The sequence below is a fragment of the Equus przewalskii genome, chromosome 12 (genome assembly GCF_037783145.1).
Source record: "Equus przewalskii isolate Varuska chromosome 12, EquPr2, whole genome shotgun sequence".
NCBI classification, from domain to species: domain Eukaryota; kingdom Metazoa; phylum Chordata; class Mammalia; order Perissodactyla; family Equidae; genus Equus; species Equus przewalskii.
Window position 1 is genome coordinate 14139457 of NC_091842.1, and position 72089 is coordinate 14211545.

At 43.7% G+C, this 72089-nt stretch overlaps 1 long non-coding RNA gene across 1 annotated transcript; it reads left to right on the plus strand.

Moving 5' to 3' along the window:
• The first annotated feature begins 25649 nt into the window (after nt 1-25649).
• On the plus strand, nt 25650-45272 carry LOC139074948 (uncharacterized). The gene is made up of 2 exons (XR_011524978.1): nt 25650-25759; nt 44671-45272. It is a non-coding gene; the product is annotated as an uncharacterized lncRNA (long non-coding RNA).
• The last annotated feature ends 26817 nt before the right edge of the window (nt 45273-72089 follow it).

Here is a 72089-nt window from a genome sequence, read left to right on the forward strand (position 1 = left end):
AGCTACACAGAGGATCCTCATCCAAATTATCCACCCATAGAACTGTGAGCAAATAAATGGTTGTTGTTTTAAGTCAGGGGTTGGCAAACTATGACCTATCAGCCAAAATTGGCCTGCCTCCTGTTTTTGTAAATGCAGTTTTATTGGAACACAGCCTCGTTCAGTTGTTTATGGATTGTCTCTAGCTGCATTCACATTACAATAACAGAGTTGGGTAGTTGCAACAGAGCTTAAAATATTTCCTATCTGTCCCCTCACAGAAAAAGTTTGCGAGCACTATTTCCAGTCAGTACGTTTGGGCATGGTTTGTTATGTCCAGGAACTACTCCAAGCATGGTAAACTACTAGATGTTTGAATTTTCACTTTAACCGAGTGAGAATTTATCATGCCCATTTCACAGATAAGGTAACTGAGACATGGTGAGGGAGAGTAATTTGTACGCAGTGGAGTCAGGAAAAAACCCAAACAGTCTGGCCTCACAGACAGGACACTGGCATACTGACTCAATCAATAATGTTAAACAGATGGATGCCTGTCCCAGTGAATCTATAAGTAAACAGTTTAAGTCAGTTCCTTTGAGGAGGGAATGTAGATGATAATAACCTTTGTGTCAATGATGGGTCAGAAAATCTCTACAGCTAGACTTTAAGAGCTCCTAATGAGTCTTTCCTGTGTATGCCCCGGATGGATGGCTCAGAAGAATCTTTGAAATGTATTCTGTGTGTGAGGGAGGGAGGGAAGAAATAAGTAAGGGGGAGAGAAGAAGGAAGGGGTGGGGGTGAAGCAAGAGAAGGTTTGGAAAAAGAAGGAGAAGTAATCCAAATTCTATTCAGGACAAATAGTCTTCCATTTGTCTTTGATCTCTGTCTGATATCTCATATCCACTTAGACAACCACCGATATCCATGTTGAAGAATCAGTCTGGAATCAATTGTCATTGGGGAGATTCGGAGGCTCACCAGGGGTCCTTCTTGAACAGAGTAAGGAGACCCTGTCCCATATTAGATCTAAGCTCTGGTGTTTGCTGGCCCAGCATCTTCAGGAGTAGGTGAGGGGCCTTGTTGATGGGAACCCTCACAGTACGTGGAGCAGCCTCACCAGCTCTCTCATTTCTCAGGAATAGGAGCATGTGGTCAGCACATCACCACATCCCAGACAGAACAGAAATCTCCCCTGGCTTTCTCAGCATCCTCCCCCACCCCAACCATGCTGATACTATTCAGTAACCCACATTGACTTTGGGAGGAGAAAAAAATGTAATTGTTAAAGTGTAAATCCCTTTAAATGCTCAGATCAAAAGGAAGGTTTCCATCCTATGACACATAATTAAACATGCAGACGTGCCCAACTTTGATTTATGAATGCTTATGCACTTCTAAATTGTTGCCAGGGAGATCCGGGCCTGAGAAAATTAAAACCATTACGCCTCAAAAGGATACATGATTTTCACAGCTTTCTAATGTGATTTCCTGTTGTGCAGAACTTTGTATTTTCTCGTTTTCTCCTCCCTGCCTCTGTCGCGATGTTCAGGGTTGAACAGAAGCAGCTTTGCAAACATCCTTAGGTTGAGAATTCTCACAGGCCCAGCACGACGTGAGTACAGAGCCAGGCCACAAGGCCCACCATTCTTCTACTGCCTTACATTCAAACAGAAAGCAAATTCCCCCCTGAGGATGGTCTCAGATGCTTGGGGGGTAGGATAGCAGCTAAGTAAGTAAAGCCCTTAAACATGCAGGTGTGTTAGTCAGGATTCTCTAGAAAGAGAGAAGCAATAAGATATACATCTACATCTACATCTATATAGAGAGAATCATTATAAGAACTGGCTTATGCAAATATGGAGGCTGAGCCCCATGATCTGCTATCTGCAATCTGGAGACCCAGGAAAGCAGGCAGTGTAATTCAGTCTGACTCTAAGGCCTGAGAACTGGGCAAGCCAATGATGTAGATTCCATTCGGGGTCTGAAGACCTAAGAACCAGGAACACGGAAGGCAAGAGAAGATCAAGTATCCTAGTTCCAGCAACCAGGCAGGAAGGGCCAAATTCTTCCTTCCTCCACCTTGTTGCTCTATTCAGGCACTCAAAGGATTGGATGATGCCCATCCACACTGGGGAAGACAAAGTGTTTTACTGAGTCCACCAATTCAAGGGCTAATTTCATCGAAAAACAGACTCGTGGACACACTCAGAAATAACATTTATCCAAATATCTGGGTACCCTGTGATCCAGTCAAGTTGACACAATTAACCCTCACATGGGGTGTCTTAATTTACATCAAGGTGATCTGAACAATTAACTTCTCTACTCTTCTGTGCCTTCTGTTGTGTTCCCCAGAAGTAGACACTGAGACAAGTATGTGAGGGCAGAAAAGCACAGGAGACACCAGCAGGGGATTGGGGAATCAAAACAGAGAATGGAAAACAGCTGCAGTAAAGGGCCATTTTCAAGCCAGTTACCACTGTGGATGCCACCAGGGAAGTCTAGGAAATGGTGGAGAATGTGTGCTTCAAAGTTTTCCCTCCCAAGAAGCGAGGGAGCTGGGGTGTTTATCCAACTCCCATTGGGCATTGGCAGAGGCTGTCCCTACAGGACGGCAATACGTCTCTGCCTCAAAGGCAAGTAGAGAGGGTTTTTCTGGCATCAGCAAACCCCCAGGAAAAGAGATGCAGGTACCAACAGTTGAAAAGTCAGCCAGAGTAGTTCTAAGTGATAAGATCTGCGGGACATGGCTGGCACCCACAGTCTCTGCTACGCTTTGTTTCTTAATGTGTAAAATGGCAATAAGAACAGTGTCACCTCATGAGGTGCAGCAGGGATTAGTTGATTCACTACATATAAAATACTTGAAAACAAACTTGATACATAATACACATTCAATTGCATTGTCCTCGTTATTATTTCTGTTACTAATATTATTTGTGACCTCTCTGAAATGAAAGTGCTTTCTCGGTGAGAAGTGTAGTGGAAAAGGTATTAGGCCAGGCACAGGCCTTTAGTATTCTGGCCTCACTTTCTTCATCTGTGATAATGGCTTAATAATACCTAGCAAGCAGGAGTATTTTGAAGATTAAATAACTGCAAGGAAAGGCCTGATGTTGACTGAACTATGTCTTCCTCGAAGAGTTATTGACCCTCAGAGCCGGAGGGGGTCATCCATGCAGTGCTGCCACCCGTGCTGGGATCTGCCACAGCACCCCAGACAGTGGGCCTCCAGGATCCACTCTGGTGCTCTCGGCAGCTCTGACACCCATCCTGACCCTCTTCTCTAGAACACCCACACGTTGGCCCTGGGTAGTTTCCTTGGAGCCACAGCAGGCTTACATCTTCCTTGAGAGAGGATATTGTCTATCATCTTAAAGATGAGACCATTGAGATTCAAGGAATTCAAGACATTTGTTCAAGATCAAGCTGCTCATCAGTTGGAAATAAAATAAATGTCCATTTTTAGAGTGATGGTGACATACAGCAGGATATGGCCATAGAATGGAATACCACCCAGTAGAGAGAAAGAATGAGGTATGTCTTTATTTCCTATTAGGGAAAGAACTCTAAGCATAATGTGGAGTGAAAAAAAAACAAGTTGAATGGTATAACAGCATTTAACACATGCAAAATATGGTATATTTTCTTTAAGTGTATACGTAGGTGTATACACATTCCATATTGTGGTGGTTAATTTTAAGTGTCAATATGGCTAGGCCATGGTACCCAGATATTTGGTTGAACACTATTCTAGATGTTTCTGTGAAGATATTTTTTCAGGTGAAATTAGCATTTAAATCAGCATATTTTGAGTAAAGTAGATCGTATCCATAATGTGGATGGACCTCATTCAATCAATTGAAGACCTTAAGATGAAATAGGCTGACCTCACCCAAGGAAAAGGGAATTCGGCCTCCACACTGCCTTCTGACTCCAGCTGCAGCATTGACTCTCTTGGCTTTCCGGCCTGCTGGACCACCCTTGCCAGCCTCCACAATTATGTGAGCCAGTTCCCTAGAATCAATCAATCAACCTCTTTCTGTCTCTCTCTCCTTCTCTCTCTCTCTGTACATACACACACATACATACACTACAAAATATTTACATTATATATTATATCTATGTAATACATTATGTTATATCTATTTACAAATCTGTACACATATATCTTAATCTTAACATCTGTATCTGTATCTTACATTTTATATCTATATACATATCTATACACATTCACACACATACACATATACACACATGTATCTTATTGGTTCTGTTTCTCTGGAGAACCCTGACTACTATATGTGTGTATGTTTAGTTACATGGTAAAACTAGATTTATAGTGTATATAAATGTATATTATATACATAATATATGTATTATATATGTAATGTGTGAATGTACATATATTTACATAGTAAAAGCTCTGTAAGGACATACACAAAACTGAGAAGTAGTGAGCTGGTGAACTGTGGGGATGTCAGGAAGGGGCTGGAATTGGGTTGGGGAGAAAGGAGAATGAGGTCCAGGGACATTTTAGACTTATCTGCAATGCTTTCATTTTTTAACAAAGAAAACATATTCAAGTACTACTTTTGCAATTAAAACAAATTCAAAAATCTTGCTATAGGCACTTGCCAGCATCATGATATTACAGAGCGAGCTTCCAGTTACAGAAGGTGTTCAAACCAGATAAGAAGTGTCATTCTGAAGTTGGTACACTAAATGTAAACTGACATTGGATCATGTCGAACGAATATCCCAACACTGTGATTCCCAGGAAACACTAGTGCTGTACCTTGGGTCAGAGTAAAAGTTTGGTTAGACGAGGCAAAGAAGGAATGCTGACAGAATTTGTAAATCTCCAAGTGCCTCACAGGATCCCAGAAAGTCCCTTGAATTCTTGAGCATGTGGCTCATTGGAGCATCAGTGGGATTATCCCTCTACTTTGACATACATTCATGTTGGGTTTAGAGGTCTCTGGCCTCACTAGTATTGGCCTAGAGCAGAGGCAAAAGTAGAATTGATGATGGTAGCTGTTGAAGTCAAGAAAGAAGGCCGAGTGCCCTGAATAACCTCAGTGTTGCCCCCCAAACATTGCCCTTTCACGGATGCTGAGATGCTGTCTGTGAGTGCAGGGACCCTGTCAACCTCATAACTGCGTCCCTCACATGTAACTTGCTAAGGAGTAAGTGTGATTAATGCTTCTACTTGAACGAGCCTGAGGAATGTGTGATAGACAGGAGTTGGCAAGAGTTTGTCCTGAGCCATCGTGCCTTGCAGTTAATTAAGTAGTGCCCCAAATGGAAAATTCCCTGCTAATGGAAAACCACATTCTGACTCTTTCCCTGCCCAGAGTAAAGTGGGAACATCCCCATATTCCACACCAGTAGGAACCAACTCCTCTTGCTCTTCAGGGAAAGTCCCCAAACTATAGGCAGCTGTCTTATGCGATACCAAGAACTCTGTCATCGTGTCGGCACACCTGGGTGCTGCAATTACGTGTCTGTTTCAAGGAACAAGTAAAGTGGTGGGAAGTTGCCAAGACTGAAGAAACCCAGGGGAGAAAGAAACCAGTCAGCATCAAAGCGCTCTTTGCTCATTCAGTAACTTTCAAATGACCTTCAAGTGAGGAAGCCACGCTACTCTGGCGAAGCAGAGTGAAGAGTCATGGAGCACCTGCTGGCTCTGACAAGAATCAGGCTGGCACCTTGGAGTCTCAGGCTGGTGTAGAGAGAGCAAGGCAGGACTAAGTGACCCATTTATTGCTTGGCCCTTATGCAGACAGCCGGTAGCTGGTCCATGGAGATCAACAGGGTCAACAAACTCAAGTGTGATTCAGGCAGGTGTCCATGACCAGGAGACAGACAATACTCAGGATCAGAAGGCAGCAGGATCACGATTGTCACAGGTGGGCTGGGAGCAGAATCCTGCCCCAGGGGAAGAGGTTGGACTGTGTGTAGCAGACCTCATCAAGCAGGCTGCAATCCAGGCTGAACATACATTCCTGGAAGGTGCCTGTAGGTCTGGGCAGGAAAGCTGAGCTGGAAGCCCAGGTGCGTGCCTGGACTGGTGAGATCCAGTGAGCACAAGATGCCAGTCAGGGGTTCACTTCAGTGCACCCCACACCTGGCAGCGGCAGCTCAGTTAACCCCCTGCCTCCAGCTGCAGGGCTCAGGCAGTGGAAATTCTGCCTGCCTCGCTCGAATCATCTTCTGGACCATTAAAGGCTGAGACTCAAGGGGAGGGACCAGGGGCTCCGGGTGGGAGGGCTGAGGACTAGGAGATTATACCGTCCTCTTTACAAAAGTCTGAGAAAATTGGGTCAGCCTCTATCTAGCAAGGCACATCTCTGCAAACACGGGCAGCAAAGCCAACACCACCAACACAAAACGTTATCCTAGGGGCGTGACTGGGACTACTTTCCATCCTGGGCCTGCGGGATGAAATGTTAAATAAACATGTTGCCAGATAATGATTTTGTTGTAGCATTTTATTGAGAACTAGAAAAGACTAGCTCACGGACTCTCTGTTCGATCCAGCAGAACTGCCCAACTCCCCACTTCCCACAAGTAATTACCCGCTCCTAATTGGGTCTGAAAGCAGTGGGTTTGTGTTTAAAGGTAGGAGTACAGCACACTTTGTATTTTTCCAAAGACTATGTGGGTAACACTTTAGTGCTCTCTGTAACTGTGGCTTAAAGAGCCAGGTGATTCTCCATGAAACCCAGATCCTTCGCTTAAAACTCTGTGTCCTTGGGTAAAATACATCACTTCTCAGAACCTATGTCTCTTCGTCTACAAATAGAAAGGAATGATGTGAGGTCTAAATGAGGTTAGGGACTCAAGAGCAGCTGCCCCAGTGCCTGACACCCACAAGGCGCTCAGGAATTACTAACTGAAACGGAACCTTTCAATGTGGAAAGAATTGGTTCTGAAGCTCTGCCTCTCATTCCTCTGGTGTGTGTTGTAAATATTCTCATTATTACTACCTTTACACATAACACTTAATAGTTTCTTTTCTATTTATCTCATTTGATTTTCAATACAGCTCTGTCAGTTCATCAAGACAGGTGAAATTATTCTCAGTTTAGAGATGGGAAATTGAGGTGGGCAGAGGGGACGTGGCCTGTCAAAGGTCATGACCTTTAACTGGATGATGGTGGCAGGGTTTGTCACAGCTGATATTGAAAAGAATACTGAGCCTCAGGGAAGGGGAAGTTGGAGGAGAGCTGGCACGGGTACTGAGAGGCAGCATAGCAGGTGCGGTTCTGAGCCATCCCTGGAAGAGATCGGTGGAGCAGGAGCAGTCCGCATCCTGGGAAGTGGGGACGCCAAGGCACCCAGGCTGGCTGGGGTGTAGCACAGGGCTGCCCTGCCCAAGGCCCTGCTGCTCTGGGGAACCCAGCAAAGTCAAAGGCCTGACTAAGAGTCAGGGCAGGTACAGAGACCTGTGACTGCCTAACTTCAGCTTGAGAACTCGGACATACTGAACTTCAGAAAAGAGGTAGAGCCCCCTTCTATTGCCACGCGCTCGAGCCGAGACAGCAGAGGAGGACCAAGGGGAGCAAGGGCTCACGTGGAGGTCGGCCTTGTCTGGGCCCCTCTCAGTCACCTGACACACCCATGAAAGTTTGCTCAGGCCTCTGGGGGTGCCTGCCCCGCTCCAGCGCATTCTGCCAGGCTGCCTCCCGGTTTCCTCCCTGGCTTCCCTGCTCTTCTGTCCCACTTTGGTGCTGGATCTTAGATCCTGCTCTTGGGTGAGTTCTTACATAATGCTGGGGGTAGATTTAGAATAAGCATGGCTTTGGACCCAGCCTTAAAAGGGAGATGCATTTGCTGAGCTTCCTGCTCAACTTTCCTACTGAAATTTCAGTGCCTCCAAGGCAGGGCCTTGTCTTTCTCATCTTTGAATCCTCAGTATCTGCCACTGCACCTGTAATATAGTAGGTGTTTGTTGAATAAATAAATGAATGAGGGAGTGAATGAATGAATGAATGAATCTGGCATCTCACAAAGCAAAATCACTATTTTGTTGTTCATGAGGACAAAATTGGCAAAGAATGTTGTCTATTTGCTGATTGCTGAATTCCATGTCTGGTACATGCTGGCATTCAATAACTATTGCTGAATGAATGAAAGATTGGACTCTGTCTTAGCAGCATTGGTCTCTCCCTTTCTACGGATTCCGACAGAGTTTGGGCTGGGAGAGACTTTAGAGATGAATTGGCCCAAGTTCATTATTTTGGAGACAGGAGAGTGTGATCCAGTGAAGGGAACAAACTTGCTCAAGTACACACTGCCAGTTGGGACCAGAGCACAGGGATTCTGGCTCCCCATCCAGGGCTCTTGGCTAACTGCCTGCCTGTCTTCAGGAAGCCCGCCACCTAGAAAGGAGACCGGACACCCAGAGTCGCCTCTGCTCAGAGCCCTTCCCATGCCGGGGCAGGGAACGTGAGCGCTCAGAGAAGGTCTGAGAAGTGACCTCAGGTTCGTCTGTTCCTCAGCCAGCAGGACACTCAGGCCCTGCAACGGACACAGAGTGGGGCCACGGTGTGAGCAGGGATCTGAGCTCAGGTGACCTTTCTCTAGGAGCAGGTCTTGACGGCTGATTGCTCACACTGCCGGGGATCCCAGTTCACTTGTTCTGCCCCTCAGGGGGTTTCCTCCTCTCAGCTCCTGTGCACACAGCCCTTACCCTTCACACGGACAGCTGCTGAAGACGGAAATGCACACACCCTTGGCTGCCCTCCTGAAGACAATACAGCACAGCAGCCCTGGCCTCAGAACGCCTGGCTGTGAACATTGGCTCTGCCACTTCCTAGTGATGAAACCTTGGGCAAGTTATTGCTCTTCTCTAAGCCTCAGTTTCCTCATCTGAAGAAAGGTTTAGAGAAATTAAGAACATAAAACACGTGAAAGAACGAAGCACCACACCTGGCATGTGATAAGCATCTAAGAAATAAATGTCAGAGATGACAAGTGATACTCAGATGATGACTCAGTCTAGTGCTCGGAGCCTCTGCAGTCAGACTTCCTGGGTTCAAATCCCAGCTGGGCTTCCTGTCAGCTGTGTGTCCTGGTGCCAGTTATTCACGCTCTCTGTGCCTCAATATCCTTATCAATAAGATAAGGACAATAATGGGGTCTTTCCAATTACCTAATTCACAGAAAGCACTTAGAACAGTTTCTGGCACATGGGAAGTGCTAAACAAACATGAGCAATTCCACTGTTCTTATTATCAAAGAATTTAGGGGAGCCAGAATCTTTCTACTGAAAGCCTTGAGTTGAAGAGATTAATGCAGGTAGCATACATTGGTTCCGACAGTGAGCTTATTGGCTGGTAAGCTTATTTGTCTGTCCTTGCTGTTTTCAAGCTCAACCCACAGCTAGCCAAGCACTATGCTTGTATGATGCTCACAGACTGAGCTGGCTGGGCAGTGATTTCTCCACTGTGTGCCAATGGCTGCCAGCAGTGAAATCACATTTGTATTGATCTAAAGAACATTTATTAATCAAACACAGGGAGAGAAACTTTTGAAACATAAACCCATTATTTTAATAATTTGTTGCCAGGAATAGGCGAAGGCTGCTTTTATATTCCTTTTTGGTGAATTGGTCTTCCCAGAGCAGTTTCCAGCATATGTAGATGGTCTGAAGACCTACCCCAAAGAGGAGCTCATCGCTGACCACCTCTCTAGTGTCCAGCTCCCTGGCCCCCATATTTCCCCTCCATGTCTCTGTCCCTCGAGGTCTTTCGACAGGCAGGCTCTTCCACCTCCAAACATTTCTTCTCCCCCTTCCTTGCCTGGCTCTCCCTTTCACAGCCCTTCAGATTCCTCTCCCTCCTTGACCTCCCTGGCTGGTTGGAGGGCCTATCCTCCTCAGAGCTGCTGGATCATTCTGAACAGCTGGGGATGATGGTGGAGGCGCCAGATCACCAAGACTTCCCCACAAAGCACTCACAGGCTGACTTATTAGGTTTGATCTGAGGCCACTGTCCCCCACTCCTCTCACCCCTGCTCCTGGACCCAACTTCATTAAACTTCGTTAAGCTGAATTAACATTGGTGTGGGCTACACAGGAAACATAGGACCTCCAGGTGAAAAACACTCAGAAAGGAGTAGTCACTTTGCAGCAATTTCCAGAATGACTCAACTAACATCTTCACTCAGAGGCTTTGCATAACTCTAACCTTATGGAGGAGCCAAAGATTTGTCCCCAGTGACTGCCCTCAGTGGGCTGACCATCTAGCCTGAGAGAAGAGAAACCCACACAAAGGAGTGAAACACAGGAGGGAGGATTTGCTAGGAGCCATAAGAGTGGCACACAATTCAATGCAGAAAGAATAGTCTCTTCCAAAAATGATGCCAACACACATGAAAGAATGAAGTGGACCCCTACCTCACACCATATACCAAAGTTAGCTCAAAATGCATCAAAGACCTAAGTGTTTAAGAGCTAAAATTATAAAACTCTTAGAACAAAACATAGATACAAATCTTCATGACTGTGCATTAGGCAATTATTTCTTAAATATGAACCTAAAGCACAGGCAACCAAAAGGAAAAAAACAGATAAATTGCACTTCATCAAATTTCAAAAGTTTTGTGCTTCAGAGGATACCCACAGAAAGGAAGAAAATGTATTCAAATATTATATCTGATGAAAGTCTAGTATACAGAATGCATGAAAAACTCAGAACTCAACAATAAAAAGACAAATAACCTAATCTACAAATGACTAAAGGATTTGAATAGACATTTCTCCATAAGATTTGCAAATGTCCAATAAACACATGAAAACGTACTCAACATCATTCTCATTAGGGAAATGCAAATCAAAACCATAATGAGATCCCACCTTATATGACTAGGAGTGCTATAATGAAAAAGGCAGAAAGAACAAGTGTCGGCTAGGATAATGGAACAAGTGGAATCCTCATACAATGCTGGTGGGAATGTAAAACGGTGCAGCCACTTTGCAAAAAAGTTTGGTAGTTTCTCAGAACGTTAAACATGAGTTACCATATAACATGACAATTATCCCAAGGGAATTGAAATACGATCACACAAAACTTTATGACAGAAATTTTCATATCAGCATTACTCATAATACCCAAAAGGTGGAAAAACCCAAATGTCCATCAACTAACGAATGGATAAATAAAATGTGGTATGTTCATAAAATAGAATATAGTCATAAAAAGGAATGAAGTACTGATACTTGCTATAACATAGATGATCTTTGAAAAAACATTACCAAACACAAGGCTACATATTGTATGATTCCATTTATAAAACGTTCAGAATAGGCAACTCTATAGAGACAGAAAGCAGAGTATTGGTTGCCAGGGGCTGGGGTAGGAAGGAATAGAGAATGACTGCTCAATGGGTGTGGCATTTCCTGTTGGGGTGGTGATGAATAAAAATGGTGAGTTTTATGATATGTGAATCATAACCCAATATTTAAAAGTGAGTGACACAGACGCAGGGTGCTTTAGGTGGTCAGTTGAAGGAGAGAGCAGTTAGGCCAGGATACAGCCAGAGAGAGGAGTCAATTCCCATTTCCTGTGATTCACCCTGAGGGCAGCAGGTCCTCAAGGTGACCCCTGTGAGGGAGAGCATAAGCCACCATGCTTGGCAAACAGGAATTTCACAGCCCAAGCTGCTGAGTCTTCATGTAGTTTTTGTTTTTTGTTTTTCGTTTTTAAGATTTTATTTTTTTCCTTTTTCTCCCCAAAGCCCCCCGTTACATAGTTGTATATTCTTCGTTGTGGGTCCACCTAATTGTGGCATGTGGGATGCTGCCTCAGCGTGGTTTGATGAGCAGTGCCATGTCCGCACCCAGGATTCGAACCAACGAAACACTGGGCCACCTGCAGCGGAGCGCGGGAACTTAACCACTTGGCCACGGGGCCAGCCCCTCTTCATGTAGTTTTAAAGGGAACTTTCCTTTCGGTTTTGAGTTTCCATTTCTCTTGGAGAAGAGAGGCAGAAACTGTTGACAAGTCTGGAAATTGGAAATGTAAATGAAAAAGGGTGTCCCCCTGGGAGTCTGGCTACACAGACCCCTCAACTCAATCACCTGTGCCACAGAGGCTCCCAGCTTAGGGACTCGGTGGAGAAACCAGCTGAAATGGTTTGCCATCCGTCTCTCTGACAGGGCAAGCAAGCCTGGGGGTTATGACAGAAGGAAGCCAAAGTGGCTGTCTCTCAACGCACAACAGCAAGCATCTGAACAGTGGAGCTCTGGTCTCCAGTGCAACAGACAGCAACAGTTTGGGCAATGATTTTGAACCTGATTGGCAGGTTGTTATGGGTGGGTGAACACCCACTCGGGAGTCAACGGAATGGGCTGGCTCTCTTGATGGAGGCATAGGGCAAATCCTGCGTGTACCCCCTGGGCAGCGGTGTGCAGGCTGAACGAGTTCTTGCACACCGTGCGGGCAGGCACTTTCATCTTACAGATGCTCAGAGAGGCAGAGAGACTTGGCTAAAGTGACAAAGCTTATTGCTAGCAGATTAAGGGCTGGAAGCCAGGTCACCTCCCCTCACGTTTGTTGTTTAATTCCTTGGTCCACTCTTCCTCTCAAATGACAGATTCAGTGACACCTGGTCATCTGGCTATGTCACTCTGGAATGCCAGAGAATTTCTCTCTCCTCCTTCTCCTCTCCTCTCCCTCCCTCCTTCTTCCAATCTCTCTCTCTCTCTCTCTCTCTGTCTCTTTGTCCCTCCCTCCCTCCCTTCCTCTCTTCCTTTTCTGACTGAGTTGAATAAAATCCATCTATGTAGACACATAACATAAAGTCCGAGAAACAGTGATTCACAAACGTGAGTGGGCATGAGAGCCACTTGGAAGGTCTGCTAAGAAAGAGCTCTGGGCCCCACCCTCAGAGTTTCTGATTCAGTAGGTCTGGGGTGGAGCCTGAGAATTTGCATTTTTAACAAGTTCTCAGATGAAGATGATGCTCCTGGCTCAGGGACCACACACTGAGAGCCCTGCTCTGTAGTTTGAATAGTCTACCTCCCAGCCTCCAGGCAGGACTGTTCCTACATCATTTTATATGGGTGAACATCTCACTGTTTTCATAAATCTCCAGAAAGTTCTATAGACAAATCTATATAGATTTCTCAATGAAATTCTATAGACAAATCAATGTTTTTACGCTCATCATCTGGAATTTATTGAACACCTGTAAATGTCAGGTAGGCTAAATCTCATAGTGCGGAGTCTTTTCTAATCCCAATTCACAGCTCGCTGCGTGCAAGTTGAACTCATTGACGGGGAGGAGGCAGCCTCCTGTTGCTTCTCACTGCCAGAGCAGGACTCCGGTGAGACAGGCACTGGAGCTATTGAGTGATGGGAATCCATCACTGTCACCTGCTGACCCTTCAGCCACAGGGACCACTCTGTTAAAGATTTTTGTTTACTCGTTTCTAAACTATCCATAGAAACCCAGAACCCTGGACTTGAAAGTCTGGATAGGACTCTAGATATCATCAGGTCGTCTCCCCTCACTCTGTCACCTCTACCCTCTCTTGTGGTTTCCCACTACAACCCTGGCCTCCCTTAGCCCCTGCCTAAAATCCTGTGGCTTCCTGATTCCCTAAGGGAGATGGGGTCATTCTCTCTCTTCTGCATCCCCTTTGCATTGCCCCCTTTTGGATGTGTCTACAGAGAAGAGAGCAGGTAAACACCAGAGCTTGAAGGACTTGTATGGACTTAGCACAATCCTCTTGTTTTCCTGGTGGGAAACTGAGGCCCAGGAGGCAAATTAGGATGTAAGTTAAGAAGAGAGAAACAGGTAGCCCTCTAAGAAGTTTAGAGTGCAGCCAATTTTGTTTTCAGTGAAACAAGATCTTGGTGGAAGGTGGTTGAACTGCAAGACCCCCCAAGTGGAAGAGAGTATGGAGAGAGGGACTTGTGAGTAGCCAAGTGACGTTTGAGAAGGGCTGGGAGGGTGCAGAGATAGTGGTGGCAGCTCTAGCAGCCCATCCAGTGTTTCCCATCTGTGACGTCGACTTGTTCCAGGATGCAGGCTGGCTGGGAATCCCAGGTGAAGTGAGTAGATATGACCTGAAGTCTGGTCAGGGCCCAGGGCTCTGGGAAGAGCTCTTCACCTCCTCCCTCCTCCTGGAGCTTAGTAGGACTGAAATATTCACGTAGGGACCCAGGTTGGATCAGATCTGCACAAACTGAGTCTTGGTCTGTGCTGGCGCAGGATTTGTGGGAGCTCTTTGTCCAAACCCTTTTCCAGAAATTCAAGAGTCATCCTAGACTCCTCCTCTTCTTGTCTTATACCCAGTCAACAGGACAACAGAATATGAATCATTCAGATTATGTAACAAGGCGCAAAAGAGCCCCATGGTCTCAACTCCGTCTGCTCATTCATCCTTATAGTCCCTTATTCTCCCTCCTGCAATTTGGGCTTCAACATTTGTTTAGTTCTTTTGCTCTCCACATGCCACGCTCTCACAAATCTCCATGCCTGTTCCCTGCTGGCAAGGGCTTGCCCTATCTGTCCACTGTAGAAGATGCTGCCAGCGCCCCATCTATAACCCTTAGACCTTACACATGTTAGTGTGGCCGGCAGCCTTGCAACTGCCTGGATCTGTGTCTGTGCCTGAGGGCTTTCACCAAGCCAGAGATAGCCCTTCTGTTCATGTACAGTAGGCTGGAAATGCCTAGCACTCAACATTTCCCACCAGGAGCAGAACTCAGCCATGACTTTGGATATAAATACCCCAGCTCCCTTGGCCCTCAGGTGAGATAATTCTGAGACATGCATTTGGTACCTGTTCCCAGAGTTTCTCCACACGGTGTGATAGCTGGTTTAACAATACGTCCTGATGGATTGCTTTTTCTTCCCTTTATCTATTCCTTATTCTCTTGCTGGTGTTCATGTACCTTTCAAATAAACTTCTTGCCCTCAAATCCTTGTTTCAGATTCTATTTATAGGGTGAATCCAATCTCAGACACAAACTAATGATTTATGTAACATCTCCACTGAACTATCATCTCCTTCAAAGACTGCCAGGCAGTAAAGTGTTCTGTCTTCTATGTGCCAAGGGCACTGCCTGCATACCTCTATCAGGGCACATGTTATATTGTTTACTAAATGCCTGTTTGCCTGACAGCGTCTCGCCACTGTACTTTATCCCTGGAAGACAGGGACCATGTGCTACCCTTCTTTCTGTCTGTACCAGCTGCCCACCGTCTCCCATGGAGTGGGTATTATGCAATGGGTGGATTGCTGCCAAATAGTTGGCAGGCATCATGATTCAGAGGAAGGAGAATTGAACTTGGAGTCAGGAGACTGAGTTGAGGTCCCCATCCTTCAAGACATTACTTGTGTGACCAAGGACAAGCCACCTAACATTTCAGGGTCCCTGTTTCCTTTCTGTGGGAAATGCAGGTTGGAGGCAAGCTGCTATGGTCGTCTCCCCCATTCCTAATAGAAGGTAAAAAGAGCCTTCTATTTGGCACACCACCAAAGACACAACTAACTGAGGGCTGGGTCTCCACCCTGAGCATTGACCGACTACTACCCATATTTGGTATTTTTCCCCAAGTGTGCTGAAAGGAAGGACGTACCCAAAATCCAAGGAACTGGGTCAGGGAACCTGGTGGTTCTCAGTGGCAAAGGCTTCATGCTCCAATGAACTCACAAAGGCACTGCAATTTCCCTTCAGCTTCACTATCAGCAGCATGGGACAAGAGCAACTCTCTTGCACCCTCCTCCCACGTCCTTGGTTAGTCATGACTCATTAATTGCTGCCAATGAACGAGTTTTATTCTAATTTTCATGATTTAAGTCAGAGATGTTTTCAGCTAAAGATCAGGACATAGGTTTTTGGCTTAGCTAATGAAATATCTAATGAATTTGCATTAGTGACAATTACAGAAAGGACACCTAGAAGGGACGGGCCAATTGCAGCCCTCAGCTGATGCCACTTGCTAATGGCTACTTTAAGGGGACAAGTACAGCCTCTGTGCTGTCTCCCTAATCAACAACGCTGTTGTGGACGCTTGGGCCAGAAGAAGGGGTTTGAAGAAGAAGCATTTGCCTTTCTCTTCCTGTCTCTTGTGCTATGGTTCTGCTTTCAAACCAACAGCGTGATGTGAAAGTGGGCTTTTAGAGTGTAAAAATTATCTCCTCAAAATAGGATCAATTTATAACCTTGCATGTAAGTGAGATTACCTGAATATAAAAAAGAAAATTCTGGATCCTAGAATAACTACTCACCAGAGAAGGCAGTTTCTTTCCCTAATCAGATGGGAATCTAAGGCAAACAACGACCACAGAAAGTTGTCTCAGAATTCTTGCCCAACCCCCGGATAGTGGAGTCTGTGACTGTAGGGGGCTCCTCTATGGCCCCCACATTCTCTTGTTCTTGCCTCGTAGAGTGAAAAAATCAATTGAAGGTGGCAAAACGGAGAAAGAGAAAAGTCTTTAAAATCACAGAGCTTGATCATTTGGTGTTGACAAGCTTTATGATCTCTGGTCCGATGCAAGCCTGCTGGTCCAAGCGAGTCTGAAGCAGCAGGTCTAAGCAAATCAAGTCATAGGCTTCTGGAACAGGGAAGGCAGCCCCCAAATCAGGTGAATGCTGCCTGGTTGCCCCCACCTCACCATTACCTCAAAGTTGTGGGGCAGAGAAGGGGCATCCTCCATGGCCCCCAGTTAAATGCAGTCCCCATTTTTGGGCACAGGTGTTAGATTTTTACCTACTTTCCTTTCTTCCTTATTTCCTCCCTCCACCTAATTTACTCTGACTAGGCTGCCTGGGCATCGAATTGCCCTCCTTGGGTCTTTTCTCGGCTCTGTTACTGGGCATTCTTCCACACGGGAAGGCGAAAAATGCTTCCTTTAATCTTCTGTGCGCTCCTCAATCTCAGCCTTTTGGAGGGTCTGGTTTGGGCCAGTTCTTCTCAGCAGTTTGACAGCTTTATGCAGAAGCTAATGTTTCTCATGTAACCTCGGGTGCTTTTTCATGGTCAGAGGGAAGCTCTCGTGAATTTAAGAGGTCGAGACGGCGGAGTGAGGAATCTGGTACAAGGGTGAAAGTAAAAATTATTACTCCCTTGAGGAAACCATCATATATTTCCCAGCTCTAGTAACCATGACAGTGAGGACACACTGGCCGTGTCTTACACATCTGTGCTGTCCCAGAACTCAGCATAGCTCTTGGTACACACTATTGGGGCTAGAAATGTGTGAAATGAATAAATGGAAGAATGAATGAATTTCAGACTGTCTTCTCTATGGTAAGAAAGCTGGGGAAAGACCATCATTAAAATTGAAATCTCAGTCCCCAGAGGAAAACAAAATGAGACTTTGTGATATAGAGACCAAATGTGGGATGGATAGTGTGACCTTAAGCCGGTGCCAGAAGGGAGCTGATTGCCAATGTAAATGCCATCTCGATTACCCTAAAGACATGCCCAAGCTTAGCCTCCAGAATGCCCCTCGCTCTTTCAAATGTACACTGCATTTTAAAGGAGCAGAACAGGCCTTGGAAAACACGTGTCTTCATGAAATGCTAGTGGTGGAAGGGGACATGGTGGTCCAGGCAGCAGGAGGTAGAAGGCACCACGCCAGGCATCCTGATTCACTCCAATGGGATGTCTGACCAAACTGTGGAGTGGCCTGAGGCAGCTCTGAGTATGTGCAGCCAACCCAAGCAGAAGATGAGAGAGAGAACCCAGGAATGGGGCAGAGAAGCAGAAATACCTCCTCATGCTCAGGAATGGGCAGCGAGAGGGGTGGGACATTGTGCAGCTTTGGACCAGACAGGGATGCCATCTTGGGTGTGTGAGGGACGGACTAGTGTAGTAGCCAGACAAAGAGTGTCAGCTCTAAAATCAAACAGGCTTGGTCTCTCAGCTGAATAGCTGCACCATCTACTCAATGAACCTCTTCGAGCCTTGCTTACTTGTCTATAAAATGGGGATAATAATGGTATTTAGTTTGTGGGATTGTAGGGAGAAAAAAATTAGATACTCAAGAAACTCATTGAGACTGTGTGCCAGGAAGTATTCTTAGCTCAGGGGATAGAGAAAAACAGAGACAAGCCTCTGCTCTTGTGGCATCTCCATTCCAGTGGAGGCAGCACTTCAACATTCACACAAAGGAACAAGACAACTTCAGGTTTACAGACTTCTTGTGATGAAAATTAAAGGGATGACGTGGTCATGACTCCTGACTCAAGAGTGGAAGGAAGAGCAACGTCAGAGAAGAGAAGGCCTCTCTGAGCATGTGATATGGATGAGCTGTCACCTATGTGACAAAAAGGAGTCCACCACGTGAAGCTCTGGCCTGAGAGTTCCAGGCTGAGGGAACAGCATGTGCAATTCACTGGGGTAGAGAAGAGCTTGCTTCGTTTTGGGCACAGAGAACACCTGCATGGCCCCAGCATGGTGAGCGAGCTAGACAGAGGGCCGGGGAGGGGAAGGTGTGATCAGGTTTATGTTTTTAAAAGGTCACTCTAGATAGCAAGGTTATGCGTATGTACGTTAGGTGCATATTTATTGTGGAGATCATAGAAATGTTTGTAAGGTGCTTAGCAGTGTTGGACACATAATACATGCGATAAAAGGTTTTATAAAGTGTCTAATATGTGTTTAGCTACTTCCTAAAGATAGCAGTCCAAGCATAATTAAGATAGAGACCTGCCTTTAGCTGTTCATAATCTAGTAAGGACATACCATCGGATCATTATGACAACGGCATTATAACACAAGGAAGGAGAGAAAAGTAGACCCAGTTGGAAGGAAACAGCAGGATGTATGCGGCAGTGTGGCATTCTGCATCAGTTCAAAGTGGCAGGTGGTGCTGAGGGAGGCTGTGGACCAAGGCCAGGCTCACCTAGTGAGGCATTAGCGAGCCCAGAGAATGAGCAGAACTGTGTCCTGTTGGTGATGGGGAGTTACTGAGAGTTTATGACAAGTGCGTACCTTGCCAAGGACTGCTGATTTGGAGGATCCCTCAGGCTGGGGGCTGATTTGAAGAAGGTGGAACAAAGGGGGAGTGATCCTGCCAGTTAGGAGGTCCTCACCATCCTCCGGGTGATAGAGAGGAGGTGAGGGCTGGACCAGGGCAGTGGGAAAGGGGTGAAGAGCAGGCAATGGGTTTAATAAATATTTTGGAGGAAAAAAATCAGCAGCATCTGGCACAGAACAAACACTCAATAATTTTTTTTAGTGAAATTGATTGGATTGGAAGGACGGAGTGGAGATATCCTCTATCGCAGCAGTGGGAGGTGAGGCAGAGGTCAGGTGCGAAGCAAACACTCAATAAATGCCTATTATTGTCATAATTACTCTCAGATTCAGAGTCACAGACTGTCCTAGGAAATCTCAAGCAGGCAAAGAAGATGAGAAAACAGGCCTGGCCTCAGGGGCTCTAGGACTGAGGAATGAGGGGCGGGCTGGTGGGCTGGGATCTGGGCATTACTCCAGGTTGAAGAAGGGAGAGTCAACACGTTACAGACCACACAGTGTGCCCTGTAAACTGTTATGAGTTCTGATTCCTGTGCATGGTTTGTCAGAGTTTCCACTCATTACCAGCAGCGTGCCTGGGTGAACAACACCCACATTCAAAGCAACAAGGGGCAGGCTATGGGGTCTTCGGGAAATGTCCACCACCGACGTCCTCTTATGCTACCAATAGGTCATTCATGATGGCCCCAGCCCATCTTCACCTTCACCCAAGAGCATGCTGACTCATCTGGGCCTTCAGAAAGGATTGTGATCTGGACCATGTGATCCCTGAAGGGGATCCCTGAAGGGATCCACAATGACCTTTGTATTTCAGCGAGTTTGCCCCAAACAGATTTGAACAATGAAATGGTGATTGATGGCCCATTCCCAGTTTCTGGCTTTGCCAGCTGTTAGTCACCTGCTGTAGATGAGTTCAGCTATCTTTGGTGACTCTCCATCTCTCGCACATGTGTCCTCTAAGTTTTTCTACTTCTGATCATTGCCTCCAACACAAACAAGACGCCTGAGCTAAGGCAATCCAAAGAGATGGCACACTCCATGCCCGTTTGCTGTGTATGGGGCAAGTAATATCTTAGGAAAAGAGTGACCCATCACTGACACTGTCCCTGGATCCTTGAGTCCTTTGACCTTATTTGGATTATCAGACAGCAGAATAGTCCCATTTTGGCTTGGGTTGAGATCTGGTTTTCTCATTGCCTAGAATTTCATTAGCTCAGGGCCTCAGAGGATTAGTCTGACATCTGGATGGTCTTTGCAGGTATTGGGGAGATGTTCCTGACCGTGCTCCTCAGCCTCCCCGCAAGCCGTGGCCTTGGCATCTTCCTCACTCTGCTGACAGCATCTTGGAGGAGACTCAACACTTGCTCTTGGTAATTCCCCTGGGATAGCAAACCAAAGCTGAGGCTCTTTTACTTCTTTATTTTATCTTTTACTTTCAAAATAAATGGCATTGTAACACAAAAAAGGAAAGACCTTTTCTCAAAATAAAAGATAGTAATCGTGACAGAAAATATTTGGCAATTCTTTACCAACAGTTACACTATAATATCCGTATTTTCCTCTTAATTAGTGAAAACTCCATTACAGATGCTGCTTGTTCAGAATCACTGTTCCCTCTCTTGATGAAAGCTCCTGGCACCTCATGGAACGCAGTCAGGGTTGGGTGAGTGGCTGTGGGGGGAGGGGGATGTGGAACTCACAGAATTACAAAGAAGTTTTAGTGTTAGAGGAGAAGTTGAATATTGTCTCTGGTTTCATTCCCACTTTACAGAAAGAGACTAAACTCAAAGATGTTTAAGTAATGTATCCAAGGTCACTCTCAATGCTTCTTAGTGCTGACCTCAATGCTTTCAGACTAGTCACAGACCAGTAGGAGAAAATGTGGAAATGATGGCACATTCTAAACACAGATGCTTAGTTGCCTGGTCATGCAGGGCACTCTGGCCTCCTGAGACTAGAGGTGGAGATCTCATTCAACTTTCCCAGGGCTCTAACGTTGCACAGCGTAGAGCCTATGTGCACGGTCCCCAGGACTTGTCGATGAACCATCTGCATAGCTGTGCGCAGTGGCTACGTATTCCCTCAATTGATTTGAAGCTGAAAATTCTACATTTGTACATACTGTCAAACCAGATGGATTGAAGTTACACATTTATCTCAACGTCTTCCAAACTCCAACTGAAAAATGTCAATAAAGAAATTTGCGAAGGTTATAAAACCACAGGGACAACTAGAAGAGTGGAGGAAGAAGTAACCGTCAAGAGACGACAACAATTGTTTGAAGATGAACATCTAGAGGGAGAATAGTTACTGATTTAATAAAGGGGAAAAGCTGAGCTCTAAGTGCCTGTTAATGGGGTTACAAACAGGAAACCAGCCAATCCACTCACATACACACACACACACACACAAATGATCAGGAAATGAAGGCACTGAGTAGGAAGGAGGAAGCAGGTCCAATACATCAAAATGTGTTGACAGTCTAAATAAGGAGCATTCACTTTCCAAAGATTGGTAAGCACCTAAAAACAAATCAACTTGAACCTTGAAACTCAGGAGAACAAGTCAGTGTGAGTGCATGGCACAACCATTACAATAAATGTGACTCTCCTTGTCCCAAAGACCATATCAGGATGCGGGTACCATGATCTGAACTGGATAAGGCTGCCTGGCCTTCTACAGCTCCAAGCATGGAGAGTCAACTCAGGACCCCTCATTTGCTATCTATCTAGCATAAGTATTCACTTCTGGATGGAGAGCAAGAGCTACCATTCTGTATAGTGAATTGAATTCCGCACCAGTTGGCAGCAAAATCCTTGAAAGCATATGGCAGAACCCAGTTCTGCCTCCAGCTCTGGGATCCCCTAGACACTCTGCTGAGCACTATAAAGACCACTGCGCAACGACCTTGCTGTGACCTTCTCCCCACAACCTCTCTGAGGGCTTCTCTCGGGCAGCAAGGATGTCAGTAGTCTCTGGACTTCCTAAAACCCCAACACCTTGAGGGACCTGGTCTTCAGAGGTGAACGTAATACCACTTTGTGCCTGAGCCCTGGATAAGAACAGTACTGGCTCACACCCTGCCTCCCGTGCTTCTGGAGTCTTTAACCCAAGCCTGACCACACTGAGAAGACCAAAGTTGCTGAAAAGAACAACTGAGGGTTATTTTCCAAGAGCCTCCTTCCGTCCTTGGGGCTTTGTTGGCCCAACGCGTGGCAGATGGTGGACCTGCATGGAGAGGCAGAGGAGAGTGTTCTTCTGTCACTGCCTACTTTCTGTCTGACTCTGAGCCAGTGACTTAGATTCTCGGTGTCCTCACCTATAAAACGACGTGGAGGGACTAGGAATGTGTGCGTGTGCGTGCGCGTTTTGTTACTTGCTTTCAGATTTTTTTAAAAGATGCAAATATAGTAAAAAGAATTTGCAAACCCTCTTGATCCAGATTGTCCACATACTGCATCTAACATAACCGCAGTATGGTTATCAAGATTCAGGACATCAGCATGGATACAACACTATTTTCTAATCTACAGATCTTATTAAAACTTTTCCAACTGTTCTCTTTCTGGTACAGGATCCAATCTAGGACCACATGTCCTGTTTACTTGTTAAGTCTCCTTATTCTCCCTTCACCCTTTAGGCTCTTTCGTTATTTTGTTACTATTGTTATTATCATTATTTATCACCATTTTCATGTTATTACTACTATAATTGTCCTGAAATCTTTAGTCTTCTTTATTATCAAATACACTAGATTGTTTTAAAAAATTTCCTTCCAGTGTTTATATGCTATGAATTGACTCCTTCTTGCTCTTTGCATAAGTGGTAATTATGAAGTATTTTGACAACCAACTAGGAATGTTTGTGTAGTACTCTGATCTAAGTTTATGGGATTTAAGCTTCTGATAAAGTCTCCTCTGCCTTCTAGAATCTTTCCATCTAAGTGCAGTAAAATATCTGTGTGCAGGCACCCAGAGTTATGTAAAAACGATGGCGTGGGAATGAACATCTCACCTTGGTTTGTTGAACTCCAGCTGAGCTCATTGTCCTCAATAATAACTAGTTTTTATTTTACCCAGATAAATGGGTGTTAGAGAGGGGTTGCTCCCTGCGGGGATGGGCTAGCGGAAGCAACCCGGGGACGGAGAGTGTGCTGAAATCCAGCCTGGGGTCTGCTCACCACATTCCCCTCCTGGCTCTGGGATGTGTCTGCCCACCAAGGGTATCTTTTTCTAATTAGCATGAAGGTGCTAGTGGCAGTCCTGCTCAGCCTGGTGCCCTCATCTCCAGTCTACTCATCAGAAAGCCAGTCATTTTAATAACAAGGGACAGAAGGACAGTGTGATGATTCAGAGGAAATGTGCCACCACCACTGAGAATGCATCTCTGAGCACAGAGGCAGGTGGGGCCACCTGGCATGCCATCATTACACAGGAAACCGTCAAAGATGGAGTTGTGCGCACACGTGGCTCCTCAGCCAGGGACAGGTAACAGGCAGATCCGCCATCCTTGCTGCCCCACCTCCAGTCCTCAGCTCCCGGTGACCATTCTCACTCTGGCAAACACTTTATTTAGTGCCTTTTCTTGGGTAATGTTTATTTATTTCTTGGGTAATGTTTACCATAAAAGCAATAATTACTCATTAAAGAAAATTTTAAAAATAAGGGAAGTAAAGATTAAAACAAAAATAAATAATTATTGCTGCACCCACCACAGGTAAGAACTGTTAATGTTTGTGTTTTGTGCTCAGCTTTTTAATGGAACTCTTCTATGGGTATTTGTCTTATTACTAAAATTATATACTATCTTGCTTTTTAGCTTTCTATTAAATCTTAAATGTTTTGATGTTATTATACCAATCAATGTATCACATCGATTTTACATTATTTCCTGAATTTTAATATCTGCTTAATGTTCCATTGAATGACTACACTATGAGTTATGTAACCTTTTCATTATGATTGGACATTCATGGGGTCTTTAACTGCTACCATTAAAAATTACACTTTGTCCCTTATTTAGGATTATTTTCTTAAGATAGAATCCTAGAAATGCTATTACTTGTTTAGAGGCCATGAACATTTTGAAGTTCTTGAGCACTACACTTTAGCTTTTTACTATTTGGATTACTTCATTCATTCATAAATTCATTCCCTTTTTGGTAAATATTTGTTGGGTTTCCACCATGCTCCAGATGCTGTCCTGGAAATGGAAAGAAAAAGCCACAGTCCCTACATCTATGGACACTGTAAATCTAGTAGAGGAAAAACTTTAGTCAAGTAACCAAACAAATAAATGTATAGTTTAAAATGGTGATAAATGCTAAGAATAAAAAATACAAGATGCTCTGAGAAAGAACAGTAGAGGAGTCTATAGACAGGGGAATTAGGTCATGAAAGGCTTCTCTAAGGACATGTCACTTCAGCTAAACCCAACGGTGAAGTAGGAGTTAGCTAAACTAAGGGTGGAGCAAATCGTAGTGCATGTAGCGGGCACAGCACATGCAAAGGCCCTGAGCAAAAACAAAGCCTAGCATGTGGGGAACTGAAAGGAGATCATTGGTCACAGAGGGCAATGAGCAAGAGGAGCAAGCACAAGATGAACCTGGACAGGTAAATTCGGAACAAACAGCATAAGGATTTGCACTTTTATCAGAAGAGCAGTGGGATGATAAGAAGTCATTGAAAGGGCTTAGGCAGGAAAATATAACAAGATTTGTGTGTTCTGCAAGGTCTGTGGGGCACCTTGAGGGGTTGGGGATGATGGCTGAACAGTATTGGGTTTCTTTCAGAGTAGTGAAAACAATGTTCTACAACGGATTCTGACAATGGATGCACAACCCTGAAGTTATTAAAAGCCTTTAAATTGTACACTTTAAATGAGAGAATTGTATGGTATGTGCATTGTATCTCCATAAAGCTGTTTATAAAGTGTGAAGCTGGCTTTAGGGTGGAGCATGTGTGGTAGGCAGCAAGAGTAGAGAGAGCAGAGCAGTTTGTAATAGTAGTCAGGATATGATCGATTCTAGGGTGATAACTGCCTACCACAGTTCAGCCTCCAGCCTCCAAAGATTCAGATCCCACGCATAAAATTCATTCACCCAATCCCAGAGTCCCCCAAGGTTTCAACCCATAACTCTTGCTTTGACCAATGAGCCAATAGCAAACATGACATAGCAGAGATTTGAACAGCATTTCTACACCGGAACTTGCTCTCTTGCTGTTCTTAGAACTCTGAACTGCTACGGAACAAGCCTGTGCTAGCCTGGTGGAGGATAAGAGATTCATGGCCAAGTCACCCCTGCTGTTTCAGCCAACAGACAGTCAACCACCAGAGGCAGAATCTAACCAAAGATGTATGGGTCAGTCCAGTGAAGTCTGGTGTAAATTGCCAACCCACAGAATTGTGAGCTAAAGACTTGAGCTAAGCTTTGGGGTGGTTTGTTATATAGCAACACACAACTGATAGATCCCTTCACATTTAGGTGGACTCATGTGACTGACTAGTTTTGGCCAATGGAATGTGGATGAGAGTGATGTACTCCACCTCCAGGCCTGGCCCCTAAAATCTTCTGCAAGACCATCCACTTGCTCTCTCTTGGCCAGGGAGTCAAGAGAATAGAAGGCTGTAAGGAGGTTCTAGAAGACAATGGACAATCCAAATGGAAGGAGCATGAGTTGAGTCACTACTTAGAGGACAACTGTCCAGAGAGCCACTCAACCAGATATATCCTTGCTGGACTCAGTGAATGAACTGTTCAAGTGCTCAGGTGAGTTTTTACGTTGAGTCACTGAAATATTGGGGGTTTTTGTCATAGCAACTAGGATTAAGGGAAGTAATATTTAGTATTGTGACCTAATACTTGGTACTAGGTAAATTGGTATGTACCATCCTAATATATCAAGTCCATAGACTAGAAAGTGGAGAAAGATGTATGTTGAGAAATGGGTGAATCGGAGACAGAATATGAATATATTTTTACACTGCTAAGGCGTTTGTTCATTTTGTTTTAAGCAATGAAGGGCCAACAACCATTTTTCATCGGGAGAGTGACAAGATGAACCATGACTGTCAAATCCCTTTTTTTCCGTCTCACTCTCTCTCCCTGAAATTTGCTACCTAACATCACACTGCGATCACTGTTGGTGGTTAGTAAATAACTGTTTAAAGCAAAGCAGGAGGGAGCCATGTGGAATGGTGTTATCAGCATCTTTAGAGTTCTGTTGTTCTTAGTAGTTGCACGATTTTCATTCTTTATTAATTGCATCTATTGCTTTGTGTTATGGTATCAGAATTTCCTACCTGAATTTAGTTTAATGTCTGTAGCTTTGCTTTGCTCCCTTTTAACCCTCTTCAAGGGATGCACCAGTTCTCTGCTCACCTTTGAAGGACTCCCTGAAATAGCTCCAGACTGTGAAATGCATCTTTATTGATTTCTGTAGAATTCAATCATCAGAAAGCCAGCCTAGTCCTCATGTGAAGTTTGCATGTTCTCATCTCCCTTCCATAAGAAGGAACACATCATCTTGTAAGGACGGCATTAAAATTTAAGGCTCAGAGAAGGTCTGTGAAGTGCCAGAAATCTTTGCATTCTCTTTCTTCTTTCCTTTACTGCAGGTTTCTGTGCCTAATTCATCACATTCCATGAGAAATCAGGTATACTACCCTCCCGTCCACTCTCCATCTTCTTTGTACCCAACTTTCTTTGCCCTGCCTTCTCCATGGTTATTCAGTCTTGCTGAAATAGTAAGCTCTGGGCTGTTTACAGTATATTTATTATATCATTTAGTTAAAGAGAAGGCACTCAAGATAAGCATTTTCATCTTATAGGGTCTGCCTCTGTTGTCTATGATCAAGAATTTAGTAGGTTGACCCTTTGTTGACACTGTAGCTCTCATATTAATGGTTTTTCCACTTAACTAACCAATGCTTGTTTATTAAAGGATGCTAATGAGTAAAAAATATTATCAGAAAACAATAATTAACCTTGAGTATAAAAGTATTAACCAGAGGCAATCAATCACTTTCCCAGGCTTAGTACACACTTGGAATGCATTAACTGCTCCTAAAGGAATAATTAAAGAACTTAGCTGCTCTGTTTCAGACACAAGTAACAAAGGGTCAGTCAAAAACTACATGGAAATCTGGCGATTGAAGATAACATTAACCAAATGGTTGACATTAGATGTTGCACTCAACGGAGCCAGACGCTCTCTGATAGGTGAGTCTGTAGCATCTCCAAGCATGCCTTTCTCTAAAAGACAAATCAGGGAATAGTACCACCTGCCACAAACTGCCTGATCATCGCCTGTTTGCACTGATTCTTTCATATTTCATCCATATTGTAATAACAATAATAGTAACAATTTATGATGCATCTGCAAAATTGTTTTCCATATAGGTGATAAATATGTGTGCTATCAGAAGTGGATGATTATGCAGATTTTATTCCACACTGGATGGTATTGTGCAGTATCATGTTTTTAACAGCTATATTGAGGAATTATTGACATATAATAAACTGTACACAGTTAAAGTGTACAATTTGGTAAGTTTGGGCATGTATATATACCTATGAAACTATCACCACAATCAAGATAGTGAACATCTCCATCACCCCTCAATTTTCCTGTGCCTCTTTGTAATGCCTCATTCCCAAACCCCTGACTCCTTGGCAGGCAACCACTGATCCTTCTGTCACTATAGATTAGTTTGGATTTTTCAGAATTTTAAATAAATGAAAACATACAGTATAGTTCGCTCAGCATAATTGTTTTGAGATGCTTGCATTTTACAGACGTAGCAATAGTTTGTTCCCTTTTATTGCTGAGTAATATTCCGTTATATGGATAAATCCTAGTTTGTTTATCCGTTCACTTGCTGTTGGACATTTGGGTTGATTCAAGCTTCTGGCTATTACAAATCAAGCTGTTGTGAACATTTGCATACGAATCTTTTTATGGCCATATGGTTTCATTTATTTTGGGTAAATATCTATGGATCATATGGCATGAGTCCTTTTAATATTTTAAGAAACTGCCAAACTGCTTTCCAGAGTGGTTCTACCATATTATACGGCAAGCATAAGTTTTTGAGAGTCTCAGAATCTCCTGAAATTGAATGAAAAATATTGCGTACTCATTTCTCTTGGGAGAAGGTCCATAGCCTAAACATTTGCAACTAATATATTTCCAATACAGCATTTTAGTTTTAGTTATTTTCTGTATCTTTTGTCATTACTTAGTAAGTATCCATTTGGTCTTAATTTAGAAGAAAAAAATTACTAATAAATTACTAATTTTTTTCCACTTCAGGAAATAAATCAGTTTCATGGGCAAGGTTTTCTTCCTGTCCTCACATCTTTTAGCCTCAATTGTCAGGATGGAGAATTCTTCCAAAAGCCTCGCTTACATTTTCTTTGAGTGTACCCATTATGTAGTGTAACTCTTATTTTTGTCGTCCTAGTGCTTTCTGAGGCTACCTTGAAAACCTACCCCACTATCTGGACTGATCCTACACCCGGGCATGCTTCTCCCAGGGTAAAACCAAGTCTGCTGGAAGGATAACTCCAAACTCCTGAGTTTGTGGTCTGGGTGGTAGAGTATATTCCTACCTGCCAGACAAGGCGAAGGAGAGTCAGCGAGCAAGCTGACTAAACAGAAAGAGGCCTTGTCTGGGGTTGGGGCAGGTAACAACTTTCGTTAGCTTCTGCGGAATATATTTTGTTGTTTCTCAACATTGGATAGGAGTGGGGATTGGGAGTGTGTATTCCATGAGACTTATCAGCATTTTCTTATGATGAGAAAACGAGAGAGACCTAGCCTGACAATAGCCAGTGATTGCATTATTTGGTGAACATATTTGGTATAATAATGTATATTATATTATATATATTATTTAGTATAATAAGATGATGTTTTGATCTCCCACCCGTACTCACCTGTTTCTCCAGGTGCCCCATCCTTGGTTTACTTCCTCTCAGACTGGTGCCAATGGCTTCTAACAGCTGTGGCTACTGCAGCTGGAGGCAGGCCTGCTTGTCTGGGGTGGGGTCATCTTCAGAAATCCGTGGAGCCATGGTCTCGCCCTCCCCATCCTCCTTGTTCCCAGAGACTGGACAGTTTGCCACCATCCATTGGCCTAATCCCCTGGGGGCCAGCCTGAGAAGCAGCGTGCACACACTTTTATCCCAAATACCCTTTCTCCACGTTGTCAACTTTCTTTTATTTCAGGCTTCTCACATCTCTTCTTTAGATACCCAAGGGGCAAAAGACTTTGGAGAGGCATCAGGTAGAGGGAAGAAGGCCACACTACACTGATTAACAGGGTTTAAATTAAAAATAACAAACCACCATCACCCAAGTGAACTTACATTGATAGGTCCTATTTTAAAAAAAAAATATTGACCATTCTTTCAAAGGGCACATGAAGTAAAAAGGTTTTGAGGATAGGATAGGAACTAATGTTTATTGATATTCTACTCTGCACCAGATATTGCATTAAGCTCTTGTGTAATCACACCCTCTGGGGTACACATTTTTACCTCCAGTTTATAGGTGAGGAAACTGAGGCCTAGAGAGCACCAACACCTTGCCCTTGCTCTCTCAGATAGTGATTGAGAGAACTGGGATTGAAACTCCGCTGGGCTTGGCTCCAAAACAAAGTCTCTTTCCACACCATTATGGTGTAGAGCTGCTGGACAGGATGATATATAGGGCAGGCCTGGCAAAATAAATGTTACATTGTAAACATCGGACAAGCCAGGTATTTGTCAGAGCAAATGAATTCTAATGCAAGGTGGGACGGGAGAGAGCTTCCTGCCCGTACCTCCACACTACCCTTGAGTGAACAGAGTAATTATTGGTCGAGGCAAAATCATGGTGTCTGGATAACTCATTAGCTCTTATTTGTTTAAAGTCTGATGGTGTATGACAAAAGGATTTGTTCCAGATGTCAAAGCAGCACAATAGGGTTTAACAGTCTGTGCTTTGGAAAAGATCCACCGCAGGAAATCACAGGAGGTCACTGAGGCTGAGAGAGGCTAGTCAAAGCCAGCTCGACGTGGCAGAAAGCTCCTTCCCAGCACTCCTCCGGGGAAGTCACCGCTTCCTGTCCCACCTCATCCGTAAATTCTTGGCCCACAACTCTGAAAGCTAATGCCTTTCTATTCTCTGAACATAAGGGATTTGAAAGAATTATTGAGATAAATTCCTTTTGGAGTTTGGTGCTGCAAAAACACTTTATCTGAAAAAAAATTATATATATATAATAGTCACATATGTGAAATGTATGTACATAGTCACATAATCTAAGCTATTTAATTCAATGTGTTTTACTTTTTTCTTTGCTTGTCAGGAAGCTCAGAGTTCAATTTCTTACTCAAGCGCAGAGTTCTGCTTAGCCTAACTTCCTCATAAAAGTATATGCCCACTCTCTTCCGTGTCTTGTTTTATCACTATTTAAATGTTCCTGTATTATCTGTATGAACATTTATCCACTTGGCCCTCATTTCTTTTTTTCCTTAGCAATGATTGCCACCTGGCATATCCTTTATGTATAAATTAGCTTATTATCTATCTCCCAACAGGAGGAATATAAACTCCTTGACAGTGCAGCGATTTCCTATTCTGTTAACTGCTGTGTCCTTGGAGCCTAGAACAGTGCCTTGACGACTGTAGGCTCTCAAGAAATATTTGGGGAGTTGAACTGAATAATAAGGATTCCCATTGAAGCTGAAATTTCACAAAGTTATAAACTATCATAAACTCAATAAAATTTTTTTAAAAATCATCAAGAAAAGTTAAAAGAGAAGAATTCCCACTAAAAGAATGTGAGGTGGAAATGACCATCAACCTCACTTTCATAAGCTTTAGAGGGGAAGCAGTAAAGTTAAGACTTGGATAATGTTGAGCAATTGTGATCTTTGCTTTTCTGATCACCTTCCCTGGGAGATTAGAAAATCTATCCATCCATCATTACTCATTCCAACCTACCTAGATATTCTGTGTCTGTGGCCACAGGGTGAAGGCTCATCTAGCTCTTCTTGTTGGAGTTGCTTGGGGCTCCCCATCTCTGTCGTCCCCTCCACGCCCCAAATTCATTTCAATTTGACCTATTTTTCACTTTTTCCCTGGCTTTCCTTTGGTCTTTGCATCTTTTCAGCTTGTGGATTTGGTCTCCTTGCTTGATGCTCTAGTCTCTATGGAGACTTTGGGAATGAATTAGCTATTTGACCAGCTCTGCTCTTGAACTCTACTCATAAACCCTAAGACCCTCCGCCTCTGTGAAGAGAAGTTAGTGTGTGTGACACATTCACAGCCCCCTGGACGTGCAGCACCACCACAAAGTCCCTTGGAGCCCAACTGCCAAGCCCCTCCCTTTCTCGGTCTGGGTCCGGGGAGGCTGGAGAAGGCCTTCCGGCAGCTGTTAAAGTTTTCTTGGTTTTGCTACTGACAGTGTCCCCCATCCCTCACCAGCTTTTCGACCTGATTGTACAACTTTGGTCTTTTAATTCTCCTGTTTTCCCCATCATTTCCCTAATTTTGCCAAAAGGGGGAGGGATATTCTATTAACCATGTTCTCAGCTGATTAATAACTCCCAAGGGAAGACTGGCTTTTTCCATGAGTAAACAGTTAACCTGTACAAAAGAACTTGGGCCAAGTTCCCAAGACTGGTCTGAGCAACCACCTTGTGACCTGTTCATATTTACTGTTTTCTGTCACTGACACGACAGAACCTCAACTGTCCTGTCCTCTAGGGCAGGCACATGCTTCAGCCTTCGTTTCCAAAGTCCTCACTACTACTTCTCCAAGAAGATTTGGCAGCTCCTCTTCAAAACAGCAGTAAAACGACCTGCTCTAACCTCCCATAGTTTGGAGGTGGGCATGATCAATAGAATCCCTCACTAATAATAAACACAAAATATTGCCCTTACAGTGTGACACACACAACCATGACTCCTTTATTCTCGTACTTTTCGTTCTCCCATCTGTCAGTGCTGTCTTCCTGAGAAGAATGTGAGAGTCTCAAAGATTGAAAATATTTCTTATACTTTTTCTGTTTTCTCAAAGAACCTGGAACAGTGTCTCTCACACAGAAAGCGATCGATACACATTTGTAGTTGGAAATAGATATTAGCTCTTAGATTCATTAATTGTCTTGCTGGCACTAACAGAGGAATGGGGCAAATGTGATTTTAAGATAGAGTGGAATCCCTAAGAGTGTTTTCCCAACATATGGAAGGGGGCCATGGCTTTCAGACTCAGTCTTGTTGGAGCGGCCTGCTTGTCTTCCCAGCCCAGGCATTCACCAGCAGAAGATAACGCCCTCTAGCTAGAGTAGCCCACTATTGTTGAAACCCGAAGAGCTTTGCATAGCTGACCTCCAGTCTGTCTCCATCAGCTCAGAGGCTTACAGGGTTTCCCACTCTGATAGCCTTTCTATTTTCCTCTTAACATACTTCCCTCCTTCTCATCTCCAATTCTCCAAGCCCAGCTATCTGAACTCAACTGTTGTAAAGGTTTTATTCTGTGTCTTTGGTGTCTCTGTTCTATTTCAATCAGTCTGAATTTCCTTTGTCGGAGGCTGACCCTCCCGACTTTCCATCCTCTTCCCTCCACTGCTTTTCCTCAACTCCTCCCTTTGCCTAATGCTATGCATTTCTCAGACAGGTCAGGCTAAGTGCTCTAGCAAACCATCCCCAAACTCAGGGGCTTAGACACATAAAGGGTTATTCCTCACCCAGACTGCAGCCCAGCATGGGGGAGTGGGGTCATTCTGGGACCCAGACTCTACCATCCCCTCAGGCCCCAGAGTTACCCACTGGCTGTTTTGCAGCTGGCCAAACATGAAGAGAAGAGAGAACATCACACAGTGTGCATCACTCTGTCCACGTCCTGCTGTGCAGAACTTAGCCACATACTCCTCCCTGTGTGCCCAGGAGTAAAAGGAAAAAGGAAAAGAAAGTGGACATGTACCAATCTCCACACGAACCAATGTCAAAGGGCGCATTGAGCATAGCTCATACTTCTTTTCAAGTCCTGGAATCACTTCATACTTAGAGGAAAGAAGGGGGTCTATTTAACACTTGCAAGTCAGTGACCACATAGTGGTGTGATTAGCAGAGATTAACCAAAAGATTCAAGTCTTTTGACAATAATCATAGCCAACACTTATTCTGTACCAAGCACCATTCTAGGCAGCTTCCTTTTTATTTACTCCTCACAACATCTCTATGAGATAGGGTACTAACATCATCTCCATTTCACAGATGAATAAACCATGGGAGAGGTTAGGTAATTTTCCCAACATCACACAGCTAATAAATGGCTGAGCTGGGATTCGAACACAGGCAGTCTGATTCTAAGACCTATGAATTTCACAACTATGATATTCTGCCCTAAAATGTCATGGGGTCAGCCAGACATTCTCTTTGATGTTAAAGGGTGTGTGGGAAATGTGAGTGCCCCTCTTTCACAGTCCACAAGCATGGAGGGGCTCTAACCCTTTGCAGCCTTGTGCACCTGGAGCCTCGGCTCCTACTTCTTAGTCTCTTTCTTATGCAAATTGCTACACGTGACACAGACTGTCTGGCAGTTTTTCCCCTAAATTTTACCTGTTAGCCCCCCTGGCTATAAAAAGAAAAAAAATCAGAGTATTTAATCTTCCATTTTCTCTCTTCCTTCCCCACCCAACTTTTCAACAATAAAAGATATTTAATGAGCACCTACCATGTGCCAGACACTTTTCTAGGTGCCAAGTTTGAAGGAGATGGAAGAGACATGACAGCTACCTGCAGTGCATGTTCCTGATGGCCTCCTGGGTCAGAAATGAAGAGGTGACATAGTAGCACAATAAGCCCGACAGATGCAGTGTTAGAAATCTAAATATCCAGTATGATGCCAGCTGGTAAGGAGTGCCTCCAAGGAAACAGGGATGATGATGGTCAGGGACCTGCTCTCCTGAGGACATTTGGGCAGAGACATGAATGACTCAGGAGAATCCGTCATTTCAAACGTGGAGTGAGAGCATTCCAGGAAGAAGGAATAGCATGTTCAAAGGTTCAGAACAACCTTTCGTCTGTCAATAAAACCACCATTTTCACATTTTCAGAGTTTGCAATGTTTATATTGCACTTTTTAAAAATAATTTATTTTGAAGTAATTACAAACTTAGAGAAGAGTTACAAGTACAGTTGAAAGAACTCCCTTATCCCCTTCCTCCATCTTGCCCAGCTGTTAACAGTTCATTGCATTGGTCTGTATCTCCACTGTCCCTCTCTTTACATCTCTCTCTCTCTCCCTCCCCCCCACACACACGTCTTTCCCTTCATTATTTGAGAGCGAGCTATAGACGTGATATCCCTTCATTTGTACATAGTTTAGTATCTACAGCATTCCATAAAACAAAGATACTCTCCTACACAATCACTGTACTAGCGTTCAAGTCAGGAAGTCAACATTTTTGCCACATTACCGTCCAATCCATAGGTGCCATTCAAATTTTGCCTACTGTCTTAACTATGCCTCTTTCTTTTCTTTACGGTCCAGGATGCCATTTAGGAACATGCATTGTATTTAGTTGTCTTATCTGCTAGTCCCCGCCCACCTGGAACAGCTCCTTATCTTTTCTATCTCTCATGTCCTCAGAATTTTAAAGAGTACGGGCCTCACATGCTGTCAGATGACCCTCAGCATGGGTCTGTGTGATGTCTCCCCAGGATCAGATCCAGTTTGTGCATTCCTGGTAGCAATATCATGAAAATGAGTCTGTACTCGTTAGGGGTACAGGATGTGAACCCATACTACCCACCGGTGGGGATGTTAACCTTGATCACCTGGTCATGCTGGTATATGCCAGGTTTCTCTACCATAATGACATCATTCTTCCCCGTTGTAACTGGTTGTTATTTGTAAGAGTATATTCTGAGATCATGCCAACATTATGTACATCATCAAACTACCACCCACCTGCCTTAGTAAGCCTGAGTCAACATCTGTCTGAATCAATGACCATAGGTTCGCCACATCCAACGACCACTGTGATGACTGCCAAATGGTGATTTTCTATTTCCATCATTCCTTTTGCTTATTAGTTTGAATTTTACTATAAGGTAGAGCTTTGTCTTCTCCATTTGTTTGTTCACGTCAGTATGGACCCAGAGATTCTTATTTTATTCAGTGTATTATAATCTGCAATGCTTACGCACTGCTTTGAAACCACAACTTCGTTTAGCTTAGTCCCACAGTTAGATTGATTCGATGTTTACAGCCAGTCTGTTTACCATAGTGTTACTGTTCATTTCTTGGTTGGCTGAGGTTTATCATCTAGCATTTCTTTAACAAGATCCTATGGGATTTGTGTTCTCTCAATTCTTATACACTTTAAAATAGTTTTCTTTTTTTTTTCCTGTAACAGCTTTATTGAGCTGCAATTCACATACCACACAATTCTCTCATTTAAGTTGTACAATTCAACGCTTATTAGTATATCCACAGAGTTGTGCAACTATTACCACAATCGATTTTTGAACACTTTTATCACTCCAAAAAGGACTCTGGTATCCGTTAGCAGTCGCTCACCATTCTCCTCACATTCCTCCCTGGCCCTAGGAAGCAACTGATATATGTAAAATCCAAATAGATTTGCCTATTCTGGACATTTCACACAAGTGAAATCATGCAGTATGTGGTCCTGTGTGGCTGGCTTCTTTCACTTAGCATAGTGTTTTCAAAGTTCATCCTTGTTGTAGCCTGTGTTGGAACTTCATTCCTTTTTATGTGGAATAATATTGCATTGTATGGACTCACCACATTTTGTTTATCTATTCCTCAGTTGATAGACGTTAACAGTGGTTCCGCTTCTGGTTATTTTGAAAAATGCTGCTACAAACATTTATGTACAGTCACGTGTTGCTTTACGACAGGAATATGTTCTGAGAAACGTGTTAGGCAATTTTGTTTTTGTGTGAACATCATAGAGTATACTTGCACAAACCTAGATTGTATAGCCTACTGCACACCTAGGCTGTATGGCACTACCGTTATGGTTTGTCATTGATTGAAATGTCATTACGTAGCGTGTGACTGTACAAGTTATTCGTGTGGACGTACATTTTGATCTATCTTGGGAATATACCTAGGAGTGAAATTGCTGGGACATATGGTAATTCTTTGTTTAACATTTCGAGGAACTGCCAAACTGTTTTCCTCAGAGGCTGTACCACTCCCATCAGCAATGCACAACAGTTCCAACTTCTCCACATCCTCACCAGCACTTATTATCTCTCTCTTTGTTATTGCCACCCTAGTGGCTATGAAGTGGTATCTTATTGTGGTTTTGATTTGCATTTCCTTGATGGCTAATGATGTTAAGTATCTTTTTCTGTGCTCGCTGTCCATTCATATATCTTCTTTGGAGAATGTCTATTCATATCCTTTCCCTATTTTTAAACCATATTATTCATCTTTTATTATTGTTTTGTTGGAGTTTTTTTTACATATTCTAGATATAATTACCTTGTTAGGTAAACTATTTGTAAATATTTTCTCCCATTCATGGGTTATTTTTTACTTTCTTGATGGTGTCCTTTGAAGCACAAAAATTTTTAATTTGGATGAAGTCCAATTTATCTATTTTTCTTTTTGTTACTTGTGCTTTTGGAGTTACATCTAAGAAACTGTTGCCTAATTTAATGTCATGAAGATTTACTTCTATGTTTTCTTCTAAGAGTTTTATAAGTTTACCTGTTACATTTAAGTTTTTGATCCATTTTGAGGTAATTTTTGTATATGCTATGAGGCAGCGGTCCAACTTCATCTTTTGCATTTGGATAGCCTGTTTTCCCAACACCATTTGTTCAAAAGACCACTCTTTCTGCCATTAAATTGTTTTGGTACCATTGTCGAAAATCAATTAAAAGTAAATGTGAGAGCATAGTTCTAGACTCCCAATTCTATTCCATTGATCTGTATGTTTATCCTTAGGCCAGCACTAAAATGGTTTTCTTCTGCCTTCATACTTTAACAAAAGTTCTACTGGGTATAAAATGATTGGAGTCACCACCCCTTACCTTGAAGATTTCTTTGAGATTCTTACCTTGAATTAAATTTTAAAATATAAATTTTGTTTAATTGTTTTAGTTTCTTATTGAGGACAACAATTATGGCAGGTTCTAACACTTTTGACTTTATTCTCTCCATAGATATGTAGGTAGGTTATAGGTACATAGATAGATTTAAGATAGACGGTGTTATAGATAGATGATATAGATATTATATAAGTGCATTTGTAGAATATACATATATATTGTATATACTTTCGTTTTTATTTTACATTCATTTCTGTTTAATTTCACTTGCTTTTCTCAACTCTTTCCTCCATAATAATTGCTATGCTTTCAACCGTTCTAATTCTTCTTTGTGCTGTCTTTAATGTAGCTTGTATTTCTAGAAGTGTTACATTTCTCCACTACTTCCTCCTTGCTCACTTCCTCCTGCAGCTTATGCTTCATCTCATTCTGTTGTCTTGCTATATTCTCTACGTGCTTCTATTTCTGCCTTGAGCTTTATATTTTTAAGCGCTTCATTAAAACGTTCTTTAATGAGTGAAACTACAGTGACACTATTTCTCTGCTCGAAGACCACATTTTTCCTCTAAGCATTTCTCGTGGGCTATTTTCTCCTGCTTCTTGCCTCCGATTGTCTGGTTTAGTTTTCATATCACTCCTCTCTTGATCCGTTTTCTGTTACAGTTTGTCTTTGTCTGAAGTGAGTTTCTTCTGGACATTCAATCTATGTAAGGATTCTGCTTTGGGAAGGGTGAGGGTCATCATCAGGGCCCGAAGTAATTTTCCCTGCTGTTCCCTGAAGTTGCTCGGGACTCTGGTGCCCGTGGGAGCAGCCCTGAATCTCCTCAGCCAACAGAAACCAGCTCCCACTGCCGTCCCTCTTGCCCCTGCCTCCTCACAGACCGCTCCCTGCAGTTAGGATGCGCCTGTCCCAGGGCTGGGAATTTTGAAGTCTTCATAAGTGTATACAGGAAGGGCTTCTCACAAAATAGAGCCTGTGGCTCTCGCTGACGTGTTGTGTCATGTAATGCTTTTATTCTGTTCTTTATACTTTTGTATAGTTTCATTTTTAACAAAAATGTATATTATCTCTATAACCAGAAAATCAATGCATTTTATTAAAAGTAGTTTACATGGCTACAGAGGAGTGAAAGGACTTGAATGAGTGGGAAAGTTGGACATACAAGCTGGTCCCTCGGAAGTGCCCCAGACCAATAGCTAAAGACAGGCTGATTGAGGGAGCCCTGGTGCCCAGACCTGGAAGGCAAAGGTGGGTCACTGCAGTTAAAGAAATCACCAGGCAAAGCAGGAAAAGCACCCCGAAGCAAGGGTGGACAGCGGAAATCCTAGACAGTCGGGTTATTATTATAATCATCCCAACTCCTGAGTGAGGGGAAGCTGACGCTCTGAGAGGTTAGGGAAATTGCCCAAAGGCTGTCCATCGTGAAGACACCGATTAAATCCTGCTCTCCTAATTCCACCTCCCAAGGCCTTTCCTCTCCTTCCTGTCTGCTTATTAACTCTCCAGCTGGGTGACTCAGCGCATGGTGAAGCTGTTAACTGGGAGCGGGGACGCCGGGGAGGGAGGAGGAGGCAGCTTGCAGGCAGAGATAATGAGCTCTGTTTTGGACGTGATGAGTTATTGTGAGTGTCACACTCGCAGCTCCACTGTTGGAATAACATGGAGGCAGAGGCATCATTTTACGTGAAAGCCCACTGTTCCTGTCACCTCGCTCCTGTCAGTCAAACAAGGAAAGAAAATAATGTTTCTAGAACCCTGCTGGTGGCTGTCTTTCTCCCAGAATGAAACCACCTAGTACAGATGACACTGGGATCTCAAGGAGACGAGGCTCTGACAGCGCCTACTCTGAGTCATGCATGGGCTAAATAGCAAATAGCATCAGGATCATCTCTTGGCATCAGGATCATTTCTCGGCGTCCATCCTGCTCCAGTTCTTGGATGGGGGCATTCCAGACACCTTGAGGGTGGAGAGGGCTGAGGGAGCAGTGATAGCCTTATTGAACTATCCTGGACCTTCAGAGATTCACCTTCCTCACTGTGGTCATAAGCAACTGACCTCAGGGGAATTTTACCAGAGCCGAGTTTTTCCCTTAGCACTGACAAGCACAGTATCCAGCACCATTCTCTACCTTTGTGCAAAGACCAGTTTGTCAAGACTGACAGTGAGGTTTCCCACAAGAACAAAATAACAGAGATACACCCAGCCAAACCAATGCAACCCTTGTGTGATAGACTTTTTGCAAAAGAGGCAGTAGTTGAATTTCAAGCCTATTTTTAAAGTGTGCCTGTATAGGAAACAATGGCAGTATACCTCTTTTTCTTTCTGGTCATAGGCCTGTGACTTGTATCTTTTTGTATCAGATTTGGATTCAAATTCTGATTCTGCCACTTATCAGTTCTGAATGCTTGGATAAGTAATTTAGTCTCTAAACCTCAATTTTCTCATCTATAAAATGGGCATAATAATACCAGTCTCACGGCTTCCTTGTGAGGATTCTATTAAATGAGATAATGTGTGGAAAACATTCAGCACAGAGTCTAGAAGATAGCATGTGAAAAAGAAATACAGCTATTATCAACATTCTTTTGCAAAACACAATATTGACTCAATTCTCCACAAAAATATTGTGCCTTATACAAACTCCAGTGTGATTTTAGCTCTTAAGATGTGGCAGCCAGTGTGCATTTTGATGTATTCTTAAATGCTCCTGTACAACAGTGCAGATAAACTGCTTGCTCCACCACTTATGCAAATAGAGCCCGTGATCAACAAACAGCAATGGCAATGGGTACCAGTGATGATCAACTCTAGACAGTAAACAGAAGAGAGCAGAGACGACTTTCTGTCGTATGTGTCAGTGTGTCCCCAGCGTCTAGTACATAGTAGTGTCTTCATCTACATTTTTAGTTTGAGTAAATTAATCATCTGCTATATGCCAAACACACTGGAGGAGCTTTGCAGACTTGGCGTCCTTTAATTCTCCTCTACACCCTTGAAATCTACCTGAGCCTTGTATCAGGCAGGATTGGCTAAGTTATGCTTGATAACAAATACCCCTCCAATCTTAGCAGCTATAACGAGTTTCTTACTCACTCATGCTACATGTCTGATTGTTGTTGAACTGGCAGCTTTTCTCTCAAGTTTCCTCACCACAGGATCCAGGTAACAGAGTAGCTACTCTTGCCAGTCTCGGGGCACAGGGAAAGAGCAGAGCGAGTAACAACCCGGCCGAGAGCCCCCATCCAGAAGCCACATGGGTCTCTTGTGCTCAATGTCATTGGCCAAGCATGTCACCTGGCCATGACTAATATCAGAGGGGAGGAGATGGCAGTAGTGTATCCCTGTCAAGTGCGTGGGAGAACACATGGAATTTTCGTGAGCAGTCTTTGTTTCCTCATGAGGGAAACTGAGACTCTTGGTTGAGTAACTTAGCCAGGTGTTAAGGAAGTGAATCACGGTCCATCTGACTCCAGAGCACGTCGCATCCAATTTGTCTTTTTGGTCTGCTTATTTCTCGTGTCTTCTTGGAGCCAAATATTTGGTCTCTGCAGGAGATCTGCTTTCCCCTCAATTTGAATAGACTGAGTAAATATAACCAGGTTGCCGTTTCACATAAATATCAAATTCCAGTAAATTGACTCCTAGGCAGAAGGACTGTCTCCAGAACCACAGGAATCGCTAGTTGGCAAGGCCCCAGGTCACACCAAGAAGCTGGGCTTTGTCATTCTGATACGGCACAGATTTCCAAGCTGTCTAAATCCAAGTGCCAAATGATGTCAGGATTTGTGGTGGAGATGTCCTTGCAATCCAGGCAGATATTCTATTGGTAATTCAGATTCAGGCCTGCTTTTCCAAAATGGCTCACTGCCCCAGCTTTCTGAGCAATTGCTCCCTTACAAAAACAAAATGCGACTCTTGCTACCCGTGGTCCAATTCCAGAAAACTTAGAATATTTCCACTTATATAGATTCGATGGAAGAAGAAAAAGTGTATACCTCCTTTTCTTTCTAAAACAATCACTTTGTAACTCATTGCTCATCAATTGACATTTCCAAATAGCACAGTGGTTTGAACTCAACCTTTTAAATTTTTTTCCGTCATGGACTTAGAGTGCTGGTTATATTTGGTAGACAGACTGTGGAAATGCACTCACAACATGTAGATCTTGAATCATTGGTTTCAGCATCCTCAGCCACTGAAACCTTATCTGAACCACTTACAAGAAGCTGAGTACTGCCTGGTGTTTTCAGCTTTTTCCATTTCTTAGCCTTCTCCTATTGATGTGTTCAAAGAAAATCAAGTGGTCACAGTCAGACAGAGGCAGCTGGAGAAAGTAGAAAAGAAGTCCAAACCTGTCCAAGACTTAAACTAGTGGCCTCCACCAGGGATGCGAACCAGCCTCATTTGCTCAGCTTTTTATAATCTCTATCTGTCCGGGACTCATCCCAAACCCTTGTCTCAGAACTCCAGGTATGGGGCCCAGGACACATTTATCTTTTGAAAGTCCCATGACGTTACTTTTGATTTCAGAACCACTGCATGAGATCATCAACCACTGAGTAGCTGAGCCAGTGCCCACTGCTGACCACCCTGCCCCCCTATTACTTTACATGTATAATTCTTGTCCAGTGAATGGTATATTTGTAGATGCTATGTTGAGGTTAGGATGTATTTATTCTGCGAGGCCCTACAAGCTTCTGGATGCCAGTTAAGGTCATTTTCAATGTTTGTCCCTAAGTCTGCTGGAACAATAGCCATCACTTGTCAAGCAGGATGGCCTTGCCACACACCTCTTGTAGTTTTTGGGTGCACACAAGAGGGGAGAGGATGGCTGTCTCACAGGTAGTTCCTGCTGCAGGCTTTGTCTCTGACTGGTTCACCATCCTTACTCAGGCCATCTACAAGAGGATGCTGATCTACCGCTAAACTCTGAATTTTCTGGCTTTGACAATGCTGCCTGTCCTTCTACCTCCACCTGTCTCCACATCTCCAACATTGATTGAACTTTCTCGTTGGCTTGCAGGGAAATGATCCCCCTTTCTTTTTGTTTTCTTTTTTTAATTCTCTTTTGCTGAGGAAGATTTGCCCTGAGCTAACATCTGTGTCAGTCTTCCTCTATTCTGAATGTGGGTTGCCCTCACAGCATGGCTGCTGATGAGCAGTATATCTTGCACACAGGAACTGAACCCAGGCTGCTAAAGCCAAGCACACCAAACTTAACCACTAGGTCATGAGGCTGGCCCCGGTCCTCCTTTCTCATTGTTTATTTATTTTGATGTTGGGGTGAAGAGAAGGAGTAGATGGGACCCTGTGGCCTGTTTTGTGCTGACGGTTAGAGATGCAGTGTTTCTCGTAACCTGCAGCTCTTCTTTTTCTGGTACCGTGGCCTCTGGCAATCAGGTTAGACTAGCAGGGCAGACTTCTTCATTCCTGGCATTCTGTTTCTCAGGGGGTTCCTTCTCCTTCTTGCAGCTAGCTTCTGTTGCTTTCCCATCTGCAGACTGTTTAGAACCTCTCTTAAATCTACATTTTGCATTTCATTCCTATCATACGGTTTGCTTCTCATGGAGTGCCACAGTGTCAACTCCCAGATTGATGAGGGAGAGGCTTGTAGCTCAGGTCCGAAAGTAGATTGATGGAGAGGGATCTGGCTGGGACTTAGGATAGAGTCTTCCTTTTGGACTCTTTCTCAAAGGATTCGGTGTCTGGAGAACTTTTCGTCATGCCAGGCAAGGTGGCAACTTTCCCAGGAAAAGTGAAGAACAGTGGAACAGGAAAGCAGAATGATGCTTCCTGCCTTGGTTTCCACTTCGTGACAATTGAGAGCTTTCCCTTCTAAATTGAATGTGAAGTAAATCTGCATATGCAGTTGTCTAAAAGGAAACAAGAAGACCCTGTTCTATGGCTTAGCAGGTACATAGTCTCCAGAGAGGCAGGGTGAGGTGTGATGGGAATATTTTGAAGAGATATCCTTACAAAGGGCGGCTGTCGTGCTGAGTCTCCCCCCAGAAGAGGTGAGGAAAAGAGCCTTCAAAGCACCATTCAGAGCTTCCAAATGTGTTCCTTGCTTTCAGGAGACACAGGAGGCTGACGCTCCCATGAGAACGGGAAAGTGGGTCACGGACTGTGCCAGACTCTCAATCCAAGATATCCCAGGGGGAGGGGAGGTCTGACCATCTGCCTTGGTGGTGGAGCCTGGGCAGGATGGCATTGGGACTGGCCAGCAAAGGGTCTGTAGGGCCTCGGGGAATGTGATTATTCCATGGAGCAGACGTGGGTGACACTGCAGAGACAGCTGCTGTGGGGTTGTCTTGGGTCTTTATCAACCAGGCTGCCCAAAGAGACAAGGAGTCTCAGCAGAAAGAGGCTGGAGGACCACCGCTGGATGCCCAGAATAGACACCTCTACTCCAGTTCCCAGGTCAAGGAGCCACACAGCCTTCTAAAGCACCCCAGAGGACAAAGCAACAATGTTAACATCTGAACAGACCCAGATAACAAAAAGGCAGATCACACCAGAACTAGTTCAAGGAATACCCTTCTTGCCCCTTCCTGCTCTGAGTAGCAGGTCCCAGAGGCTGAAGCTGCAAGGGTGGGAAGTGGCGGGGTAGGGGGTGGGGTGGAGGGATGCAGTGGGGAAGCAGCGCGAAGAGAAATTTCAGGGAACTGACCACTCTGCCCCCTTTCTTCCTACAGGGTTTGAGCCAAGTTTGAAGCCTCTATTTAAATTGTGGTGTGAACATTTTAGTTTCTGACCCAGTCTGTGTTTGTGATTTAAAGGAATTTCTAGATGTTCTATTGTATAAGAGTGAACAGAGAAAGCAAGGACCGGCCAGCCAGGAAAATCCTCACCTAGGGCAAGATTATCCCATGAAATCAAGTTTAAAGGGACAGTGAGAGCCAGAAGACAGTTGTAGGGTGATCACAGTCCACGTGTCTCCATTCAAGTCACAAGGGGAACCGGGAGGGAATCCCATGTCGTGCCTGTGCTTCTTGAACTGCCTTTTATGAAGTCCATACTGTTCTCTGTATTATATAAAAAGGGAAACCAAGGAAAGAGACTTGAGTCTGCATTAGGACTAGAGCTTGGAAAAGAAGGCAGAGGATAGATCGCGGTGCTCCTGAGGGACAGGGTCGTGGTTTCAGCCACAGTGGGAATGAAAGAGTCCCGAGAGGAAGAGGCGTTCAGGCCCCATGTTTCCACATGGACATGCTCCTCCTGCTCGTGGAACAAACCAGGACCTCTCGCATTCGCTCTCACAGTAGAGAATTCGATTACCACCCATATCAAATGTTCCCGGGAGGCACTAGGAGCCAGACAGAAGGCACTGAAGTCGAATCAGCTGAAGGTAATGTTTAGATGGAGCTTTACTTTGGGTGACTGTGCACGGAAAACTTTTAATGTGGCTACATATCATCATCGGAGATTTACTCTATCCTGTAAGTTTGGCTGGGAAAGCAGGTTGGAAATACATAAGCACCATTAAATCTAGCCAAGTGGAAAACATCGCTAAAGGGCAGGTTGACTTCAAAAGTCTCTGCTTAGGATGGGAAAATTACCATGTGCTTGTGGTTTGTTTTCCTTTAAAGGGTGTCCTCCTCCGCTCCTCGCCCGGAGCTAATACCTGAAACAGTGTCAACCGAACAGCCACAGCTGGGACACGGTGCAACTTCGGTTGGAAGACAGGTCACTGGCATTGACTGGAGACTTCGTGACAATGCCTCTTTTCGCTGATGAGCAGCGTGTGGTCACCCTCCTTCCTGGGGGCTGCCCTTCAGGCTTCCAGGGGGGCAGCAGGCCTGGAGCGGCGCACTGCCCCAGAATTTTGTGCCTCCTCTCGGAAGCCTCTACTCCGTGAGGTGAACACCTGTTTCTACTTGTCTCTGCTGTGTTCTGGGCCACTCTGTGGAGGTCATCTTTCACAAGGTTCTGTGAACTTGAAAGGACACTGAGATTAGAATCCAATAGACTTGGTTCAAATTTTGATCCTGCTACTGGGTCTGTGGCCTGGGCATGTGGCTTAATGGTGCTGATTCTCTGCACGGCCATCTCTAAAATGCTGAAGGCTTGTTCTGAGAATTAAATGAAGCTATGTATGTGGAAACCTTTTGTACAATGCTTTGGACACAGCAGGCCCTTGATAAATGATAGTTTATGTCTGTGTCTATTTTTATAATAAAACAATAACTCTGGAAGTTTGCTACTAAGATATCCTGGCTCATAAAGCAAAAAAATAATTCTTGAACAGGATATAGTGGCTGTGAGTTTGATGGACAATCAATCCCCAAATTATTTGAAGTCCAGGGAGTAAAAAATTGGTAGTGCTGAGTTCAATTGCAATGAAAAACTTAATATCCAGCCCATTTCAGAATGCTCCCATGATCATATTTTTATAAACACTAAAATCGGAGAAAGATTTTTAAAAGTTCCCTCTCCACCATTCGGCTCCCTTCTGCCTGGCAGCCAGCCTACTTAAACATTCTACTTTTATTTTCTTTTTCCTGTTAAAAGGTTTGTTGAGTGAGCCACTGAAATTTTTAAGACAACACTGGAAACACCTGAGTGGGCAAAGTACAGCTTTACTAACAGAGGGTATTAAACAGATAAATTGTTGTGTATTGAAAGAGATAAAATTATACGTGGATGTCAAGGGAGAGTGGCCAGTGAAAGGTATTTGAAACACTCCTGTGGAGCTGGCTGCTTTTCAGGGTATTTTAAGCACCTCACATACCACACAAGCTTTCCAATGGGGAGACCATGCTTTTTCCCTACAGTTCTCTAAAGATTTTCTTTAGGCAATGGGTGAACCCCTTCTCTGCCAAAAGCTCTGGCTCAGGAGAAAGTACTCATGAAACACCTGCCAACCCCCTCTCCAGACTGGGTGTCCTGCCTGTGAGCCCTTCCTGCCCCTGTCTCTCGCCCCTGGAGCCGCAGGAGCTTTTCCATGTCCCTCTGCCTCTGCCTTAAGACATGGACGCCAGGTTGTGGCAACATGCTGGGCTTCCCAGGAGCTCCTATGGCACCTCTGTGGACTCCTGTTGAGCCTGTGGGCCACAAGCCCCTGCCTCAACTTCTTTATGTAAATAACCCTTCTCTTCACAAACTTAAAAGCAGCTATGTCTATATATCCCCATTATACCAACATTTCATGACTGTGGCCATGTTCCAGACTCTGTGTTTGAGGTTTTACATTTGTTACCTTATTTAATTCCTAAACTGGAAGTTAGCAAGCTATTTCTGCAAAGGGCCAGGTAGTAACTCTTTTAGGTTCCAGTTGCTCTGTCACAGCTACTCAACTCTGCCACTGTAGCATAAAAATAACCATAGACAATATGGGAAGAGGGAGCCTGGCTGTGTTTCAATAAAACTTTATTTAGACAAACAGGCAGCAGGCTGGGCTTGGCGGGCAGGCCGTAGTTTGCTGACTCCTGCTCTTAACAACGGTTTGAAGGAAGTATGTTATTGATACTCGTTTTACCGTAGAGAAAATGAAGCATAGAGAAAAGATTAAGCAACTCTCAAAAGATCATTCAGATTGTAAGTGGTGACCCAGGCTGGGTCCACTTCCAGCGCCCACGTCAACACTGTGCTCGCAGACAGTGAAGACACGCCCCTAGCAAGAGAGACATGGAAGAGGGGTGCTTTCCCCGGCTGCCTGGCCCATCTTCATTGGCACAAGCCTGCCCCAGATTCCCACCAGCTCCAACCGACAACTAACTTTTCCTCGTGGGCTGGAATCCTGCTCAGGCAACAGTTGCTGTTGTTGCTCTGATGCGAGTGTCAGGTGGGCAAGTTGATTATTGCTAAAACTTCTGTATTTGGATGCAACTTCTAGAGGCTTCTGGATACAGACAACAGCTGTTTCTTACTTTGCCAGGAACTTAAATAATTTTTTTAGTACATGTATTGATGATAGTTACTAATTTAATAATTAAACTATTAGTGTGTATTTGCACATGTGTGTGCGTGTGCACGTACACACATGTATATGCCAGACATTGAGCTGAGTCCTGGAAATACACTTAAAACAGTAAAAAAGACAGATCCTGTTCTTGCATTAGGGAAATGACCGTCTGGACCTGTATGTAACTGACTACATTTTGCTTAGGCTGGTACAGTTTAGTCCCTGTATATATTTTTCTGATTGACCCTCACAACCTGAGCTAGGTGTCATTAACCCCATTTTAAGGGTGAGAAAGCTCAGGCTGAGGGCTGCAGAGACTTGCAGAAGGTCATACAGTGACAACTCTGGTGGTGGAGCTGAGTCTTTGGCTCAGGGCATCTGACCCCTGACTCGGCACCGTTTCCACCGCCCCTTCTGCTCTGATCTCCTGGAGCAGGGCTCTGTGCTGCTCTCCTTCCTCCCGCACCTCCAGCTGGCAGTGTCTTTGTCTCAACTTTATGTAACTTGGCTCCTTTCCAGACCTTCTGGCAGCTGTCCCCATTCTCGTCTTCTATCTGCCCAGCATCTCCCAGGTTCCCTTCTTAAGCTCTTATCCTTCTTTGGCAGCCAAATGCCCTCTATTTTATTTTCTCCCTGGGGCACACTCATAGGATGGAGAAAAGCCGAGAGATTGTTCACTTTCTTAACAGGAGCTGCTTTCAATTCAGCCACAGCTGCTACACGTTTCAGAAGTGAGATGGATCCCAAGACAGATGGCTCAGCAGCGACTATTTTAAGCTCCAGAGTCACAAGAACAGATCCAAAATAACTCAGTCCAGTAGGGGTCAAATGTGGAGCAGAGCTGCTGGCTTTAGAGAAAGCATGACCCCAGATCTTTGGAGTCACGAAGTGAGTCAGCTCTGGTGTTTTCTAGTTCATAAGACTTCTTCAGTGCAACTTGTATGCTAAAGTTTCAGGACTGACTGGGCCCCATGTTCAGCTGCTGCTCTCAAAAAATCTCCCTCTGATGGCTTCAAAGCTCTTATTTGCATATTTGTTACTGCTACCAAGATTTGTACTAGGGAAAACTCTGCTCCCCTGTGTGTCAGTCAGCTAATTGCAACAATAATGCTGTGTAAGAAACCACCTCAGAAACTCAGTGGCTTAAAGCCATTTATTCTCTTTCATGTGCCTGAACTTCTTCTGGGCATCAGCTGATCTGGACTCAGCCTGGTTGATCTTGGCTCTAAGTTGTGGATTGACTCCTGCCGCTCCACCTAGCTCTCATCCATGTTGGACCAGTAGGCTGTTCAGATCATGTTCTCATGGCAATGGTAGAAAAGCAAGAGGGAAAGTCTGACTACACATGCATGTTTTAAGCCTTTGTTTGTATATGTCTGTTAAAAAATCACATTGGCCCAAAGCAATTGACATGGACAAACCCAATATCAATGGGACAAGAAATACACTCTACTTGCAAACTCTCGTGGCAAATGTCATGCATAGGAGAGGAGTGGAGAGTTAGGAGCAGCATAGCTGTCCACTACACCTGGGCTGCAGAGCACCTGGAGAAGGCTGTACAGAGGAGCAGCAGAGAAACCTGGTGATCTTTCCCCTTTCAGCAGCTATGGCTGCTTATTATCCTTTCCTCTCCAGGGAGCAGTCAGGGCTATGGCAGATGGCCTGACTTCTCCCTTTGGAATGGCCTTAAGCTACCTCTGCACTCTTTTGTAAAGATCAGTTTCCTGCCTTCTCTCCACAGAGTGGGCTGTCTGATGCTATTGAATTCTTCAAACTGCCTCCTCAGAGAGTTTTTAGTAGATTTGGGAAGTCTAGAGATGCAAACTGGATGGATGCGCAGAGGGTAATTTAAGGTCTTAAGCCCCTTGATTTGCATACCTCTGTTCCTGAGCATAAGAGTGCCTTCAGTTTCAACAAGAAGACGAGAGAGGTGGGCTGCCATGAGCTCACTGGAGATGGCAGCACACGCAGGGTGAATGTTGTCGTATTTCTGAGGCCATGTGTCCTTGGGCTGGCAGTGGGGCCAGGAGAAAGACTGTGTATAGGGAATTTTACATATAAAGACCATGTCACACTAGACAGTGGAGTTTCTGGAATCACACAGTGCATGTCCCTCCATCTAGCACACTGAACCTCAGTGACAGGGACATCTGCCTCCAGAGTCATGGGGGCAGTAATATGATGCCGTCACTGGCTTCCCCCTGACCTCCTTAATATGTTTACAGCATTCCTCACCATATGACAATATTTGTTTGTACATTTGTTTATTGCCTAGCTCTTCCACTACTTCTTGCAGGCAGGAACACTATTTACCTCATGGATTATATCCCCAGAACCTAGACTCTGATACATGGTATTAATCAAAAAGGAGTTCCATAGATATTTGTTGAATAAATAAATATATAGATTTGTCCCACTGCATGGAACAGAGTAGGTGTTCAATATATATTAATTTCTTTCTTCTCTTCTTTCCTCCCTTCCTTCCTCCATGTACAGATTTATATCCCCACCTGAAACCCTACTTCATTTGGCATGATTCTGAAATTTGTTTCCTGACATGCAATGTAAACTTTCCTCTAGCCATATTAACACTTAGGGCCAAATGGTGATTTCAGAAGGAAAAAACCAATCTGGGCTCCTGTAGGCCCAGACCTTTTGAAATCCAGGTGGGAGGGCACTTGAGCAGCAGGAGGAAGGAGATTACAGCTAGATATTTAGAAATTACCTTGCTCTACATTCACAGAAAAAAATTGGGTGTGGGCAGAGAGCATCATCTAGGAGCTAGGCATCCTATACTCCAGTTTGAAGCTAAGCAAGATGGCTGTGGTAGACAGAATAATGGCCTCCTATGATGCCCATATTCTAAGCCCCAGAGCCTCTGAATAGGTTTGATTACTTGGCAAAAAAGAAATTAAGGTTACAAATGAAATTAAGTTTTCCAATCAGTTGACCTTGAGATAAGGAGAGCACGCTGGATCATTTGAGCTGGCCCAAAGTTAAAAATTGGGTTGGCGCAATTGTTAAAAATGAAGTTTTTGTTTGTTTGTTTGTTTTGAGGAAGATTAGCCCTGAGCTAACATTTGCCACCAATCCTCTTCTGTTTGCTGAGGAAGATTGGCCCTGAGCCAACATCCGTGCCCATCTTCTTCTGTTTTATGTAGGATGCTTGCCACAGCATGGCTTGACAGATGGTGCATATGTCCCCACTCAAGATTCGAACCGACGAACCACAGGCCGCCTAAGCAGAACATGTGAACTTAACCGCTGCACCACTGGGCCAGCCCCCAAAATAAAGTTTTTTCAATAGGGAAGAAGGAGACAGAAGTCAGTGTCAAAATGATGTTATGTAAGAAAGATTCAACTAGCCGTTGCTGGCTTTGAAGAGGGAAGGGGCCATCAGCCCAGGAATGTGAGTGGACTCTAGACGTTTGAAAAGGCAAGAAATGGTTTCTCCCCTCTAGATCTTCCAGAAATGAACACATCCCTGCTGACATCTTGATTTTAAGCCTTCTAAAACTACAAGATAATAATTTTGCATGGTTTTCAGCCACTAAGTTTTTTTTCTATTTTATTTTTTAGTGAGGTTATGATAGTTTACAACCTTGTGAAATTTCAGTTGTACATTATTATTTGTCAGTCACATTGTAGATGCACCACTTCACCCTTTGTGCCCATCCTCCACCTCCCTTTCCCCTGGTAACCACTAATCTGTTCTCTTTGTCCACGTGTTTAATTTCCACATATGAGTGGAGTCATACAGAGATTGTCTTTCCCTGTTTGTCAGCCACTAAATTTTTATGGCTTTAATTTGTTATAGCAGCAATAGGAAACTAATACACCCATTTACTAGTCAGGATTATTTTTTAATCTTTAAAACCAAGCAAGTTGAACTAGATAGCTCCAATAATTTTTCCAGTTCTAATTTCCTCTCATTAGAAAAATATTCATTTCTCCAAACTGTCAAGGAGGTGAATGGGCTGATGACTGGGTTTTGGAGTGAGCTGACCCTCAGGGGCTTTGGGTCCGTCAGCTCACTCTGAGCCTGTTTGCCCTTTGGGAGGATCAGTCCTCCTCCTCCCATAGGCACAGTGAGGAACAACGAGTCAGTCATGGCTCAGTCCATTTCATTTGTCTTCCTCCATCTTTCTTTCCATCTTTCTCTAGTGGATGTAGAGGAAGGGTGGCATGAAGAAAGCATGGCAAATAAGGGACGGTAAAGACACTGGCCTAACTTTAACTGAAGGCACCTCTGTGGATTTGGCTGTTGGTTTTATGTGTTCAGTGCTGAGTCTTCATCGCATCCGTTTCCTGGTCTCCTGTCTGTATGCCTCTACAAGGACTTCTCAGGATGCTTTCTCAGAACAAGGGTGGTCACGGAGCATCCCGCTGGGACAGGCTGTCAAGACTCTGGCTTCCTCCAGCCTGAGCAATAGTTTCTTCTTCAGAAAGTGCTCTAACCATGGCCAGAGGAGCTGATTGGGGTCCTTGGGGGACCTCCTGATTCAGGGAAGAGTCCAAGGTTCTCACCCTGGAACCAGAGGCAACACCCAATGGGCTTGTATTGCAGAACTCCTGGCCAGGACCTGGGCAGAAGAATCTAAGGAAAGAAGGGAATTCAGGCTGGACTAGGAAATAATTTGGACGGTTACAAGTCTTCATTTCAGTGTGACCTCCAACAGAGGCAAATAACCAATAGTACTGAGGGTTCAGTTTGATGAATTATGGAGAAAGGCCCCCATCCCAGGTGGTTCTGTTATGCTCTGTGGTCACACTTTGCTTTTTGAGTGCAGTTCATTTTCCATCTAAAACTAATTTGTACCTTTTGTAGGGTATAATATTTAAAGCAAATCTATGCTTTTATTTAACAGGTAATAAAGCCTTGTATTTTATACTAGAGATCATATTTAACTTGCAAATTCTACAAATACCTCTGAAAAACCAGCACAGTTAGCTAAACTCATGAAGGTATAAATCAGTGATGTGTTATTTTTGCTGAGAGCTGACACGCTGAGATAGCAGGCACACCCAGGGATTCTCAAACATGGGGAACTGTGAAAAAAATGGATGGAAAATGGGATGCAGAAAGAGGAAACAGGAGCACTGAAGGCAAATTTTATTAAGGCCCTGTGGGATTCCTCCAACCTGGCCATAAACACCGTCTCCGGAGGGGTGAACAGGGAAGCGCACTCTGAAATGCGCATGCAAGGAGAAAGTGGCCCCTCTTGTCATATATGGTCACTCTTGTTGGGGTTAATGCTTTGGTTTCCCACTTGGTTATCCATAACGGTCTACAGGGAGGGCAAGCCAGCTGGCCTCAAGGAGAACGACATTTCCTTCTCATCATCGAAGAGGAAAAAAAGCTTCCGATCCATCCTCTGTGAGTAGATCCCAGGTAGGAGAGAGAGGGATTAACGGCAAATATTTCTAGATGGTGAAGTCTTAAAATGGTCTCTGCCATGTGGAAGCCAGCTGGGAAGTAGAAAGAGGACTCTGCTGGGGGCCAGTGGCTCTCTCTGTCTCACGAGTAAGCAGGATTATCCTGATTCGTGGCATTTTCTGTGTTTATTTTCCTACTCTAATTCACTATTGAAATACATATATTTTAAAACTCACTACTTGCTTTCATTCACCAACATTCACTTGTTCAATCCCTTTTTTCTGCCACTCTAGGTAAGCACCAGAAATAAAGGCTCAGATTTGATTTGGTTCCTGCTCACAAGCCACTCTCAGCTATACTACACAGCATCAAAGCATTCACCCCAGCAAACCTTGTGTGGCACGTGGCGAAACTGGCCACAGAATTTTACAGCTTCTCTATCAAGGAGCCGAGGCTGTTTCTCCACCCTTTAATCCAGGCTGGGCTTTTGATTTGCTTAGAATGTGGCAGAAATGACACCGTTCACATCCCAATCCCAGGCCTCATGAGGACTTGCAGCTCTGTCTCTTGCTGTTCTTGGGAATTCTGTAACCACCACCTTGTGAATCAGCCAGGACTAGCCTGCTGGATGACCATGTGTGTGGCCCAGTTACCCTGTCCCCCAGCCAACAGCCAGCCAATCCCGAGTCATATGAGCCAAGTCCTCAGCAGGCTGCTCCTCATAAACACATGAGTGAACCCAGCCCACAACAGAAGCACCCAGCTGCTGTCAGTCCAAATTGCCCACCCATGGGAGCTATAAATGGTGGAGTTTTAAGCCACCAATTTGGGGACTAGTTTTTTATGTGGCAAAAGTTAATTGATGCACCTTGCCACGGCAGAGAGAAACCTGACTGTGCTGGAGTTCTACTGAGGATGACATTGTCGAGGATAATCATTTGTTAATTTAAGTCTTACTTAGGCCCTTGATTATGGGCGTTTATAAGGAAAAACAGAAGCTGTGCTGACAGAGCGCATGGCTCAGGGTGAAAGAGAAAATGTTTGAAATTCAAATTAATTCTCTTTTACTGATGGACAGCAATGACTTTGTGTGCTTTTAGGAAACTGTTCTTTTTTCATCAGAGTAGTAGCTGAGATAACAGAAAAATCAACATGGCCTCAAGTGATGACTTTACGAATTGTGCACCACTGAGAGACTTTTTGCCTTAAAATGTGTAGGCTGAATATCCTGATTCTAATTCTCTCATCATAAGAAAACAGCGCCCCCCCCCCCCCACCCCACCTCCCAGCACTCTCCCAGCAATGAGATGGCTGCCCTGTCGGCACAGTGGGTGTTATTGGCTGACAAACTAGGGGAGAAATTTTCTGAAATAGACACTCTGGTTCACCATTTCTCTATGCAGTTTTCTGTGTTGTCACTTCTTTTTGGAAATAGAGCTCCCACTGACATCAAAAAGAATCTTTCTCAAAGTGCCGAGAAACCGCAGGGCAGGCAGCATGCTTCTCCCAGCAGCAGAAAATCAGCTCCTGATGCATTCGTTGGAGATCAAATTGGGTTAAATGCCCCCTTCCAAGGAAGCCTGAAAAATTCCCCAACACGAGGTCTTTCATGCATTAGACCTCAACGAAGGGCAAGCCTCGAAGCCTGGCCTAGTTCTAAATTTAGATCAGTAATTTTATCCAAGAATGCAACTGTGGAGAGATGAATTCTGTTTTTTTCTCTTTTAATGCCTGCGTGGGGAGAATTAGGGCCACATTTGTGCCTTGACAATTTTGAGGAGGTGTCATGTGGGTATTTCTCAGTGAAAAGAGCAAAAGTAATAGGAGATCAGCTTAAAATGTCAAGTCACATTATTGGCAGAAACCTAAGGTGCTCTTTGCTGCTGTCCCCTGCTCTTAATTCAAGCAACATTACATGTGCTATGACAACAGTGAGCATTTGGGAGCAGACTGCTCGATCCCTGGGAGCTGGCTGCTGCAAGGACGGGCTGAAAGGTCCTTCATGCCTTTTCTCATCCTTAAAGGGGTGCTTACTCTCTGGGGTCAGTTTATGTGCTCTCAGACCTTTAGCAGTGGAGAAAGAGTGAATGTTGATGTGCTTGGGACTGATTCTAAATATTTTTAACAGTTGAATGAATATATGTATATGTGTGTGTATACACACACATACACACCCACACACACATACAATCAAACATCAGATTCCTTTATTTTGGAATCAAGTTATTTCCACTCATCCTGACTATCAAGTGTTGAAAAGAAAGTTTGATTGGCAATTGTATATATATATTCATTTAATAAAAAAGTAAGAACAAAGCAATTAAGGGTTAGGCTATAAATGCAGTATGTTTAGATCTCAGGGTGAACAAGAGAGGCCCGTTCATCCTGCTCTGGAATTAAAAGACTTTCCTGAAAGGGCATACAACTGGCCAAGCCAAGAGATTAAATGGCTGCACTGGGAGAGGCCCGCATTTCTGCAACAGTTTTCAGTGTTACCACTGGAGATGCAGATGTTTAAATGAAGATTTTTCAGAACAATCCACACACTCTTGAGGCAAACCTTGGACTTACCTGTCTCCCTTATAACCTGCAAAGCGAGGCTCGGGGTTTTGATTGAATTGTCTAGTAATTCTGTCATGAACTGCACTGCTTTTTTCTCCCTTGAACACATTACTGATGGTAACAAGGGAGTTATTTTCAATCAAAGCATGCTACCACGAAAAAGATTTCTCCTAACATTGTGATCCCTTCCTCTGAAATCCATTTCAGATTGGCGGATAAAATGTGATTATATTTACACTTCCCTGACACAATTCAGGCAACAAAATAACAGCCTGCCCGAGACCTTTTTCTTCTTCATATTCAGATCTGTCAGGGCTGCAGTGCTGGGGGGTGGGGACAGGGAGGGGTGACAGAGGCAGCTGGGGGTGGCCAGATGTTTCAGTTGGCTCACAAATAGAGATGTTCTGTGCCCTGCACGTCTCTCTAGCTCCCTCTCATCTCAGAGTTCCTTGAAGGCCATCCTGAATGGCATACAGTGTGATGATACAGCATGCTAGTCAATAGTGCTCTATGCAAATCAAATTTCTCATTTTTGCCTGGACACAGCCCATAAATTATTTCAACATAATACTTTAAGTGCTTCACACTCATTAGAGGATGTACAGTATATGACTCATCAGTATTTGTGTAAGTCACAGTTACAATTTGTATTAAAAAGCTAGGTTTCCAGATTGCAAGGCTGAAATGGTGGGTGGGACAGGGTAGAGATCACAGAGTACTGCAGAGAGCACGAGAGCCCTGGAGTGAGCGAGGAGTTCAGACTCCGGTTCTCAGCCTACCAGGGATTAACCATATGTGATATTGGACAATTTGTCCAACATCTTCGAGCCTGTGTCCTCACTTGTAAAATGAGTGGGTTGCTTTGTCGAGACTCTCTGTGTACGAAGCCTTTCTAATACTCCCCAGAGTGTCGATGTCAAACTTGTGTTCAAGTCTCCACTCTCAGGAGAGGATTGACATTCTATTTCAACAAGATTGTAAAGACCGTCAAGGATCCCACAGACATCGCCCTAGTCCCTTCCTGAGTAACCAGTGTTTGTAACTGAATACAACACTCTCCCTCTGGAATCCAGAAAGGAAGGCGACCCTCTTCTTTCTCGGATCCTCTCTGATTTCTTGGTCTGTGGTGGATCTTGTGATCCAGGAATAAAGGACTCATTACCCTCGCTGCTGGGGCTGCTGCCAGCAGACAGTCATCAGCTCACAGCTCCCTTTGAGGATTGCCTTAACAGCAGAGAGCCACTTAACCCTAGACCACAGCCTCTTCCTGGAACAGCCTGCATCCATTGACAAATGGATGAGGGGGATGCGAAAGCTGGGTCCCCTGACCCCAACGTGGAGCAGCTCTGAACTTGGAGCGACTATGAGCAGTCCGTCCATCTTGAGAACTCCCCACAGGGTCGGCTGTGGCTTCTGTTGAGATGGCATCACAGTTTATGGTCTCCCTCTGCCTGTTGCTTCTGTCGCCTCCTTTCCACTGGCACTTCTTCCTCCTTTCCAAGAGCACTCTCTAATAAACTTCTTACATGCTAATCTCCATCTCAGAGTGGCTTCTCAGGGAGCCCAATGTGCACCATGACAAAATATGTTTCATCCAGGGGAGAGAGTTTCAATATCTTTCGTTCAGCCATAAAATATGGACCCCAGACTCAAGTTCAGTAGGCAACCTTTGAAAAACAGGAACCTCAAGATTTGTGGACTTTTTTGAGAAAAGTGTAAAGTTTCCAAATACTGAGAAAAACTCAACAATCAGCTGAGGCTGAGCGACCTCTTCCCCCTTAAGACAGGACCAATCTGTCCTCCCATATTTGCCACACTCCCCTCAATGCCCTGTTGCTCCCCAATGTGAAAATGAATGTGATTACAGAATACAATGATATTTTTGGCCCCAAGTTTGTGACTCTTCTTATCTGCTGATTCCTAAACACAAAAAGTCCAAAGTACCTTGGCAGCACTTACAACTTGTGGTTCAATTGGACCCTTACTCTGTCCTTTAGCACATATATCCCCTTTGGGGACCACCTGCAGAGCCCAGAATTTCAGGAATAGGAAATACAAATTTACCAGTAGGTCATTTGTTGTGCTGATAAGTAGGAACAATCCTGCCTCCACCCCTTTGTTCCAAGACCCATATGTTCTTCCTATTTGGGGCACAGAACCATGTAAAGATCTGTCATTTAATGAATATACTGTATCCTGAAGGATGACACTCTATCCTTGCATAGTATCGCCTCCAAGACTGTACTTTAGCTGTGCCTTTCGAAGGTTTTTTCAGCCTTCTATGAGGCCATTTCCTTCTCCATGGTGTAGTACATTACATAACAATGGTGGACAATATGCTCATGCTCAAATCTTGTTCACTATGAAGTGGGCCCCAGCTGAGTGTTGTATTGTATGGAATTCCACACCTGCGTATCAAGCATTTGTAAGCCTCCACATAGGGGACTGATGGAGGCTCCATGAGCAAAAAAAAGCAAACCTGTAATTGGTCTAGATATATATCCATATAAGGAGGAACTCCTAGCCCTTCATGGATGGACGGGGCCCAATGTAGTTGAGTTGCCACCAACGGCCAGTTGGACCCTTTGAAGCAAAGTGCCATATTGGCAATGGTATGCTAGAGCCAGCCTGCACTAGCTCCCAGGAGTCACATGTGCACGTCCCTTTCCACCTCTGTGTAAAATGATATCAAGTTGGTAACTGGAAATTTGGCATGGTAGAAGGTTTTACACCACAGAAATTGGAAAACACCACAACTGAGACCTTTTCAGAGAGCCAGGTGTTAAACATTTATCAGTGCACCACAGCTTATATCTTAAGCTACTATACACATTGCAGCATTGTTCCTAAAGCTCAATCCAATTAAGCAGTTTCAATTGCTTAAATATAAATTATTGAAGACTTCTGCTTCCATTTACAATGTGTTCCTTCTCTTAAAACTGTCATCTTAAAACTAAAAAAAACTTAAAACTTAAAAACAGGAAACAATTATGAATTACTCATGAAATCCTGAAACAAGCAAATTTTAAAAAATGTTTTTGATGAATCAGAGCATGAGGAAGGCAACCAAGTCTTGAGAAACCAAATGAGCAATGCTTTCTCTTCCTTAGGACATTTCTGAGTTCCAGCCTGGAGCCTATATGACCAGCAGAAAGTGACAGCCTAGAGCTTTCAGCACTATCAGGGGGATGGGGCAGAAATGAGAGTTCAGGGCTTCAAAGACTTCCAGGATTTGAGGGGCCAACATCCTGGAGAAAAGGACCTGCAGAGACGTGTTGTGCCACTTTTCACCTCATGGCATTTGCTGAATCCAAAGCTGGGCTGGGCAAAAATCTGATAAGCAGAAAATGGGAGCTCACGGACATATATATAAAAGCAGAGCTTTTAGCAGTCTTGTGGCACTAGGAAAACAGAATTGGACTTTAGGAAGAGGCAAGAAGTTGGCTAAGCACCCAAGATTGAGTTTTAATTGAGACCTCTAAAGGGCTATACTCCAAGAGCAAGTATGGATCAAAAATAGACAAGCCTAGGGGCCGGCCCTGTGGCCTAGTGGTTAAGTTTAGAGCAATCCACTTTGGCAGTCCAGGGTTCGCGGGTTCAGATCCCAGGCATGGACATACACCACTCATCAGCCATGCTGTGGTGGTGACCCACATGTAAAGTAGAGGAAGATTGGCACAGATATTAACTCAGGGCTAATCTTCCTGAAGCTAAAAAAGAGGAAGAGTGGCAACAGATGTTAGCTCAGGGGTAATCTTCTTCAGCAAAAAAAAAAAATAGAAAAGTCATATAGAACCTTAATTCTAGTCTCAAATCATCTCAGTTCCTGATTGGGTGAAGGCATTTGTACCTAATAGCCAGAACAACTTTTCATCCTCTCTGAAAGAAAATAGCATCATTTAGAACCTCACAACTTTTCATACAAAATGTCTAGTATTCAATAAAAATTATCAGGCATGCCCAGAGACAGAAGCAAATGACCAAAAGCCAAGACAAAAAATAAAACAGAAGAAAAAACAGACCTACAGCTGATACAGATATTAAAGCAAGGACTTTGAAATGACTGTGATTAATATGTTTAAGAAAATAGATTACAAAATGGAGAATTTTTGCAGAGAGTTGGAATCTATAAAAATAACCAAATAAAAATTCTAGAACAAAAAGTAATACTAATGGCTAAAAATAAAAATCAATGGTTTAATAGTAGATTAGACATAGCAGAAGAAGGGATTGGCATATTGGAAGGTAGCTTAGCGAAAAAATATAGACTGAGCACAGAGAAATAACACTGAAAATTACAGAAAAGAGCATGCAGGGCATATAAAATGTGGTAAGTAGTCTCACATACTTATAAGGAGCCTTCTGGAAGGAGGGGAAAGAGAGAATAGGCCAGGTCACTATTTTCAGCATGCTGGCCGAAAAATTTCCCAAACTGACACAAGACGTTAAATCATGCATTCAAAAAGCTTTCCAGCTCCCTACGAAGGTAAATCCAAAGAATGCCACACCTAGAACATCATAATGAAATTCCTGAAAGCCAAAGTGAAACTCTTAAAAGGAATCAGAGAAAAAAGACACATCATCTTCAAAGACCCAAGAAAACAATTTTTAAGAAAGCCTGAGAGCTGTTTTTCCTACAGAAATTATGTAAGTCAGAAGACAGTGGAATGTGCCTTTTAAAGTTCCAAAAGAAAATTACTCCTAACCTATTCTAACCTATACATAGGTTGTAGGTATACCTATACATGTATTATATATAGGCGTATACATATAATATAGAATTATATACCCAGTGAGAATATTCTTTAAAACTAAAAATGATATAAAGAAATTTTCAAACAAGCAAAAGCTGAGAAATTTTTTATACAGTAAATGTTCACTAAAGGAAATTCTAGAAAGAATTCGCTAGGCAGATATTAAATGACCCCATATAGAAGCACAAGAAGGTAGCAAAGTACTAAAAAAGAAAAAAAAACTGGAAAAGCTATGCCATAAAACTGAATAAATGATTCAAGAATGTAAATTCATAATTTAGACAGAGAGAAATTCAAAGGGCCAAGAATAGCTGAGGCAAGCTAGAAGAAAAAATTTGGAAAAAGAGACTACCAGATATCAATTTTACTATAAAATTGTGCCTATTAAGACAGTTGATTACTTACAGTAGCCAAAACATGGAAACAACCTAAGTGTTCATCAACAGATGAAATAGTAAAGACTATGTGGTATACATATATATCTATATATCTATATATACAGTGGAATAATATTTAGTCATAAGAAGGAAGGAAATCCTCCCATTTGTGACAACATGGATGGACCTTAACGGCATTATGCTAAGTGAGATAAGCCAGACAGAGAAAAGACAAATGTTGTTTGATATCATCTAAAAAACTGAACTGGTAGAAACAGAGAGTAGAATGGTGTTTACCAGAGGCTGGGGTGGGGGTCATTGGGGGGGATGTTGTTTAAGGGTATAAACTTGAAACTGAAAGGTGAATAAATTCTGGAGATCTAATGCACAGTATAGTGTCTATGGTCCACAATACTGTGTTATATATTTCAAAATTGCTAAGAGACTAGATATGAAATATTCTCACCACAAAAAAGAAATGGTAGTTATATGACATGGTGGAGGTGTTAGTTAGCACTAAGGTGGTAATCATATTGCAATATACAAACGTATCAAATTAAGTCATTGTACATCTTAAACTTGCACAATGTTATATGGCAATTATATCTCAATCAAAAAAAACAATTGGTATGGGCACCAGTTTAAACCAAAACTAGACCAATGGAATACAATGGAGAGTCCAGAAACAAACTCACATATATTAGTCACCAGGTCTATGACAAGTATGTTACTGCAGAATTCTTGAGATGGTACTTCACAAAAGAGGATGTCCAAATGGCCAGTAAACAAATGAAAAGTTGCTCAGCATCACTGGTTAAGAGAGAAATGTATATTAGAACTATAGGATATCATTACAAACCCACTAACTTGGGGAAAAATGCTAGCAATGCAACATGTTGGTGCAGATGTGAAGCAGCTAGAATTTTCACAGTCTGGTGGTGAGAGCGTAGTTTGGTAAAACCATTTTGGAAAACTTCCCACCAGGTGTGATGAAGAAGGGAGGGCAAAGGTGAGGGTGGAGGTGGCAGTGGGCCTAGTTTGTGGGTCTTATTGTCTAGTCAGAGCAGGAGCCAAGGGGCTGCCACCTCATATGCCAAACTATTGGGAAAAGGAAGAACAGCCCTCACAATCTTTCTTCCCCAGCTCAAACTTGGGGTTTGGTGAATCCAAGTAATTAATCTTACAAAGAAGCATCCAATTTTCTGGGAATAGCAGTTCACAATTTGAAATTTTTAATGCTGACCACTCATACAGAATTTTCCAAGAGATCTTTGTCATATGCTTTTCTTTCCTTGAAAGCATGAGACTGAATCTACTTGACGCCAAAGCAGTGGCTTGTGTTAGCCAGTTCTGGCTACTCCTCTGAATACTGTAGGCCTTCTCTTCCTCTAGCTTCAGGCTCAGTGCTGGAAAAATAAATGAAGAAACTGGCAGGCTCTCTCTCTATTAGGCTGGCTTCTGGAATCAGACCAGCCCTTCCCACCTAGTCTCAGTCCTGGACAAGGATAAGTAAGACGATGGCCTTCCTACATAGGCCCTACCATGATGTCTTGGCCTTGGTTCTTGCATCTTCCTTTTGGCCTCCTCAGATAGAGATTCAACTCTAAATTTCAGCATGCTCAGCAGAATCCCTAACAACCATGCTTCATTCCACATTCCCATGGTCCCAGGACTGGACATCGCTTCTGATATAGCCCAGCTATTGTTGGTTGTTTCTTACATAGACCCCAAAAGATGTTTCTTCACCACAGGTAAGTATGTTTAAGCAGAAGACCCTGATAACCCCACCCAACCTCCTACTGGATTCTCCCAGCCCTCAAATTTGGCCATCCCACATCAGGCTGAACCTCACTATATCCCAAGATTTTGTGATTCATACTATCTGGCTTACTAAGCTCATCCCATCTGTGGCCTTTTCCTTACAGGATTTCTAGCACGCAATATGATTCATGGAAAAACTGTGAAAAATCCATCAAGCCAATTGTTGGAATTCATGTGTTCTTGTCTAGCAGAAATTTAACATTTCAAAGGCTTTAGGGAAAATCGTGTCAGGACAGAGGATACTTCGAATAATAGATTTACAACATCTCTGTTTAGTGCAGCCTTCCTTGGTTATTAGATCTGTAAGCTGTTTCTTAAAGATAAATTTTTCAGTTTGATTTAGTTTAAACATTGCCTCTGAGAGTTGCACACGTTCCCAGAGGCCACAGGCAGTCAGCACAACTTAAATAAATTGGGCAGATTTGAATCAATAAATAAATGCATATGTCTCCACCCACTCCAGTACCATGTGCATGGACTAGACTCTGGGGAAAGTCCTAAGGAAGGCCTGAAAATCACCGCAAAGCAGCAGGAAAAGTCCTTCTAAGGACAAGGTGAAGTGGGACACCCAGCTACCTGTGAGATGAGTCAGCCACACCTCGAAGGTATGGGGCGGGGCGTATTGCTGGGGTGACTTTGGAATACAATAGGCTGGTTATTTATTTTCGTAAAGACCTTCTTTTTTAGAGCAGTTTTATATTCACAGCAAAATTAAGAGTACGGTAGAGAGATTTGTCATATAACCCCTGCTCCTACACGCACACAGCCTCCTCCATTATCAACATCTCCCACCAGAGCGGTACGTTTGTTGCAACTGATGAACCTACATTGACATATCATAGTCGCCCAAAGCACACAGTTTACTTTAGAGTTCACTCTTGATGTTATACATTCTGTGAGTTTGGACAAAAGTGTAAATGACATGTGTGCATCGTTATAGTACCGTATAGAGTAGTTTCACTGCCCTCAAAATCCTCCGTGCTCCACCTATTCACCCCTCCCTCCCCTCCTCCCCTGGCAACCGTGATCTTTTTACTGTCTCCACGGTTCTGCCTTTTCCAGAGTGTGATACAGTCGGAATCACACAACGTATATCCCTTGCAGATTGGCTTCTTTTACTGAGTGGTGTGCATTTAAGTTTCCTCCAGGTCTTGGCCAGGCCTGAGATCTCATTTCCTTTTAGCACAGAATAATACTCCACTGTCTGGATGGACCACAGGTTATTGACCCATTCACCTACTGAAGGACATCTTAGTAGCTTTCAAGATTTGACAATTACGAATAAAGCTGCTACAAACATCTTTGTGCAGGTTTTTGTGTGGACATAAGTTGTCAACTCCTTTGGGCAAATACCAAGGGGTGTGATTGCTGGATCATGTAGTAAGAGTATGTTTAGTTTTGTAAGAAGCTGCCAGACTGTCTTCCAAAGTGGCTGTTCCATTTTGCACTTCTACCAGCAATGAATGTGTTTCTATTGCTCCACATTCTTGCAAGCATTTGGTGTTGATATTGTTTTCAATTTTGGCCATTCTAATAGGTGTAGGGTTATCTCATTGTTATTTTAATTTGCATTTCCCTAATGACATATGGTGTGGAGCATATTTTCATATGCTTACTTGCCATCTGTATGAATTCTTTGGTAAGGTTTCTGTTAAGGTCGTTGGCCCATTTTTTAATTGGGTTGTTTGTTTTCTTATTGTTGAATTTTACAGGTTCCTTGTAAATTTTGTATACCAGTCCTCCTCTATCAGATGTGTCTTTTGCAAATATTTTTTCCTAGTCTGTGGCTTATCTTCTCACTCTCATGAGTAGGTTATTTTTTTATTTAATCAGTTTATGGGTACAAGTCACAGTGAAGTTTGCATGTGATCGATTCCTTGAAGAATTACAAATTAAGAAAATCATCAAATTTTGGGGCACTTTCCGCTGGAGACACTGTAGTATGCAGTGGTAAGGACAGCCTGTGTCTGTGCACCTGGGGAAGGGAATAGGAGCCACTGACTTTCTGTGTCAGGTAGCTTGAGCTCAAATCCTGGTTGTACCACTGAATTGCTGTGCAATACAGGACGAATTGCTTAACCTTCTCTGCCTCAGGCTCTCAGCCTGTAAAATGGAGACAATTATAGGTTAAGCATGTTATGATATGAAAGGATGTGAAGACATAGATGGATATGTAAAGCTCTTAACTGTGCCAACACTTAGTAAGCACTCAATAAATGTTAGCCATCATTATAATGCACGCATCACCATATGAATATTTTTGAAGATGCAGGAGAAAAAGACATTCCTACCTGTGAAAATCCTATCATTTCCTTTCAAAAGATTAAAATGCAACATACAGAAGTAAAATGTCAGAGTGAGTACAGGCCACTTATGAAAACACCCCATGTCTCTAAAACCCAGCAAAAGGTCTGGAATATAGTGGATTCTGCATACATATTTAATTAATTAATCAATTATTTAGCGTCAGGACTAACGTGCGTAGTATGTAGTTAAACTGAAGGAGATATGGGAAAGAAAATGGTCTAAGATGATTTGATTAAAGAAGGTGGGATAGAACCAAATCCTGAAGGATTTAATCAGATCTAGGTTAGTAAGGCATGAGGAGAAGGCCCTGGAGGTGGGTCTAGCAGTTTGACAAATGGCTGAACAGGAAGAGTGGGAATGGAGCATTCATAAGACATAGAGGAGACCAGCCTGGCTACAGAAGAAATTAGATAGGCAGAGAAGAGCCATATTACTTAACATTAATGAAGTCAGCTGCTAATTTCCAAACCAGTCTGTACACGTAGAAACAACTGATTTTAGGAATCTATTACTAGATTTCAACCCCCCAAAAATCTTCTTACTGCACAGCCACTCTCAAAATAACCAGGTGATCAATGAATTACACTATTGTGTTCCAGTGGGCATTCAAGACCAAATTCTCCCAAATAACTTACAGAATTTATCTCTACTCCTCGAACAACTATTGTATCTATTATTCTGCCTTTGGGGGAATGCAGCAAAGGATGATTTGGTATTGTTTTTACACACCTAGAGTCATGGGCCATTTAAGCATCTTCAAGGAAAGTGCTTAGACATTTATTAGTTATTAGTTAAAATTAAATTTGGTACACCACTAATCTGAAAACTTATGTCCACACAAAAACCTGCATGCAAATGTTGGTAATAGGATTATTGATAATCACTAAATCTTGGAGGCAACCAAGATGCCCTTTCATAGGTGAATGGATAAACAAACTGTGGTACATCCATGCAATGAAATATTATTCAGCAACAAAAATCAACAAGCTGGTAAGCCACAAAAAGACATGGATGCATCTTAAAGGCACATTGCTAAGTGAAAGAAGCCAGTGTGTAAAGGCTACATACTATATGACGCCATTTATATGATACTTCAGAAAAGGCAAAACTATAGAGATTGCAAATAGACTAGTGCTTGCCAGGGGCTTAGGGGACGGGAGGAGAGCTGAATAGATGAAGCAAATGGGATTTTTTTAGGGTGGTGAAACTAATCTGTTGGATACTGTAATGGCAGATACATGACACTCACTGTACGTTGGTTAAAACCTATGAAACTTTACAACACCAAGAGTGAACCTTCACGCATGCAAATAAAAAGAATCATTTAGGAGGTCAGGGGATCCCAGGATGGAATGCAGAATGTGATGAAAAAATCAAACAAGTTACAAATGTGTGAAACAACCTCAGTAAAGGGGGGCAGGGGGAAGGTGCTGATCTAAGTAATTTTCAAAAGAGTGAATGTAATGTCCATCCTACAGCAATCCTGTGGGTGAGCCTGGCCTTCCCGGTGCTGCTTTGTCTGTGGAGCAGACCTGCCTCTGACACCTTCAGGAAGACTTTCCTGCTCCATTGAAAGGAGCCTTTGCTTTGTCAGATAGCCAATTACCCTGGGTGTCCCCAGGGCCCTTTGCCTAGAATTAGGCATATCTTGAGCATCTTAAGGGTGCCAGCCTACAGCCACTCTAAGCTACACAGGAGTCTTGGAATTTCTCCTATCAGGTACCACAACAATTTACCATGGAAAACCAAGGTAGAATTCAGCAGACGCAGCAAAAGGCAACGGAGGCTAAAATGCAAGCGTGTCAGTAGCCGGTGGTGCCTTTCCAGGCAGTGTAGGCCATTCCATAAGTTCAGTTAGCAGGCCAACAGCAGTATAGGGGCACGTCATCACTGAATCACCCAGTTCACCATGCCAACTGTTTTGAAATCTACCCGGGATTTGTTTTAACCAGGTATGGTAAGATGACAGACATGGAGGCAGCTTCCTTGAAAGAAGAATTTATTATTTACAGTTCCCAAGAGGAGGGGGGACACCACATCCTGCAGGGTCACAAGAGGAAGCACCAGAGTCAGTCAGGAGGCAGAAGGAGTGAGAGGAAAGCGTAGTAGACGAGAGTCTTAATTACTGCAGCAGTGGAAAGATGTTAGGTGGGGATGTCCTGTATTGGACAGGAAGCAAAACACAGGTGTTGGAGTTTGTGGTTGGAAGGCTTGGTGTATGATTTCCATGTGCCTGCAAAACCACAGGGATGGTAGGCACATAAAAAATTTTGGCCCATTATTTCAAGATGCCAAATCATTAAATACAGACTATCAAGGTTGATTATCACAATGGGATCCTGAAACAGAGAGAAGGCATTAGATAAAAACTAAGGAAATATGAATAAAGTATGGAATTTAATAATCATAATGTAGCAATATAGGTTCATTAATTGTGACAAATGCACCATACTAATGTAAGTTGTTAATTATAGAAGAAACTGGGTGTGAAATGTATGGGAACTCTCTGTGCTATCTTTATAACTTTTCTCTAATCTAGAATGTTTCAAAAACAAAGGTTTATTTTATAAAATTAACTTTGAGAATAATCTATACAATTTAGTTCTCTCTTTTAAGCATTTTTCACATTAACTATGTGTGCTTCTGTGGGAAGAAAAAAAGAAGAATGTTGGTACTTATCCTTTCCTAAGTTCCATTCATTCATTTATCAAATGCTTATTGAGCATTTGACTGTTTCTGGCCTGATGCTAAGGGCAGATAAAAAGAAAGAAAAATGGAGCCAGCCCCATGACCCCGTGGTTAAAGTTCCAGCAGCTCCACTTTGGTGGCCTGGGTTCACAGGTTCGAATCCTGGGCATGGACCTACTCCATTTATCAGCTGTGCTGTGGAGGCAACCCACATACAAAATAGAGGAAGATTGGCACAGAAGTTAGGTCAGGGATAATCTTCCTCAAGTAAAAAGAAAAAAGAAAGACAAAGATTGGCAATGGGTATTAGCTTAGGGTGAATCTTCCTCACCAAAAAAAAGAAAAAAAGAAAGCAGGAAAAACAGTAGCCCTGATCTTAAGAAAAATCCCAGTTAAATGGAGGTTATAGGTACAAAATCCCCAAAATTGCCTTAGAAGTTGACAAGTGCTGTGCCAGGATTTTGTGCATGATACCAAGAGACAGTCGAAGAAATATTTGGAAGACTCAAGGAAGACTTTTCAGCAGAGGCAACATTTAAAGTGTCTTGAAGGGTAAGGAGAGATTTGAAAAGGAGAGTAGAGGGAAAAGGGCAGGAGAGCAGAGCTCAAGGCAAAGACACAGAAACAGAAAGTCACAATGTTTGGAAGGTGGTGTGGGGCAGGAGATGGAGCCTGTGGTTGGCAGTGGTATGAGATGTCGCTGGAGAGGAAGATGAAGGCTCTAGCCTTTAGGAGGAACTCCATAAACATTTGCTGACTAACTGATTGATGAATGACCAAAGGTCTTGCAAGATTTCTAGAGTCTAGACTTTATTCTATAGGCAACAAGGAGCCACCTCAGGTTTTGAAGAGGGGAATGTGACGTGTTGGTGATTACACTCTTGCCACTCTGAGTGTGGGTCATGGACCATACAGTTCCTGCAGCATCAGCATCACCTGAATGCTTGGTAATCAACAGGAAATCTGAGGTCAGATCCCAGGCACACTGAATCAGCATCTGCATTTCATCAAGATCCTGGGTGATTTATATGCATGCTTATGTTCTAGAAGAGCTGTGTTAGACAAATCACTTTGTTGGCAGAGAAAAAAATAGCCTTTTTGTTGTTGTTGTTAACTTCCTACCAAAAAGGAAAGAAAGAGAGAGATGGAGAGAAGAAAATAGAGGTGAAAGGAGGAAGAAGAGAGGAGAGAAGGAGGGTAAGCAATAACTCACATAAGCGAAATGGACAAACAACCTTCTCCCTAAGTGCTTTCTTTCACCTCAGTCCTGCCTCATAGGAGAAGCAGATCTCTAATCGGAAGACTTCCAGATCCAAGCCAGCCTCCAGAGGAGGGATATGTAGGTGTCTTTTGAAAAAGATACCCCAGAATTAGGGAGGGAGGAGAAGGGGCGACGGACCGCCGGTGGCAGAGCGACAGGCAAATATGTAACTCTTATTCCCTCTGCAAGCGGATGAAACATGCACTTAATTTCCAGGAAAGTGGCTGCTGGGATGGCAGCTGAGGAAAATCAAAGGCTCAGCGGGCCCCCATAATTCACACTCATTTTGTGTAGCCGGGGAGGGTGATGGAATGGCAGGGTGAAAGTGTCCCAGCTCTTGCTAGCACACTGCTGTGTCAAGGCCCATCCCTCCCCTCTGTCTCCCTCTGCATGCTTGCCCAGGGCAGCCAAAATCTGGATTCGTGCAGAGAAAGAAAATGGAAATGTCCCACTTTGCACAGGCGCAGGCTGCTGAGGCAGTCCTTGCAGACGAGTGACCCACTTCTACCACCTCGTCTGTATTGTCTGTGCTGCCGGGGCTTCCTCTTCTGAGGGGCACTCATTGTGATCTATTATATTTACCCACAGATGCTGAACTTACTTCTGATGAGTTACACATGATAATCATATCTGTGTGTCTCACACTTTATTTGAGATGAAAGACCAGACAGAGTCTGGCTTGTCTGTTAGTGCCCTAAGCTGGGGGATTGTTCAGGGAACACAGGCAGGGCTTTATTTGGGGTTTTGTTCTCTCCATCCCCTTCATCATTGGGTTGCTGAGAACTGAACTCATTCTCCAACGAAGTCTGGCAGCTGCTCAATTGCTCTGTTCCAGGCACGTTCACTTCTTTTGTTTCTTGAAGCCCCTCATGAGCACACTGAAGGTGGTCCACATGTCACTAGTTTACAGACAGGGAAATCAAGGCTAGCAGCTAGCTGGTACCATAGTTGGAATTCCATCCAAGACTGTGCTCTTTCCACTTCATTGCTAGTGACAATAATAATTCCAGGTCAAAATCCTTTAGGAGCCACCCTCCAAGTTCCCTGAAATATTATTCTCTGGAATAATCATCTTCAGTCCAAAGAGTGCCAAGTTTTTAATAACAACACTAATACCTTGTATTTGTTAGAGCACTATGCTTTTTAAGCTCTTTATCATATCTTAACTCGTTTAATGCTCAAGAATATATCATAAGACCTGCAGAGCTAGGTTAGTATTCCCAGTTGTTTGGAGAAAGGGATTGAGCTCCACAGAGAATAAGCAGCAATGTGGTGGGCAGGGAAGAGATCTGGAAGAATCAGGAGGTGTCAGGGTGCCTCGCCTTCCCACATTGTGCATTGACACATGACTTCATCCAGAAACTGGGATGTGTAGTATGGAATTGATGAGATAGAACTGGAAGAAATGATTGTTGCCTTTGAAAGGAGGAAGCTGTAGCCTTGTTATGTGTGTGTATGTGTGTTTTCCAGAAGGCATATGAGAAGGGAGAGAATCCAGCCTCTGACTAGGTCCCCAATGGATCCTAGTTACCCTCCAACTTAGTTAGATTCAATTAAATACACAGGTAGAAGCCCTGAGCATGGCATATCATGAGAACTGGTAGAGCCTGATGAAGCATACATCCATCCATCCATCCACCATTGGCCTAATGATTTCAGAGGCTTTGTGAGTAGAGATTACTAAGAGTCCTTGGGATCAGGACCATCCAAGACTGATATTCTAAAACCACTAGGGCAGCAGATCACCTGCCCCAGTCTCCTCCTGTAGAACACATAATAAAGATACCAGGTGAGGGACACAGACCTGAGATGATGGTTGGTTGGTAGCAAGGCAGAAGCATTTTCAGTCTGCTGTCACAGTTATCATCTTTGAACCTCATCTTAAGGGAATTGTTGCAAAATCCTAAAGAGAGTGACTGTAAGACACTAGGAAACTCAGGGTGCTACAGGAAATTGAGCAAGCAGAACCATCCAACACAGAAGACTAAAAGGAGATGCGCAACTCAGCTATGGAGAGGACTATTCCCAACCCCACTGTGAATAATTGGCATGGAGTAGCTGCAAGAAGCTTGTGGAAGTGACATCAACTCAGCCTCCCTAATGGCAGTCCTTGTATGACCCAGCATTGTTAAGGATGGGGAGAAGGGAAGGGGCACAATGGCAGTGTCCAGCTGTGACACTGGAGCAGTTGAAGAGGCAGGAGTGGCTAAGGCAGAGTTCAGGGGAGCAGCTACAGCTGGAGAACCTCAGTGACCTCCAAGATGGAGTGTGAGATGCTCTGAGACGATACCAGAGGGAGGCCCACCCACGGCAAATCAGCAGCTCCCCCTCTTTCTGCTTATGTCTTACTCAACCTTTAAAATCCAGTTCCAAGGACACTTCCCAAAGTGTTCTTTTCTAGAAGTGGGTCATCCTCCTCCAAACTCCTGGAGCTCCCAGAGCTCTTGACCTTATTTCACATGTTATTTTCCATCTTCTATCTGGCTGTGGCCCACTTGCCCCAATTAATTTTTCTAGAGCACAACCACCTGTCTCACGTTCCTCTCTCCTCTTTCCATCCAATGTCCCTTCTAGGTCCTACACTCATTGAAGGAAGAGAGCTCATCTCTGAGTCCTCCCCACAACCCAGCCAGAATGCGTCACACATTATTGACATGGTGAGTTTGGTTTTGAATGAATGCCTGCATGACTAATTGCAGAGGCAAGATGGAGACAGGATCACAGAGGGAGATGGGGTGATTTTCAGTCCTCTGGGAAAGAAATCACTGTGGCTTTGGCCCCACTGCAGCCTCATTTTCCCAGGAGGAGTCCAGTCTTGCTCACAGTGGGTGAGGTAAGAGATGGAGGGAGGGAGAAAGCCAGCGCACATGCATCAGTCCCCCTGGGAGGAAATGCCCTTGACAGGAGCAGCATGTGCTGGGGGCCAGCCCTGGGTACGTGTTGTTCCAGCTGCATTCCCAGGAATTAGAGGTAGAGAAAGCAGGGAAAGAGACTCATCTCAGAGGCTGGTGGGTGAAAGGAAGAGGGGGGGGGCCCGGGGCGGAGACAGCACCTCGCTGACTAATTAAACCCTTTGGTAGCTGGCCCCCACCAGCTCCGGCAGATTATTGCTGCTGAATCAGCTCCCTGCCAAGGCCAGACTCACACTCCCTTTTTTCCTGCTTGATTTGCCTAATGGAAGCTGACAGTGAAGTTCAACCCTGATTGTCAGATTTCAGTAGGAACCTCAAGGGGGGAGAGGAAGGCAGACATTTGAGGAACAAAAATAGCACACATAATGAGATCCTTTATTTAGCTGAACCACTTCTTTAATGACTCACCTCCCTCTCTCTCTCTCTCACACACACACACACATACACGCCCAGTTGTGTACACAAGCATCTGACGTTCCCTTAGGCTAGAGACCTTGCCTAGGTCTTGTAGGAAAGAGAGACTGTAAGCCCTGGACAACAGGAGTCTGTAGAAGGGGATGTCATTTAACGGTGAAGCTGGGAAATCCTCCCCTACATTCTTCCATCCAGCCTCCTCACTCCCAATCTCTTTCAACAGATCCATTTGGTAAAATGTGACCTGGGAACTTGGTCTGACCAGCAAAACCACGTCCATGGATAGGGTTTGTGACCTTGGATTGTTCCTTGTCTTTCTGAGCCTCTAGTTCTATAAACTGAGGTTCGGAAGATTTGGTTAACTTCTCAAAGCCTGAGCGCCTCGTCAGAAAAATTAGCCTTCCTTCTTGTGAGAGGAAACAAGATGGCATAGGCACTGCCTCTAGATGCCACCTGCCACATAGTATGTGCACAATAAATGTCAGCTCCTTCCCTACTCTGAAGTGTGATTTGCCATGACTTTATAGGGAATCACCCAGTAATCCTCGGCATCAGGGTTGGAAACCTAGTTCTAAAAAAGGAGATTGCATTCTGGTAAAGGCAGATAAGAGTTCTGGGTGTTCGCGAGTGC